Source organism: Oryctolagus cuniculus, chromosome 15, assembly GCF_051225735.1.
Source record: "Oryctolagus cuniculus isolate XC-2025 breed Fujian yellow rabbit chromosome 15, ASM5122573v1, whole genome shotgun sequence".
NCBI lineage: Eukaryota > Metazoa > Chordata > Mammalia > Lagomorpha > Leporidae > Oryctolagus > Oryctolagus cuniculus.
Window position 1 is genome coordinate 62,225,223 of NC_142881.1, and position 60,948 is coordinate 62,286,170.

Here is a 60,948-nt window from a genome sequence, read left to right on the forward strand (position 1 = left end):
AAATGTCCCCCCTGGAGGCGGGGCCAGGGTCCAGGCATGGGCAGCCATCCTGGGGAGGACAGAGGGACAAGCTTGCCACCAAGGAGCTGCCTGCTGTGCGTCCAGCGTCTCCTCTCTACCACGTGGCCACACCCATCCCCGCCTCCAGACTCGCTTCCCCCCACTCCTCCTCAGCCCTTCTCAGGTCTAAATGCTGCAACTCAAGCCCTCAGTCAGGTTCCCCTCCTCCAGGAAGCCTCCCTGGCCCTCCCTCTCGCCTTCCCCAAAGTTCAGAAGTCAGGGCCACAGGAACCACGCAGCACGTGCCTCTCCACTCTCTGCCAACCAGGGCTGAGAACCTGGCCTCTTGGGTCAGCCCTCAAGGCCCTGCAACACAGGTGCCTGTCCAGCATCCCACAGGTACCCCTGCTCCCGAGCTTAGCCCTGGCACATCCGAGGGCTTGGCCCTTGGGGCTGTGTCCATGGTCATGGCTCCTGCTGGAGGCCCTACAGCAGGGAGGAGACAAAGCCAGGGCCCCAGCCGAGACCTGCAGGGAAAAGGCTGTGCAAACAGCCCTTCCCAGTTAACCATGCACTTCTCTAACTGTCCCGTTGCATCCCACATCTTCAACATTCCAACTTCAAGGGTGAGTCCAGTGAGGCATAGCTACCAAGCATGGAATCGGCCAGAACACCAAGTTCTCTCCTGTGCTCCACTCAGCCCTGGCCCTGCACACAGGGGTGTGTGTTCAGCCCAGGCTGCTCAGGGATGCTGGCCCCTGGCCTCCAGATGCATGCGAGGTGAGAGATCAGCCAACCCCCACATGGTCGTGCAGCTTTCAACACAGGCCCTTCTGTGCAAGATCCAGGTGGGCCCAGCTCACCTGTGGACAAGACCCTCCAAAGTGGCCACCAGTCTCGTGGCACAGGTTAAACCACTGCTTGCAACACTGGCGTCCCATATCAGAGCGGTGGTTTGAGTACCAGCTGACCACTTCTTATCCAATCCCCTACTAATGCACCTGGGGAAGTCAGCAGAAGATGGCTCGAGTATAGGCCCCTGCAACCCATATAGGAGACCTGGATGGAGTTTCTGGCTCCTGCCTTTGACCTGGCCTTGCCCATCACAGGCATCTGGTAAGTGAACCAGCAGGTGGAAGATCTGTCACTTGCCTTTCAAGTTTTTTTTTTTTTTTTTTTTTGACAGGCAGAGTGGACAGTGAGAGAGACAGAGAGAACGGTCTTCCTTTGCCGTTGGTTCACCCTCCAATGGCCGCCGAAGCCAGCGCGCTGCGGCCGGCGCACCGCGCTGATCCGATGGCAGGAGCCAGGTACTTCTCCTGGTCTCCCATGGGGTGCAGGGCCCAAGCACTTGGGCCATCCTCCACTGCACTCCCTGGCCACAGAGAGCTGGCCTGGAAGAGGGGCAACCGGGACAGAATCCGGCGCCCCGACCGGGACTAGAACCTGGTGTGCCGGCGCCGCAAGGCAGATGATTAGCCTAGTGAGCCACGGCACCGGCTCCAGTCTTAAGTGCCCACCTCTCTAGGCCACACCTGTAGCCATCGAGTCTCAGACTGCCAGGCACATAGCAGTCCTCCCGGAGGGAAAAACCGAGGCCACAGTGGGGCAGCAGCTCGTCCGGAGCCAAATGGACAGCTGGTGGCAGAGTCAGAGGAACCCGATGGGCTGATGATGCCCACGCTGGCAGCGCCTGAAGGTGATGGCGTGTGGGAGAAGAGTCAGGTTCAGATGGAGGGGACAGCGACTGGCCTGAGCCACAGCCTAGGGGGCGCATGTGCAGGGCTGCATCTGGCCATGCGTTTCTTCATGCGACAGCCACCAGCCCGTAGTCTGCTCTCACCCTGACCAGAGCCGGGTTACACAGTCGTTTTCTGTTTCATCTATGCACACATACATGCTTGCATGAATATCTTAGCTCAGGCTGCCATCATGAAGATACCACAGACTGGGCAGCCCAAACAACACAAACTTACTTTCACGGTTCTCGAGGCAGGGAAGGCCAAGGTCAAGGTGAGGCCCTGCTCCCAGCCTGTACTCAGCAGCCTCCTCATTCGGTCTTCACTGGGCTTTTCCTTCTGTTGTGGGCACCAGAGCGTGAGCAATCCTACCTGACCTCATTGATCTCCGTTTCCTGCTTTGAGGTCTTGTCTCTATAGAGCAGCCACACTGGGGCCGGGGCTTTGGCAGATGAATTAGGGGGAGGACAAACATTGCATCTCAAATATAATTAATGTGCGTATTTCAGTGTGAATGCAGAGTTTTATCAACTTCCCCTTCGTTGCTGGGTTGTCATCGGGCATCTGGAGGGAGAGAAGGGCAAAGCCGTGTGACCTGGCACAGAGCCTGACCGTGCCCGGCCCCATCCATGCACACTGCAGGACCTGCACGCCCTGCTCTGCCGTGAGCTGCCTCCAGGCTCTGGGGAGGGCCTCCCCACCCCCGCTGCGCTCAGAACTCGCAGGGCAATTCCCACCCCGTCCCTCCCTCCCCCAGCCGCTCCTGCAAGTTTGGCAGCTGGAGTCCCAGGGAGCAGCTGAATCCATCACCCGGGTCAAAGACGGGGCCTGGGGTATGTGTTAGAACAAGAAAACCAATCAGAGCTGAAAATGAAAGGCAGCAGAGGTGTGAAGCGAGGAAGGAGCTGCCAGACGGGCGCTGGGTGCCGGCGGGAGTGTGGCCACTGCCGCACACCTGCCTCCCTGGCGCTGTGGGCCCTTCCTGGAAGCAGGTGGCCTGGGGGAAGCACCGGCCTGCCTCTCTCAACCCAAGAGCAGGGCCCCACCCACGGCTGAAATGACAAGGTGCCCAGGAGAATTCCAGGGTATGTCTGTCACTCAGAGGCACCTGTCAGAGAAGCCTGGACATGGGGTGGTGAAGGCCCCACAGGGCCAATGCCCACTCATCAGCAGTGCTGTGGGGTCCAACAGCCTCCCTACAACCCCTAGGGTTACCTTAATCCCCTTCCAGGGAATGTCCTACATCAGTCTCTCCCACCCCGCCAGCCTGCGGACCAAGCCCACGTGTGAACTTTCTGGGGGGCAGGCCACATCCGCACAGGAGGGCAGGGATGGATTCTCCCATCTCATCCAGGCCACAGCCTTGTTCCAGCTCTTTCCAAGTCCCGACGCCCTCCACTCAGCCCCAGGGGTGGGTCAGCCACAAGACCCACTCAGCAAACACGGAGGACTTCCTCCTGGGGGCTGGGCACACAGGCAGTGATGCCAACAAGCTTGTTCTCAGAGTCTTCCCCCCACCCAACCCTTGTTGCCATGGGTCCCCCACCATGCGACCCTGCACACATGAAAAGGTCCGAGGAGCCCAGGGTCCCCTGCCTTCTATAGAAACCTGCTTGTCCAGTCCTCGCTTCTGTGTCACAGAGCAAGAAGGGGCCCACTGTCCCCCGAGGAGTGTGTGACCCAGCAGGCCTCCTGGCCTGTCTACTTCCGGCAGCGGTCACACTGAGGGCTGCGTTGGTGGCTGAGGGGTAAAGCCCGCCTGTGGGGGCCATGAGAAGCCCAGTGGAAAACAGAAGGAGGAAAAGGTACAGTCAGCAGGGCCATCGCCCGAGGGGCAGGCTGTGCGTGTGGTGCCATCAGCAAGGCTGACCACCAGGGTGGGAAAGCCCGGCCTGAGGCACGCACTTCATGCCGAGGAGCCCAGCACCAGCCCCCAACGTGACCAGGGCCTCCAAGAACCGTCCAGGAGGAACCTGGGCCACCAGGCCCAGCCAGCGGGATGTGTGCATCCAGAGGCACTTGGTGGGGGGGGGGGTTGCGTCTCAGGGCCCTCGACCTCCCGTCACTCATACCTCCAGACACGAAAGCAGAGCCCGGTAGCTCAGTTGCGGCCAATGAGGTGGCTGCCGGGTCTCAGCCGAGGCTGGCGGCCAGCCCGAGCTCCCGCCTGGTCTCCTGCCACCTGGCCACCCCAGCTGACAAGCGGAATTGCTCTGCTGGCCTTGGGCTCCCAGCAGAGCCCGGGAGAGCCCCGGCAGCCGCTCTATTAACACACAAACCGCCGGCCCGGCAGCCGCTGACACCGGGGTTAATTAAATCTATCTCCCCATCAATTCTCATTCAGCCACTATCGATGGCCATTAGATGGGTGACAGAGTGACAAGGAAACAATAATAGACTTGTCTTAACCCTCGAGCTGCGTGGAACGGGTGCTGCGCCCACATCTCCCAGGAGAGCCTGCTCGGCCTGGTGGAGGCTGCTCCCGCCACCAGCCTGGCTCTCCCCACCCCGTGTTCACTGCTGTACTTCTGGGTGTCGCCCCCGTGCCAAGTCCGACAGGACCAAGGCAAGGCCAAGACTGTCCCTTCTTTGCAGGCTACCCCACCCCCTCTCTGCCAGGTCAAATCCATCCAACACTGCTTCCCACAGGAGCTATAGCCAAGAGCAGCTGCCATCACCTTGGTGGTCCCTGCCAGCAGCACCCCATTGCTGGTGGGATGCCAGCCGCCAGAGACCTAACTCGAGAACCGTGATACTGTCGCCTCACATGGCAAAGCAGACTGCAGACGCGACTGGGCTAAGGGGCTCAGGATGGGGAGTCCAGGTGCTCCCCAGGGCCCTCATGAGGCAAGGAGGGAGACGAGTGTCAAACAGTGTGATCATGGAAGCATCGCAACACAGCACACGAGACACTTCAGTGCTGTAGAGATGGAAAGGGACCATGAGCCAAGGAATGTTCTAGATACTACAATTGCAATGGAATAGGTTCCTTTAAGGAGTGTAGAGCAGACAGAGCCGCCCCCCCCCCCAACCCATGCCTTCATCTGAGCTTGGTGAGCCCCGTGTCAGGCTCCTGGCCTCCAGGACATCAAGGCAGTAAACTTGCATGTGCTGTGGTCGACAGTCCCCCTCTGTTGGTTTGCTTCCCAAATGCCTGCAACAGCCGAGGCTGGGCCAGAAACTCATCCCGGTCTGCCCGCATGGGTGATAGGGACCCAACTACTTGAGCCATCCACTGCCACCTCCCAGAGCTTGCATTAGCAGGAGGTTGAGTTGGTAGCAGAGCTGCCATTCAAACCCAGTTGCTGCTATGGTATGTGGGCATCCCAACCAGCAGCTTAACCACTACAGCAAACACCTATCCCAGTCTGTGGGCTTTCAAGCCACCCAGTCTGGAGCAATTTGCTGTAGCACCAAGAAGGTAACACAGTCAAAGCTCATTCCACATTCTTACCACACTAGGCTACCTTGCAGGTATATAAAGCATCCCAACTCACAGCCTTTGAACATACTACATTCACCAGACTCCACTCTCGTCTAGTTGCATCTTACTCCAAAACCCTGTCCAAGATTTAATATTTGAGAGGTAGAGTTACAGTGAGAAGGGGAGACAGAAAGGTCTTCCATCTGCTGGTTCACTCCCCAAATGGCCTCAAAGGCCAGAGCTGCGACGTTCTGAAGCCAGGAGCTTCTTCTAGGTCTACCAAGTGGGTGCAGGGACCCAAGAACCTGGACCATCCTCTACTGCTTTCCCAGGCCACAGCAGAGAGCTGGACTGGAGGAAGAACAGCAGGGACTAGAACTCGGCGCCCATATGGGATGCCGGCACCACAGGCAGAGACTTAACCCACTGCGCCGCTCCTCCAGGATTTTCTGTACAAAGCTTCCTCCTCACCACATGGACAGTCTCCTTGCATAGTCCCTGATGCTCAACTCCCCACCTGGCGTGGACCCCACCAGCCGGGAGTTTTATCCGGCTTCTGGAACCCCGTCCTCTTGCATATGGCAGGTAGCCAAGTGCTGGCAACATGGTCATAACCATGACTGACACAGAAGCAGCAGAGCATGGTGGTGCCAAGTCCAAGTGCATGTCAGCTGCACAGCCAGAGAAACCCAAGGTCTTATACCCTAATTCATACCAAATGGATATAGGGAAGTACACAAATGTCTGCACCTTGTTCTGCAGTGCACTGGACACAAGTCTGAGGGATCATTCAGCTCAGTTTAGATGCCCACAACTCACACTGGAGTAGCGAGTTTGATATCTGCCTCTGGATTCCCAACCCCAGTTTCCTGGTAATGCAGACCCTCGGAGGCAGCAGGTTCCTGACCAACCCTGGGTTAAGTTCTTGGCCCCATCCCAGCCCTAGCAATTGTAGGCATTTGGGAAGTAAGCCAGCAGAGGAGCTGCCTTCTGCCTCTCAAATAGGTAACTTTTTTTAAAACAAAGATCAATGGGCAACAGGGAGCTGTTACATAGGTAGCAGAACAAGCTTAGTAAGTATTAATGGCACGCAAGTGTTCAGAGTCAAGTTCAGTTACCCAGGCTGCACGTTGAAGGTATTGGGGAGGGGCCAGCGTTGTGGCTCAGGTTTAGCCTCCGCCTACAGCTCCAGTACCCGATACGAGCAGCAGTTCGAGTCCCAGCTGCTCCACTTTGATGCAGCTCTGTTAATAAGCTTAGGAAAGCAGAGAAGATGGCCCAATTGCTCAGGGCCCCTGTACCCACGTGGGAGACCTCACTGAAGCCCCTGGCTTCAGCCTGGCCAAGCACTTGCTGTTGTGGCCATTTGGGGAGTAAACCAGTAGACTGAAGATTTTTGTAACTCTACCTTTGAAAAAAATCCAAAACCACATGTGGGAAAGGAGCATATGATGCTTCAAAATGATCACAGCAAGGGGAGTTAGATTAGTGTATCTCAGCATGAAACTTTGAGACCGACACACAGGAGACCCTTAAAAGCTCGTAAAAGTTATGAAAGTCTATGCATGATTTCTATTTTTGTACCAAAATAAGTGTGTAGTTCCCTTGGATGTGAAGTACCCTAAAGCTGAGAAATCTTGGATGTTCCCCTTCAACTGTCAAACTAAGGCAAGGTGTTTCTCTGCCTCAGTTTCCCCATTTATAAGAGAAGAGCCTTTCCCTATGGTTATTGTGGGGCCCCAGGGAGTCAGTGCATGGGAATTGCATAGTGTTAGCAGCTGTCAATCGTCTCCTGAAACACCCCACCCGGCCTTCCTCCCCACCCTAAGGGGCAGCACACAGCAGGCACTAGGGAGCCTGGCAGGAAGCCCTCTTGGGACGGGCTGGAGGCACGGCCCATTTCCTCAGTCAAACTGGGACATTCCCAGAGTCCATGGCCAGCAGTCTAGGCACCACTGCCCCTGCCTTGCTGATCCCAGGGTACCCTGCAGGGAACAGCCAAAGGTGGCATGAGAGACAGCCATCCTTGCAAGTAGGAGTTACTGGAGGTAGCCAGGATTCTGAACAGAACATCCGGGTTTCAGCCAGGCTGTATGTGCTGTCTGGGAGAACTGTTGGTGTGGGCTCAGAACAATTACACTAGAAATAATGAGGAAGGACATTGAGGAGGACAGGAATGGGAGTCCAGAGAGCAGTCGGGGAGCTCTTGCAATCATCTAGGACAGACACAAAGCGACAGTGGGTTTATATACTACTCTCCACTGCCGAGTCCAGGAGAGCGACTCGTGTTCAGTGTTCCCTCTAGCCTTTACCTTGCCCAAGTCTGACACACCAGGTGCACCTGGTGCCCATTCAGTTCAATCATGGCCCTGACCCACTGGCCCTGAGGTCATCAAGGACAGGAGTGATGTCCAAGCCATTCCCAGCTCACAGCCCGAAGGGGCTGCTTGGCAAGACTGAACGAGCGAAGCCCCACTAAAGTGTGCAGGAAGCTGTGCAGACCTGGTGCTCGGAGCCCCCAGCCCCCAGGTCTTCACAGCCGGGAGGAGGCCAGTCTGGACCACTCCTCCCCTGTCGGTTCAGGAAGTCAGAACACACATCCACAGCACGGGGAGTGTTTTTAACCTAATGGCCGGAAGTAGGTTTCATGTCATTTAAGCAGAAAGCTTATTAAAGGTCACAGAAGTCCACGGTCACTCAGACACCCCAAAGAGTCATGGCCCGGGATTGAAGATCCCACTGCTACCACCACACAAGCACGAACTGCAAGCCCAGCCAAGCTTTAATACTCCTCCTTCCACGGTGGGGAGGCGTTTGTTCCTACGCCATGATCTGTATTAAGATGGAACAGATACACCCAGGCATAGGGAATGTTTAGATCTACAGAAAACAAAAACCCTCATGGGTCACAGCCCAGCCCCCTCACCACCCAGCATCAGCCACCATTCCCCGTGCTTCTGTAGATTGCAGCGTAGTTATTCCCGAAATTCACGGAGGTTCTTCCCCGGGAAGGACCCAAGCCCCTTACATCCTGTTGATAACAGGATCATGCTATCCATTATGTTCTTAGCTCTATCCCAGTGACATCTGGGGAGTTTTGAGTCACACACAGACCACCTCCATCCCCTAGAGGTAAGTACCAGTCACCAAGAAGGCATTTAGTGATCAGCATTTATTTTAGCAATGGCAAGGCCATGGTTGTCTTCTTCCCACCACCTACAACTTTCCTTCATCTGAAAACTTCAGCTAATTTTTGATGGTGGAGTGACCCAAGCTGTGTGACAGAGGCACACCCTTAGTCCACAGCCAGCATAAGGCCAGCCCCCTGGGAGTCGGGATTGGCAGAGGATTCTCTGGACTTCATCTTCTCTTCATCTGTTTCATAGAAGGACCTCTTTTTTTTTTTTTTGACAGGCAGAGTGGACAGTGAGAGAGAGAGACAGAGAGAAAGGTCTTCCTTTGCCGTTGGTTTACCCTCCAATGGCCGCCGCGGCCGGCGCGCTGCGGCCGGCGCACCGCGCTGATCCGATGGCAGGAGCCAGGAGCCAGGTGCTTCTCCTGGTCTCCCATGGGGTGCAGGGCCCAAGCACCTGGGCCATCCTCCACTGCACTCCCTGGCCACAGCAGAGGGCTGGCCTGGAAGAGGGGCAACCGGGACAGAATCCGGCGCCCCGACCGGGACTAGAACCCGGTGTGCCGGCGCCGCTAGGTGGAGGATTAGCCTAGTGAGCCGCGGCGCCGGCCAGAAGGACCTCATTTTCTTGGGTCCAAGTCACCAAGGCTAGTGCTGTAACTGCCCTCATCCCACCCACCTTTGCCCAGATTAACAGGCAGATGACCAGAAGCTGTCCCCACATCCACCTCAGTAATAAAGGTTCTGTTCCTTTGCAGAAACACTCAAGCCACTAGTGCCCAAGCCAGCCAGATCAGAAACCCAGGAAAGAGCGTCAGGTCCTACAAACAGGGCCCCTGCTGCTGCAGCACGAGCTGCCACGATCACTCGCTACCATTCAGTATCTGCCTCCAATCAACCTGGGCAGGAGAGAAACCACCCCACACCCATGTTGGTGCCCCAACCTCTGGAGGCAGCCAATCCCAGGTAGCACTGGAACGGAGGTTCCAGAAGACTCCATTCTAAGAAGCTATAGCCGTGTCTGGGAGAAGGCGTGAGGACAGGAGACCCCAGGCGCGATGCCCTTGAGCTGAGAAGGGAGCTCCTTTGCCAGGCGCAACGCTGTGCGGGGAAAGCAGCCGGAGGTTGCCTTCGAATTCGTGGATGGGAGTTTCCCAAGCAAACCCTTCAGACGGAGAAGGATGCAAATCCAAGTATGTATTCTGTAGTGACAAGTGTCCAGCACCTTCCTGCTGCACCACAGGGGTGCAATGCAGGGAACTCGCCATCAGGCAGCTGCCCCGTCTCCAAGGCCCACGGTCCCTGTTGCAGGCAAGGTGGCCCTGTCGGCTGTCAGTTTCACCTACAAGAGGCTCAAGGCATGCGCTGCCTTTGCCCCTGCCCCCATAGTACCTCATGTGCGAGTCCTTCGAAAAAGCGCCAGGGTAGCTAGAGAAGGTGGCGGCCACTTCCTGCCCCAGTGATTCCACCCGAGCCGGGCCTCTGAGCAGCCACAACATAGGTGTGTGTGGTGGGTCTATCCTCAGACCCGCAGCTGGACTTTTCTCCAAGCCTTATTGCTATGCAAAGTCATGTTCCTTCTATGTGGAACAGTTTCTGTCCTGCGATGCCAGCTCGTTGTCTCCTAGCACTCGTAGAAGTCTAGGGTTTTCCTCCGTGAGCCCCAGGGAGGGGTTGAACAGTGGCTGTGCGACAGGAGTAGGCATAGCACGTTAGCCACCTGTTCACACAGCTTGCATCTTTCTTGCAGGACCTGCTGCGCTCCTTCTCTTGTGTGGGACTCTAACAGGCCACTGGGCGTGTGGAACAGTGGCGGGGACATCTGCTAACACTGGGCTCCCGCAGGCAGGCAGCGCTCACTTTCTGCAGGGACCAAGTAGCAGGCCAAGCACCATCTTTCACCATGAGTTGCAGGAAGCAGCAACTTCGCCTCAAAATCCCAGGGACCTCCGTGGAGATTCTCCCATCAGGGCCTGCCAGGTTTCCAACCGGAGCCCCAGAGTCCAGCTGGGATGCGGGAGCAGAGAAGCAGAGCTGCGCGGTTACATCCCATTCCATCTAAGGCTCCTGTCCCAAGCACCACTCACAGCTGTCGGCCTTCCAGGCCCCCACCGACAAGGCTGGAGCAAGCTCAGGGCATGCCATCTGAGAACCAGGGCAGCCTCGCCCCGCTGTGGTTCTCCCCAACACGGAAGTCAGGCCCAGTAGCAGCCTGTGCACAAGAAGTGAGGTTGCAAGCAGCAAACCGTCCCCAGCTGCGTGGAAGGTGACAAGTTTGTGACCAAGCTAGAGCAGCCACTGGACAGCTTGGTCATCTTCGCCGACAGCCGGTGCCCGCGTGCTGCTGGCTGCGGGGGTCCCAGGCCCTTGTGGTAGCTGGACTGGAACCACCCTCAGCCCCAGCCAGGCCGGCAGACCAGTCACAACCCCTTGAAGGTGGAGATTCCCACAGCCACCCCAGCTAGTATCTTCATGCACCTGCCAAGAAGGGTCACGAGCCACAGAAACCCACTTGCTCGTTGGAGCAGAAATAGGAACGCGTGGGAGAAAAAGCAAAGCAGAGGTAGCTCACAGGACTCCCAGGCAGGCTGCCGTCTGGTTCACGGCCACACCAGACTCGGCTGGGGAGGACACCTGGGCTTCACCAGCGAGCACTAAATGCTGTCCCCCAGGTGGAGCAGAAGCCACCTCAGAGCCTGTTGGAACCATCAGTCGGCGGTGGCAGCTGCAGGCCCCAGCTCCTCTGCCTCGCCGTCTCCCGTTGCAGGCTGAAACTCATCTGGTCCGTGGGACCCAGGTCGCTCATCTCCCCTCTGCCTGCAACAGAAGTTGGGAGAGCAGACAGCCAGTTTTCAGGTGCTGTAAGGGCAAGAGAGCACCCTTCTCCCTGTTTTAGAGGATAAAGGATGCCCCAGGTGCAGGAAGAGGGACTTCAGGCACCAGGGGGCCAGAAGTGACAGCATCAGGTTGTCACAGCACCCTGGCTTCCCCGGGGCCACCCCCCACACCCCATTCTACAGGCTGAAGTTCCGAGTCAGCTACCCCGGCCCAAGGGTAACTACCCCTCCTCTGTGCTGAGAGAGATAGGCACGGACGGGGCCCCCCCGGCCGAGGAGGGGAGGCACGGACGGGGCCCCCCCGGCCGCCGCGGCCGAGGAGGGGAGGCACGGACAGGCCCAGCTGCCAGGCAGTTGCCTACCCACCTCTCAGCTGCCTGCTGAGCTGCCATCACTCAGAGCCATCAAGGGAGCGTCCCTGATAAGCTGTGGCCACCATGACAAAGCGGAGCAGCGAGTCCACCGCCACCAGCACGTGCCAGCCTGGTTCCCAGCAGAACGCGAGGGGGCAGATGCCTTTCCCAGCTGTGTGGGGAACATTCAGGACAAATGTCGCCATTGAGCACCTGCAAGCCTTCCCGCCCCTCCCCCCACCTGCCCTCCTCGCTCCAGCCCCCCAGGTTAGTCTAAGAGCAGAAGATCAGGATATGGCTCCCCAAAGGGCTCGCACACAGACCTGCTTCTGCCACAGCTGCAGCAGGAGGGCAACCTCCCCTGTGGGCCGCAAGAACACGTAGAAGCCAGACTCTGATCTGCCTCTAGCAGACACACGGGGTCCTGCATTTTCAGTCCTTCGCTTTGGCTCTGGCCCCGTCTTCCTTCCAACTGTTTCCAGGAGTTCTGAAACTTAGAGGTCAAAGGTCAGAGCTGCCAGGCCCAGGTGCAGCAGCCCAAGTCTCCCACCAGGGGGATGGGAATGCCAAGGCCACCTGCCACCCCTCCCAGATCTGGGGCTGCTACTGGGATCTGCACAGCACAAGGACTCCAGCTCCAGCCCAGGTGTCCCCTCAGATCCCGGGGAGGTGAAGGTAGTTGAGAATATAGGTCAAGGCTACAAAATGGGAACAAAGGCAAATGGCACGGCAGGTAAGGGAGTTTTTACCTGAACAGACACCCGCGAGCAACAGTACAGGGAAAGCAACGCCAGAGGACAGGGGAAGCCACTGCTGGCGAGCACGTGACAGAAGCCTCGAAGCTGGAGTCTGGTTCAAGCACAGGGTCCGGTGCCTACGCGAGGACTCTAGACTCTCAGAAAATAGGTCCCAGGTCAAGCAGCACACATACAGGAGCACACCTGAACTGGAAGTCCTTAAGGGAAGGTGCTTGGTCCTTTCTACTCATCTGCCTGGGGCCAGACAGCCCCAACCATCCACGGGCCAGGCTGATCAGACGGGCAACAGAGCCTATCAGACTCTTCCGGGGAGGCAAGTCAAAAGCCACTCACAGGAAGCCGGCGATCACGGGGAACGAGTTGGAGAGTCCTACCTCTCCCATGTCAGGTTCATGTCTGCCGAGATCTGGCTGTGCCACAGCGGTCGAGGAGTCCACCGCTTGTGTATACAGTTCAGTGCCCTGACCTGGTAGCCAGCTGCAGGGCCACCACTGAGCAGGGCAAATCCTCTGCTTTTCTGGCGTCTGTGCAGGCAGCAGTAGCCTCCCGCCAAGCCAAGTGGTTTCTGGCTTCAGCTCCATCCCCAACACAAGTCCACTTCAAAAGAGGATCTTGACCGATGCCTTGTGACACTGTCTACAGTAGCTTCTGAAGACTCTACATGTAGTAGCGGCTCCTAACCACCAGTGCTTCAGGCCACGTGAGTCCATCTGATGGTCTTGTTTCTGAAGGTTGCCCATGAGTTGGGGCCAGGCAAGCCTAAGAACAGCACCCCATGTCCCACTCCCCACCCCCTGCCATTCATCACCCCAGGTCTGGCTGACATGGAGGGCTGGTTCTCCCCCACCCCGTCCTGCCTACTTTCCCATAAACTTCTCTGCGGTGAGTCAAGTCAGGAAGTTTCCCTGCATTTCAAGGGCATTACCCTTCGACCCCCACCTGATCTTGGAAGAGGCCAAAGCCAGGAGTATTGTCACCTCCTGCTAAGGAGGAGGGAGCTACAGAGCCTTCTCTACCTCATAGTAGTGCTGTGCAGAGAGCAGGCCACGCAGTAGAGAGATGGCTCTGAATTACACTAGAACGTTGCATGTGATTCTGTCCCATCTCCCAGATCGTTGAGATACAGTGCTTGGAAGCCTGACAGTCATCAAGGACTGTCACCAGGTCTCGGTGGGGAGCAGGGATCACGAGAAAGCCCAGACAGGCCCAGTCGTCCCAAAGTCTCATCCACAGACTGCCCAGCTCCAGCCCCCAAGGCTAGTGTCCCTGCAGCAACCGCGAATCCCGAGTGCTGTACTCCTCTCCCTGTCCGTGCAGACCTCAGATTCTCGTGCCAGCCCCTCAGTGGGCCCGTCTCCTTTCCCCTCCCTTCTCTTCCCAATTGCCGCCCTTCATGAACAAGTTCCACCATCCCCAGAGATGCTGCCTGGGCCCAGTCAGACCCCACTGTCGCCAGCATAACACCCCCTTCCTCCTCACACGTGCTCAGCTCACGCCCCTGCTCGGGCAATTGCTCCTACGTCAGCACACACCAGGGCCGCTTCTCCAGAACTCTCCATTCTAGCACGCTCGCTTCCGGGGCATGAGTCTAGGAGGCTGTAGACAGAACAGCTCCTGCCTGGATGTTGACACACGGACAGCACCCACTCCATCTTCCCAGCCTCTATTACATAACCAGGGCGACTCTTGCTGAGGGCATACATACAGTAGAAAGGATGCAAGACTCAAGAGACCCAAGAGCTTGTTGTGGGCAGAGGGACACCAGTCTGCTCTCAAATCCGTGGCTAAGGCCAGCCGTCACTCCCAGCAGCCTCTGCACCTGGCCTCAGCCCCCAGAGCTGGTCATTAAGAACCCAGCTGCTGGGGTGCTACAGACTGCCCTGCTCAGTGGCAAGGGGAAGACACGTGCCACTCAGGGGAGCCAGCACCCCAGTAAGGCTATGCCTTGCTTTCTGAAAGCTTAGGGCACTGCAGTTTTACTCACCATGCGAAGTCAGGGAGCTTCCATGCAAGACTGGAGAACTTCACATGGGCATGACTTCACACCCACATAGCACCATGAATCTCTAAGAGGAATCCTGAGGTCTGAGCCACGGCAGGTCAGGTGCAACCAGAGAGGGCGCCAAGTAGCTAAGGCCAAAGCTGCATGAGGGGCAACAGAATGCTAGAAACCCTAGAAGCGACAGGGAGGACATAGTCAGGAGCCACAGACGGGCCACAGGCACGTTAGAGGATCTCGGAGCTGCTAAAGAGAATGAAGAGCAAAGTGAAGGATCCCCTGGAGACTGTCCTTGGGGCAACAGGGAGTCACAATACAACCTGGGACAGAGAAGATCCCAGAGCATAAGAAAAACCAAAGCAGGAGCCCCAGACCAGAGCCATTTTCTGATGCAGGCAGGGCAAGTGGAAACATGTAGTGCACACTGGCATGGTCTTCCAGCAGACCCGGGGGGGGGAGGGGATGCAAAAGCTGAAGGTAGAAGCCAAGCAGAGGTAGCTGTAAGCCACGTATCCCCGAGAGTGGGATAGATCCAGCCATGTGGTCTTGGATCCCGGCAGGCACAGTCAACACGTGCCTGCTCTTAATTCAGATCCAGTCCCGAGCATTAGCCACTTGGGGGCAAGCGCATGGCCCTAACTATCCCCAGCCCCGACACTAGGAGCCTAAAGGCAGTTGCTGGAGTGCCAGCAGCCCTGCGTTGCACAGGAAGCCTCCCCCAGCAGATGCTCCATCTAGGCAGTCAGGTAATGGATCCAGAGGTAGGACTGGCCAGGCAGCCTTGCAGGCCAACGTGGGCTTTACCTGGTCCATGCCTCTGTTACAGCCCCAGGCTATCACCCACCCCCTGTGACCTGTGACTCATTGCACTCAGCTCCCTGGAGACAGGAGCTGAGGTCTCCTTATATCCCAGGCCACAGCAGATCCAAGCTCTGCCGCTTATTTATAGGATTGCTGCAGCAGGTGCACACACCTCTCCCCCAAAGCCTTCTTTGGACTCGAAAAATAAGCAGAACCCTAGGTAACATGTTCCATGGTGACCACAGTCGAAGGTCAAAGGAGCCTTCCTAAGTGACATTGGCTGTTGACTCAAGCAGAGTAGGGCAGGGCAGCTCCTGGGACTATCTGCAGCCATGGGTGAGTCCTGACCTTTAGCCAAGAGGAGACCCAATGCTTAGGCATCTGTGCTGATCCATTTGAAAGCTCCCTGGTCAAGGGGAATGCGTAGATCCTCTCTCCTCTGGGATGGCCACACGATGGCAACAGTGCTAGGGAGGCTTTGGCTTTCTCCTAACCCCCAGCCATGCCGAGCAGAGTCTCCCATCTAGGTTGTTACACATACGCACACAGCTGAATGGCAAGTGCAGGTCTCACATGAAAATTCTAGAGCAACCCCTTGGCCCAGGCGTTCTTGGGAAGCTCTAGGAAGAGTTGGAGATGCTTGGACAAGCGAGTGACATTCAGGTCCAGCTGAGAGGTAGTCATAAGTTCCAGCCACATCTGTGCTTGTCAACTAGAACGTGGTAGATGTGATTAGCCAACAGAAGGAAGCCAGTTCAGAACCACAGACTCAGGCCTGGATGCCTCATCTTCTGGTATGTGAACAGTAGAAGCCGAGGGCTCAGAGGCAAGAGAAGCAAGGCTCCGAGCTTGGAGAAGGGAGGCCTGGCAGGCTTAGAACAGCCCTCACTGAGCACAGGCCAGTACCTGTCCCAGCTAGTGGGAATCGCACAGGCAGCCACTAGGACCGCCCCCACCTCCATAGCTGGCAGGTATGGAGGTCTCAGGGTAGAGGGGGGAGGCAATCAATTCAGAAGGACCAGGAAAGACAGCTCCAAGGTTTCCGCACATGCGGCGAGCAGGCCTGGAGCAGGATGCTGACAGCGGGGACTCTAGATGTTACTGCCAGCTGTAGACACCTGGAGAAATGCAAAGGGAGCAAGAGACGCTGGGTCAGTCCCAGGAATCACAGCTGGAAACGAGGGTTCGCTTCCCATCGAGGTTCTAGAATGAGAAACTTCCCCCCACACCTCAGCCCTCACCTTGACTCCAAGGATGCAGGCCTCAGGCCTTCACGGCCATTCTCAGATGTCTCCTTACTGAGGACCATGACAGAAGTCCTCAATCTCAAAGCGTCACAGCTTGGGGTCACGGGGGCTAGTCCCAGAATCTCCCTGGGTGCCAGCACAGTGCCACCCTGACAGCAGGCCCAAGTCCCGGCGGCATACACGTCCTACTCACTACCAGCATGCGACTCCTAGGCAACTTTCCTCCAGGGCCTCCTTCCACCGCTGCCACGGCCCCTGCCACAAGTGCTGTAACGTGGACATGCCACACATTTGAAGCATGTTGACTGGCACCGTCAGCTGAACGCTCCCAGCTGATGCAAAGCTGCCATCTTCCCCAGGAAAGCACCCCGAGGAAACCTCTCAGCATGAGGATAAGTGTGAAAACCCCCAAGCAGCTTTTTAATCGAAAGCATCCCAGGAGTCAACCTAGTGTTATCACCAGGCCCCTGCACACAGTAGCTGGAACAAAGTCATTTCCCGTTGGGGCAAGGGCAACATGTGAAACAGCTCCTGCCCGTTCAGGAGAGGTGGGAAAGACGAGCAGGTGAACACCAAGAACCAGACTGCAGCTCCTCCTGCAGGTGTCTGGAATCCTCTGGCAGGTGGCCAGCGTCGCCCCCAAGAAGCACAGCATCGCGAGCCAGCAAAGGACTGGCCGTTTGTACAGACGGCTGCAAGCGGTGGGCGGGCACTGGATGTTTACCTAATGCCAGAGTTTCTGCCCACTCACGATGTAGACTGAGCTTCAACTGTCACCAGTGCGGTCCAGCAGTCTCTAAGGTCTGACAGAAGACATTCCGTGATACACCCTGACAGATGCAAGTATGACTTCCAGCTAGACTATGAAGGATCAGATGCAAAGTCTGCTTCAGGATGTAAGACAAAGGGACAAGCCAGGCCCGAAGCCGCAGCACCAAGCCATTTGAGAAGGTGGGACATCTGTGGAACAGCCTACCTGGCTTCAAAGAGCCGCTACCCAGAGGAACTATATTAGACCAAGACTAAATATAACCAGATACCAGGTAGGCTCCTGGAGTGAAAAATCAGACATGCTATAAAGGATATTTTGGGAGTCCATGGAAAATCTGAAAATATGAACACTGATATGAAAAGATAAATGAACGCAGGTTATAGTGGGGGCAGTTTGATCTCATTTCCTGTGTAGACAGAGGTAGAGGTTTCTAATGAGCAAAAATTATATCTTCCTGCTTTCCATAACAAGGCACTGCTTTTATAACAAAGCTGCTAAGAATGTATGTACAGAAGAATCTAGGGGAGTATAGGAGTGTCTTGTTTGACTAGAGAAGTGGTCCCGGAAGTTCGGATTCTGGCTGCATGTGGGAAGCCGTGCGCGACTCTGGAGGCAGTGCCAGGGCAAGACAATGCTGACCAGTCCTGAAGAATGGTGGGAGGAGTGCTGGACACTTAGTGCATCTTCAATCCACCAGCTCAGCTGCCAGGAGCACCACCACGATGGGCAACTCCCTCTGGGCTCGTGGGAGGAGCTGGAGGACGCCTCTTTCCAAGCATGTTACATTCAAAAGGTATTCTAGAAGGCATGTCTGTACAATACTCCTGTGGCTGGGACCGGCACTGTGGTGTAGCAGGTAAAGCTGCCACCTCCAACGCCAGCATCCCATATGGGCACTGGTTCAAGTCCCAGTTGTTCCACTTCCAATCCAGCTCCCTGCTGATGGCTTGGGAGCACAATAGAAGATGGCTGAAGTGCTTGGGCCTCTGTTACCCACAAAGGAGACCTGGAAAAGGCTCCTGGCTTCAGCCTGGCCCAGCCCCCACTGTTTCTTCCACCTGGAGAGTGATCCAACAGATGGAGGATCTGCCCCCCTCTCCAATCCTTTCAGGTAAATAAATGAATGCTCAGTGGCAGGAATGATTACACTGCCGTAAAACATCAGGTTTAGTTCTCAGCTAAAGAACTGAGTTCTATTTCACTTATGAACACGGATACAAACAGCTAGGAAAATTAGCTAAACCTAGTAGTATATTTGGCATCCTACCACAATCAAGTTCTTCGCAGGAACAAGAGTTCAGCTTCAAAGAGGCCCATGCAAGTGTTTATCGTGAAGTAGGAAGTCTAAAAAGTTAAAAAAATAAACTACCACAACCAGCAGTTGAGGAATTAATACTTAAGACTTGAGAAAAGGGAGTGCCCATATAATACTTCTAGGAATTAACTTAGATTAGTAAGAATGATTTTCAAGAGCATAGACTATAAGATCTTAGTTCTTTCTGGGTTAGCTTATCAAATTCAGTGATTCCAGAATTTGATTTTGCATGCAAACTTTAAAATTCATAAGGAGAAAGATGTCCATCAGCAAAGTATAAAGTGGGCCTTGCCTGTCAATACATGGCCATGTCGACCAAGCTCCTGTGGTATTTATACAACAAAGGAGCTAGACTCCGGTGCACCTAGGAACTAGTGATAATGGAGGTACCACAAGTCAGTGTTAAGGGAAACACTTGTCCTGGCCCAGGGAGCCAGTTTCCTTTAGAGAAGCTGGATACCCTCCCACCATATGGTTCTCATCTTCCAGACATGTTCCTTAGCCATGGTTATTCCCGAGAGAGGTATTGAAGCAATCTGCCGTCTGCCTAAGAAAACAGGCTCAGATCGCATTCAGTGTTAAGACCCTTATAGAACAAGCCATGCAGTCTGTCTGGGTTTGAGCAACATTCAGGTCAACAGGACATTGCAAGTACAGCCATGTCTCTCAGGAGGGGGACATAAGGGTGTGATGTATCAGCTTCCAATAGCAGTTCCTTTGAGATAAGGCAGACGGTAGCAGCAACAGAAAAGGCAAAGGCGGAGAAAGCACTATGGACATAAGAATGCTTGACCTCAAATGCAGAGGGCATGAGATCCCTTCACACCCCTCACGCAGGCAGGTGCTGTGCAGCACAGTCACGGGGAGTATTGACAGGGATACAGAGGTACTCACGCCTGCCACGGGGACGTGCACCAGGACAGCCATCCTGCAGAACAATGTGGCATTGTTTAGCAAGTTAATTCTGTTCTCAGGATTAGAAACTTATTTTTCTTGCAGATGAAGGCCCACGCCTGAGGGTGTTCTCCGTAGTGTTCCTGGTGACCGACGGAGGTGACCGAGTATCCATTCTTGGGAGAGCGGCTGGGAAAGGTGCGGTGGCAGCATGCCATGGAGTGTCACATAACAGATGGATATCAGAACTGGACAGCAAGGAGTGGCTGGTTAACAGGCACATGGGACACTTTAGAAGGACAGACATTTTATACACCTTACACGTTAGACTGGTTGTCTACTAGGCAACGGGTTGGAGAAGGGCAGGAGAGCAGAGAAGGGGGAATAAGTGAAGTAGCTCTGGTCTCGTGATGCTCACGTACCATGAACTCACAGTACCGTTCGTTAAGCAACTCTAGCACAGGTTCCAGAAAACAAGAACCACCACCTCGGGTGATATTGGATTTTTAGAGGGCCTTGACATAAGCCTTGCCTAGCCTTCTATCCCTGCTACCTTATATTAAGATTCCCAGGGGCTAGCTTTCTGGCACAGTGGGCTAAGCTGCTGCTTCTCATACCAGCATCCCACATGGCAGCACCAGTTATAGTCATTTTGCCACTTCAATCCAGCTTCCTGCTAGTGTGCCTGGGGAGTAAACCAGTGAGTGGAAGATCAGTCTCTCCATCCCCTTCTCCCTGTCACAGGTCTTTATAAAAGCTCTTGCCTTGATCTGTAACCTATCTAAGTTCCTCTGTCCAAACAGCTTCCTTGGTAGGACACCTCAACCAACCACACTTCCTAATGTGAGTTTCTAGCAACCATATCCAGTTCTTCTCAGTACATTGCCTGTGTAGTCCAAGGTTTACAGCATCACAAGTTGCAAACGCAATCTTGAGAAATCCTTGGTCACCTCTCACCCCACCCCCACTTAGGTCAGCTTAAGGTCTGCTCTTCCCTGTTGGGTCCTGAGCACAACTCCTATGCCTATGGGAATTCAAGGGCAGTCACACTATGGGAAGTGACAGGATGCAATGGAACCCTCTTATTAGGGGCTAGAAGTCAGGAAAGGAGGATTTAGGCAGAGACAGATGCAAGAGCCCAAGATATGTGTTCTCCCTTCAGGGGAGTGAAGAGAAGCCTTTTAGGAGTCCCTGTGGCCACACCTGCTCCTACGCCATGCAGGTAGCAGGCAGCACTTCTGGGACAGAGAAGCTGATGGGCTCTTTATCTTGGTCTCCATGCCAAGGCTTTCTTGAAGCCAAGATCTTCCCACCCTTCCTGTGGCCCATTAGCCCTATCCTATACAGGTTGTCAACTACCCTCACTCCCACTTGCCATGCTACATGCAGGTAGAATGTGACCAGGCTAACCAGATCCGATTCCTGGGATTCGGGATCAAGGAGTCTCCACGTGCATCTGTCCCTGTAAATGGAATAAAGCCCAAGAACCCCCAGTTCTGGCAATGAAACCCACTTTGACTTTAGGAACTCTTCCCTCCCTAGACAATACTTGGCCTATGGTGTCCAAGACCAACTTCCCTCTGAGGGCCAATGCCAAGTCTTCTGGCAGCCGACAGTCCTGCCCTACTCCTAGGAGGAAGCACTGCAGGATCCTTGACTTGCCATTTCTTCCCGATGCTGCCCAATGCAGTCTCGCCTTCCAGAAGTGCCTGTGCACTCCGACCAGACATGGGTTAACGTCATGTACCCCTAGTCTTCCCCCTCCTATACAGCCTACAAGGCCCTCATTACCTATTGTAGGAATCCACGTGCCACCTAGACTCTGCCACTAGTAGACCCGGCTCTAGAGACACAGACCACTCATATGGTCCCTTGCTTCATGAGCCAAAAGCCAACCAGAAGGCATTGAGGCAGGTCATTTCCAACCTCCAATCTACTGCCTTCCCGTGATCTGTTAAACCTTTGGGTTTAACTCAGTGAAAGTAGAAGCCTGGTGACATGTGTACTGTGTTAGAATAAAAGCTAAAGAGATAACACCTAGTTAGTTGAGGCGGGAAAAGGTCATGGCAGCTAATGATAATGCTTTGTTCATAGTATCCTTGTTACCTGGAAGTAGAAGTTGCATGTGGTACTTGGATTTGCTAACAAATGCCAGAGGTCCATTCTTTGTATAGCATTAACTGGGGTCTTGGGCCTTTAGTCAAAATGTGTAAGACTCCCTTGTCCAAAAGGTGTAAGAGGCAGATGTTCTCAGAATCAAAGACTTCCCTGAAAAAGGGCTAGTTTCCATGCTACACTTAGTACACAAGGATGGAGCCACCCCCTAGTCTTAGTGCAAGTGGTCTAAGCTACCTCTTTGGTTCTCTCGATTGTTAGCAATCAAGGCCACAGGTAGGAAGGAGGAGCAGGCCTAAGACCAGGAAAGACAGCCCTGAAGCCGGAGAGGAGAACAAGCAACTGGGGCCTAGAGAGCAGCAGTGTCCAAGTTCTGGCTCTTATGGTTGCTAGTTGATAATGGTCACTCCTAGGAAAGGTGCAGCCCCAATGAAAGTGGAAGGAAAGAACTGCCAGGTCTCAAATGAGAAAGGCTCAAGAAGCTTTTAGTATTCAACTAAATCCTAGACGTCCTCAGGTATGAGGGGCCCATAGCCACTTCTAGGCCACACCTGTGGTAAAGGTTATTAAAGCAGATGGTATAATCAAGATAGGAAGAGGTCTCCCATCATAGAAGACAACTCCACTGCCACCAGTCAATACATCACCTGCTGACTCTAGAGGAGCTCCCGTGGCTGATGTGCCGATGCCTACTGTAACATTTCCAGTCATGGCCATAGTGCTGGGTCCATGAACCTACCTCGGGGGACAGGAACCAGAGCTAGAGCGATAGGTTCTCTGAAAATGGTGCATCCTGATCTTTCATAGAGTAGTGTTATTGAGAAGCCTATAGCAACTAGCAGAATTCTTAATGCTAGAAGATACTCCAAGGCGTTTCCAGTACATATCGTTCACTGCATTCTTGGATGGTGGTCAATCCCAGTGAAAGATCTTTATAGGACACGGTCATAGGAGAGGCTCCCAACTTGGCAGGGGTGGGAAGCAAGGGTGTTTCATTTGTAGAAGAGTAGAACAGCCCTGTGACATGTATAGATTCATCAGGAAAGTAGACCCAGAAGCAAGGGTAGGAGCTGAAGACAGGGTGTTAGAACAGACCCAGGCTAAGAAGTCACCAGCCTGAGCCAGGAGAGCTCAGGGACTCCAGTTCCACGTGGTTGGGGAGCCCCTGCCAGGCCACAGCACGGAAACCAGGCAGAACTGAGGGCCGTCACACTAACCTATAGGAAGCAGTGACAAGCTGCGTAATCAATACATACCATGCGCAGGAGCGGCACCAAGACAGACACCCCAAACCAGCTCAGCACTCAGAAGCTCAAGAGAAGGAATCCAAGGAAGCCAAGATAGTAGCCTAAGTGGGCTTATTTCACAGGGCAGCAGGAAGTGGGGTAGGAAGGACCCTAGAACAATGGAGCCCACTGGGACACAAGAGCCACCGAGCTCCTTGGGAACAATCAGGTGGATGCTTGGAAGGAGACCCATCACTCAAGTCATGTTTACAAAGCTAAGCCGTAAGTCAAGAGGTCCAGGCCGGCGCCGAGGCTCACTAGGCTAATCCTCTGCCTTGTGGCGCCGGCACACGGGGTTCTAGTCTGGTCGGGGCACCGGATTCTGTCCTGGTTGCCCCTCTTCCAGGCCAGCTCTCTGCTGTGGCCAGGGAGTGCAGTGGAGGATGGCCCAAGTGCTTGGGCCCTGCACCTGCATGGGAGACCAGGAGAAGCACTTGGCTCCTGGCTTCGGATCAGCGCGGTGTGCCGGCCGCAGCGCGCCAGCCGTGGCGGCCATTGGAGGGTGAACCAACGGCAAAAAAGGAAGACCTTTCTCTGTCTCTATCCACTCTGCCTGTCAAAGAAAGTCCAGAAAGGAGTGACACCCCAGAACTTGGGCACCCCCACCGGGGGTGCCCCACAGCGACCAGCCACCTTCCAGACTGCCACGTATCTGGTGTATTCTGCATCTCAGATAGTAGTTAAGGCTGAACTTGAATGGTATTAAAGGGCAAATCTGGACAACACTGAAGATCTCACTTCCATAAATGAAATGCCCTTGCTTCCCACCCCTGCCAAGTTGGGAGCATCCCAACAAGGGCCCAGAACTTTGCTCAACAGACCAGGGCTACGCTACAGAAACACTACCGCTGACACCACAGGCCCAAGGAAACAGGGATCCCAAGGAGAAGCAGGGCAGGTTTTAGACCAGGCACGAAGTATTCTAGAGAAGCTCCAGCTATGAGGCAGCTCCGATTCTCCCTGCTGCAGTCAGGTGGAGTTGTAACTCCCAAGCCCAGAAGACAATGGACTTCTCCAGGGAGGACACTCCTGTCGGGCGTGGGGAAGTCTGCAGACACCCCCTGCACGTAGGGTCTGACCCTGGCAGACGAGCTCAGCATGACTCTCCTTCGCAGGGAGACCTCGGACAGTGGGTGAACCCAGAACAGGTCCTAGGCCAGTTCCCCAGCCACCACTTATTTCTAGGCTCTGCCATACAGGACCAGACAGGCTGCCAGCCTCAGACTGAAGTGTCAGGAATTACCCAGCTTGCGAGCTCCATGGCCACCCTCCAGACTGTCAGTCTAGCCACGGGCACAGTCTTAGTAACCGCTGAGAAGTGGGTATTAGAATTGACTGGGGAGTAACAAGAAGTGACAGCACTCGCCCATCAGATGAGCAGGCCAGGACATGGGGTAGACTGGCCATCAGCCATGATGTTTCTTCTGAGGTGTAACTATCTAGGGCTATTCAACAAGTACAACCCAGCTAACAGGGCACAGGTATCCCTCCAGAATCGGGGGAGGGAATGGCAGTGGGGTGGGGGTGGGGAGAACAGGGGTCAGGGCTTCTGAAGACTCGGGGCTACCATACCACAGGGGCACGTCCCCAAGGGTCATTATGGGCAGAGGGGCAGGGTAGTGACCCGAGAGGGAAGGGACAAGTTTTGTGCCCTGTGATGCTTTATTAGAGTGGTACACAACTGGCCCCTGTGAGTCAGGTGCCCAGCCTCACGCCATCATGATGGAATCCCATGTCTGCTCTTAGGAGGACAGAGGGTCAACAGGAACGCAGGAACTTCAGCTCAGCCTGCAGAGCATGCTTCTTCAGCCTTCCTGTCCCGGTTTGGGGGAAGGAATAGACCCCAGAAATACGTTGTTCCTCAAGCTGGGTTAGAGTCCTGTCCTTCCCTCCACCACCTTGTGCAAGGGGCCAGCCTGTGGAAAGGAACAGACCCAGCCCTGAGGTCAGGGATGGCGTGTAGAGTCCAGCTTGTGTTTGGCCATCTAGCTGCCTAGGTGCCCCGGGGCAGGCAAAGGGAGTCTTGTTTTTGGCTAGGAACCACACTTCCCAGCGCCTTTAAACCCGGTGTCCAGTTCCAGCTCTTTCTGGCCCTTGGACAGAACAGGGTTACAGAAGATCCAAGCTTCTTTGTAAGTTAAAGCAATTCAGTCCCAGAATCCCGACACAGCCCCCTTTTCCTAGTGCGTCTCGCAGCCCTGCCTCAGTTGAGACAAGAGCGACGGCCAAGTTTATCTCCAGCTCTTCCCTCGAGAAGTCCCCACCCTTCAAGGAGGCCTGGCCGACACTGGCTACTGTAGCTTTGAATTTGGGGCAATGGACCCTACCTCAGTCTCCTTGCTGGCAGCCCAACTGGAGAGGTCTGAGCCACCTACTGTGACAAGATTTGAGCCCAGCTCAGGCCACCAGGTTCTGCATCCAGGTAGAACTCAGCTCTGCAAGGGATGCCCAGAGGTGGCCCTGCCACCCAAGCCAGGAAGGCCAAGCCCAGCAATCACTCCCGGCAGACCAGAGCTCAGCCGAGCCCACTGCCTTCCCCGTAGCAGTCCCAAACCCAGGCGCCTGCTGCATCCGCCAGCTCAGCTGTAGGCTAGACTCAGTGGAGCTTTGGGCTGCAAGTGTGCCAAAGTGTTGCAGCTTTTCACATCCCTCCAAAGCTTGTCCCCCAAAGTCCCAACATGGGATACCTCAGGACTTGACTTTACAGAGAGGCATTTGCAGAGGCCATCAAGTTAAAGTGACGTCATTATGGGAGACTATCCCAGTGTGACACGCCTCCTTGTAAGGAAGGCAGAGGTGAACACAGACCCCCCTGGGGAGTGCCATGTGAAGATGGAGGCAGCAGGGGTGAAGCATCTATAGCTGAGGATGGTCAGAGTCAGCAGACCAGAGGCAGGGCAAGGACACCCCCTCCCACCCTCAGCCGAAGCAGCCCTGTGACACCCTCACCTTAGTCTTCTGGCCCCCAGCCAGGAGACAGGTGGCTCTAACAAGTGGCCCCAGAAGAACAGCCTTGTCATGCTTTTGCAGAAAGATGACCACAACCACAAACAAGCTCTGTCTCTGCCGACTCCCCTCAGCCAAGGCACCGGCCAGACTCCCAGGCCCGAGAAAGAAGGCAGACCTGAACCCCAGTCAGTCACTTCTAGCAGACCAGATGGCCAGAAGCCTACTCTAACTTAAGCAGGGCCATGGATCTTTAACGCATCTAGTCAAAGGTCAATGAAGTCTTGTCAGGACCCGAGATGGGACTCCCTGGAGGAAGGGTAAACACTTGCGTGCTCAGCCTACATGCGATATCTTGGAGATGGGACTCCATTTTAAACGTTCAGTTCATCTGTGCTTCTTATGTGACTTAGACACATAGCTGGAAGGTAAGGTAGTTTTACAGTATTTCTAGCGAGTCTGCATCTTTACCATGGCCAGCGCACAGGGTAACGTATAGGATTTCCTGATGGTGTCACAAGTCAGTGCTCAGGAGGCGTCAGCTTTTAGGGCATGTGGGGTTTTCAGACTGGGAGTGCTCACCCTCTGGGAGGGCAGAGGGGAGACGCTCTGCAACATTGCTCTTGATAGCGATTATTTTGGGCAAGATCCCAAAAGCACAGGCCACAAGAGCAAAAGTAGACAAATGGGATTATATCAAGAACTCCCACATGGTAAACAGACAACCTACAGAATGAGAGACAGTAAACTGTTCTTGAACTAGGGTTTAATACCTAGGGTATAAGGCATTCAAATGACTCAAAAGCAAAGTAACTCAATTTTAAGAAGGCCTGGCTTCAGATCAGCGCGGTGCACCGGCCACTGCAGGGTGAACCAACAGAAAAAGGAAGACCTTCCTCTGTCTCACTGTCCACTCTGCCTGTCAAAGAAAAAGGCCAAAGAACCTCGATAGATCAAGAGGTAACCCACAAACAGCCGACAGGTACATTTCCCTGACAATTGGCGACAAGCCCTCCCTTGTAAGTCAAAGCCCTACCCCATTAGAATGCCTATTAAGACTGAATGGGACTGGCACTGTGGTACAGCCGGTTAATGGCACAAGTGCTTGGGCCCCTGCTACTCATGTGAGACCGGGATGGAGCCTGGATTCTAGGCTCCTGGCTCCAGCCTGGCCCACCCCTGGCCATTGCAGCCATTTGGGGAATGAACTAGCAGAGGGAAGATCTACTTCTCCATCTCTCCTTTCTGTTACTCCTTCAAGTAAATAGTCTTTAGAGGAGTTACACAATGTGGCAAGGATGTGAGAAGAGGGGAGCTCGCCCACTGATGGTGGGAATGCAAGTTAATGCAACCATTATGGAAAACGGTATGAGGGTTCTGAGCAGAGTGCAAGTAACTATTGTGTGATCCAGCAGTCCTGTTACCAGGTAAATATCCACAGAAAATGAAACCATTGTGGGGAAGAATTATCTGCACTCCCATGTTTATTACAGCCACTATTCACAGTAGCCAAGATATGAAGTCAACCTAGGAGTCCATTAATGGAAGAATGGATAAAGAAAATGGTGTACATGTATACAGATAATGAAATACTACTCGGAGAATGGAGTCCTGTCATTTGCCGTAGCATGGATGAACCTGCAGGACATTAGGTGAAGTAAGGCAGACAGACACTGCCAGACCTCACGTGTAGTCTAAAGAAGCTAGCCTCAGAAGTAGGCAGTAGAAGCAGGGTTGCCAGAGGCTGAGGGGTGGGGATGGGGGGGAGGGGTTAGGGGGAGATTAGTGAAGAGGTGCAAGGCTACAGTTAGGTAGGAGGGAAACATCCTGAGTGGCTACCATGTAGGACATCTTAGGTTGGAATTTTGAGTGTTTACCATGAAGCAATGGTTACTAGGTGACATGTACCAACAACCCGATACTGATTGGACAGTGTATATATACACATCCGAACATCATACCCTGTAAACGTATGTAGTTCTGTGTCAACCTAAGAAGTGACTTTGGAATATTTAACTGGCTTCTCATGAGCTTGTATACCTTTACAAAACAGCTTTTAAGAAAAGCAATTACCTGAATACGTAAGGTGTGGTGTTTGTGCAATGCCATCTTCATCTGTTTTACTTCTGAGCTGGCGTAAGAGCAGGAAGGTTCTCTAGCACCAGGAGGCACTAACAGTCTGCTTTTGTTCAAAGGCATTGTGTAATCATAAAGGTAAAGAATAAGGACCTTCAGAGCAGACCGATAACCCAAGAAAATTTCATAGTTCTCCTTCGATGTACTTATTGAACTCTTTCAGTAAGACTTAAACCTACTCAGTCTTAAAACAAGGTCTCCGTGACGGCAGCTGGTCTCAGGAAGGCAACTGCGGCTCCCACACGAGGAGGGAGACTTCAGCAGCTTCCGAAGTTGCCTAACCCTGGACAACCGTCGAGAGAGAAGCCACGAGGACCAAGTCAGAGACTGAGAACCCAGCCTATTTATAGGGGGTCCTCCAAGCTGGAAGGGTCCAGGGGCCACCAAGGGCCTTCACACTGGACTTTCGGCCTCCACGATCCAGGCCTCATTCTAACACCCGGATGTGGAAGGGCTGGGCATCCCGCCAATACCAGGCTCCCAAGACTGATGGTCTTGCCTATCGTAAGTGTACGACAAAACACAACCGGCTATCAAAACCTCATGCCCAGAGGTCAAGAGCTGTCAGGCCAGACCTCACTGGAAGAAAGGTACTGGACCCCAGGCATAGCAAGCTCAGGACGGCCTTGACTCTGCTATGGTAGCTGCCACCTCAGTTCTGGGGCCTGGTTGAGAATCGGTGTCCCAGGAAGGAGGGGGGAATAGCTGGCCATAGACCAGAGGATCAGACCTTGGAACCAAGGCGTGATCAGCAACACTGCTAGAGCAGTCAGGTGCTGGGTAGCCTCCGATCTAACCATGAGCCACAGCAAGAACCCAACATGGCTTGTAACGACATCCCAAGGACCAGAAATATCAGTGGAGGCCCCAGGCCAGATCAGACTCAAGTCTGGCTTCCTGTACTGACATACCAAATGGCCACTGGCCTCAGCCACCCTGCGCCAAATCGCAGCATCACCTACCACGGAGGCTGTAGCTACCCAGCTGCCCACATTCTTCTAAGTGAGCAGGGATGGCACCATAGGTAACAAGATCAATTGTACCACCAAGACTCCAGTGTAATCAAGCTGGGATTTGCTTCCTGTCAGTGGACATACCACCTGGCAATCCTATCCAATTTAAGACAACCCTAAGCATATCCAAGTACATGCCTTGAATCTAGAAGCATAGCAACGTGCTAACAGCTACGTTGCTTTCTTCCACAAGCTTTCTAAGGACAGCTTGGGGACACTCCACTGACAGAGGAAGGTAGCAGGTAGCCTTAGAAGGATACATATTCAGAAGGCAACTGGTAGGTTCCTGGGAGGAGCAGAACAGAGATGGGGTCCAAGGCCTAATCCATACCCAGGCAATAAGCCCCACTGTGAGATCCAGGGAGGACGGGGACAAGGCCAGCAAAAGGTGACCCAGGATAAGTGAACATGAAATAGAGGAGGTTCCCACTAAGTAGTCAGCACTGGGGCACAGAACCTGCACTCCTGAGGGAAGCCGGTGGCCTGTGAACCCGAGGCCTCCACCTGTGTGGCGATTTCACAGCCACAGGGAAGACTAAAGCTCTACTGTGAGAGGAGGGCAAAGGCAGAACTGAAATAGGATGTCCTTCGACAAAGGCAGCCGTGTAGAGCAGGTATTTCCACATAACAACCTATGTACCCAAATACACGTGCAAGGTTACATGTTCTACCCAGGGTTTGTCACCATAGCACCCAGAGGGATAGCCCGTAGCCCAGCCAGGGCATCAGAACATCCTACTGACCACCTCAGGGGCCCTTAGGACCCCAGCAAAGGGGAACAGAGCTTGTCCCAAGCAGACCTTTGGCTGCCCAGGAGGGAGCAGAGGTCAGTGGGAAGGGAAGGCTCTTGTCCGATGGCTCTGTTCAGGGAGCGCTGAAGGACATTGCCTTACCAAGCACATGCAACTAAGGATTGACAGGACTGACCACGATCCAGGCAGATGTCAGGAGAAGGGCCTGTCTCACCTGGCCAGAATGCCTTCCAGGTCAGGGTCTCCAGCACAAATACCAGCCCCTGTATAGATGGCAGGTCAACTCACTTTCCTCCAGGTGCCAGGTACCAGGGGTCCGATCCTGTCTCCATGTGGAGACATCTGTCCTTGAAACACATGCTGAATGAAGCTCAAACATCCCAGTCGCATAAAAACACTTGTTAGAATGAGACTGAACCTCCGCCCCCAGCACCTGTCCTCAGCAGTCCACAGCCCAACCCCAGGCTGGGCTGTAGGACAATCAGGAACGATTGTTCCCGTTGGGAGAGGACAATCGGGAATGGAGGACTGAAAAACCCAGCCAATGAGGCCCTATAACCAGTGAGCAGAGCAGAGTGCCAAGGGGCAAGCAGGTACCTGCCCTACCACGGGAAGGCAGCCAGCCCCCCAGTCATTTCAGACGGGGCTCTGGGTCCAGCAAGGACACGGGAGCCAGACAGAGGTCCCGCACTGGCCTCCCCTTGGCCTCACTCCCTCAAGCTGTCAGGAAAGCCTTGACTCCTCTCGGGGCCACTGCCAGTTAACAACAGACAAGCACGTGTGTGTGGCTCACGTAGTCCCCAGCATTTGGGGGGGAAGCACTTAAAGCTAGAACTCTGCCAACACTGGACCAGCTATATGAACTGTAGGCTACTCAGTAGACACGAGCCACTGCTGTCCATACCATGAGCCTCAAATGCTGACGAGTCCCATACATCTTAACATTCCAAGATGGAGACAGGACTGAACCACTCCATGTTCTCATCAGCTGGTCACATTTGCTGGTAGCAACCCCAAGCCTGTGACAGCAGAACCTGAAGGTAGCGCTGGCTTAGTGCCAGCTGTCAGCTTCAGAGCAGAGAACAGCGAGACGAGAGCTCTGACCTCAGACACGATTCAGAGGCTGCCCGATTCTAGACACCAGCACCCCCTGTCCCCAGCACACACTTGTACCCTGGAATGGCCCATAGGCTCATGCCAGCAGTCCCAGCCAGACACCCACATCACAAGTTCTAGTACTACAATGGGTACCTGCCAGGACCTACAGAAGGATGGGAAGGATTCGCAGACACATCTCTTCGATCAGGCAAGCTAAAAGTTACATCAGTGGAGCTAGTACATTGCCCACTTCTGTCCAGAAGGCCATGTCACCCTCACGGGCAGGGGCACGGCAGATACAAGCAGCCAGGCAGCCTTATGTCCGATGCTGGCGAGTTCCCATACAGAAGTCGCTGCACTGGTGGTCAACATCTTGGAGGTCTCCCTGCTGGAGTTGCAGCCTCAATGGGGAGAATAGGAGTTGCCCGTTGAATTTTAACTTCAGATGAACATTTACACTTTCCCTGGCAGCTCCGGCCCTCCAGAGGGGATGTTAGCATTCACCTGTGGCTTCCTGCTGGACTAGCCTGATGAGTCACGGGAAGAGCACATTCTCATCACCTGCCCGATTTCCTGTGCCCTCTACAGGCACGAGATGTCCTTGGATGCACTCAGGGTTTCCCCGAAGACAAAACATTGCAGTAAGAATAGGGTGTCAGGCTGGTGCCATGGCTCACTTGGCTGATCCTCCGCCTGCGGCACCGGCACCCCGGGTTCTAGTCCTGGTTGGGGCACCGGGTGCTAGTCCCGGTTGCCCCTCTTCTAGTGCAGCTCTCTGCTGTGGCCCGGGAGGGCAGCGGAGAATGGCCCAGGTGCTTGGGTCCCTGCACCTGCATGGGAGACCGGGAGGAAGTACCCGGCTCCAGGCTTCGGACTGGAGCAGCGCCAGCCGTGGCGGTCATTAGAGGAGTGAGCCAACAGAGGGAGGACCTCTGTCTCTAACTCGCCAGGCAAGAAATAAAACAGGGTGTTTCCCAGGCTCAAGCACGGGATGAAGAACCAGTCCCGAGGGTCTCCTGCCTGCCATCACAGGTAGACCGAATGGTAGGCTCCAAGATCTGGACCTCAAGCACCCTAGGAGTGCCCACTTAAGCTGGGGTAAGGGGGCCAAGCAGAGGATGTTATTCTAATGGGTCACATGGGCCTCCACTCTCCCCCTGAAGTAGGGGCAGACTCAGCTCTTAAGCTGGGACATCTCCGGCAAACCGTTTCACGAGCTGATAGGACAAGAGCTTCCTTTTAGTTTTCCTCCATAGAATGTACCACTGCAGGAGCTGTCCTCACTGCTGGGGTCTGCAGTCTCTACCCTATTGAATTTTCAGAGGGAAGTTGGGACAGACATATGCATATGCCCAAGTCACCGTCCTGTAACATCCAAGCTGGTGTCGTCCAAAGCTTCTCAGACAACTCCGATGCAAACAGTAGACCCTTCCCCCACAATTTCACTAAACCCACTCAATGTGGACAGATCAGATCTTGGCTTCCCCTTTGAGTCAGCGGGTAGAAGGCTTTAATAAATCTAGGTTAATTTTAATAGTGTTGGAGACTATAGCGATGGGCTAACCGAAGAAGTTAGAGGACCTGGAAGGAAAGTGAGCCATATCGCAGGTGTAATGTGATGGAAGTCGCTCCTGGTCAGAACACCAGCTGTCTTAGGCCTCATCCTCAGTGCCCGAGGGGTTTCTCAGGCACGTTGCTGCTTTTGTGCCAATGGACCCTGGATAGACCTCCGTGTAGCTGTTGGGGCCCCTGCCCCGTGTCGTCACTGGGCCCTCATTTTAGTGCTCAGTCTTTGTGGGAATTTTGCCAAGACAAGATTGCAGCAGAGTTGTGGACCAGGCTCATCTACAATAAGCATCTCAGGTTTTGTCTAACTGGCCAGGACTCAGCATGTGATCACAACCGGGCTTGAGACAAGCTGGAAAGTAGGCAAAGCCGGCAGCCAAAGCAAGTGACTTCAGGAGTCCGGGTCTGCTGTCCCTGCCGCTTCAGGAAACTGCCCTGTTCTTCCTCAGCTGTATTACTCACTGGTTTCCCAGAAGTTGCTATTGCCACCCCTCCCCTTTTAAGGCAAGAACATCCTTTTGAGGCTTCAATCTGTTCTCAAAAGGTCAAGACTTATACTCCCAGGAAACTTTGACCCATACAGACCAACAGCGATTCACCTGCTCTGCAAGTCTACATCAGCTCTTGACATTCTTCGCGTCTGCTTTGAACACCTACAGTGTTCACAAGACCGTCATCTCCAGACACCACACTGTGTGTGGACCTGGCCACCATGGAGATAATGATAGCAGGTGGGAACACTAAGTAAAAGCCAAGATCGTTTTGTTAGGCCAAGTTATGGCCCAAGAACTGAAGAATCAAGTATTCGTCTTTATTAAAAAAAAGCTTGGGAGCATTCTGTAACTAGCTCGGACAAGTTGTCATCCCTAATGTTAACGGAACAAGGCAACACCAGTGGCCATCAACCTCAGCAGCCAACAGCAGGCAAGTATAAACTCAGCCACCTACGAGGTGGTCTCGCCAAGTAGCTTGAATCTGTTCTATCGAAACCAACTGCAGATTTGTAAGAAACATGAGAAATGCACTAAAGTACACCATCGAGATGCAGTTGGCAGAACGCTGAAGAATTCTAAGGCACAAATAGCCTTACTTCAAAGAATTGCAAGGAAGGAAACATGGATTCAGACATAAGCTACCATGGCGAGGCGGAACTCCCTTGTATGCTCGTTCACGTAATCGGAACTGTAGTACAACTGACAGGACATGAACTCAGTCACTCAGCTTGGTTTGGTTATAAGTGCTGTTCAAGAAATACTAAGATACAATTCTCTAGAAGCAGCACTATCCAGCCCTCTGCTCATAGGAGGCTGGGACACGAGCCAGTTAGACATCCCTCTTAAATTCTAAGTTCCCTTAAACAGGATCTTCCTAAAACAAAGCCGGGAGACCAGGGCTCATCCTTCCTTCAGCAGAAGACTCGTACAATCCTTAAGTCTGGAGTCAAAAACGGCCAGGCTAAAGTAAGGCTTTCTTAAGCACTCTTATCTCTGGGTATCTAGAACAGCAAGCTCCCATTTTCCCTTCCTGCTGTGAGCAAGTCGAGCAAAGGGCTAGGCGGAATGACGCGTTTGAAGGGATACCCATGCCTCTGGGATGTATGGGGGGATCAACATTCCTGGGTTGAGCTGCGTTAGGATCCAGCCCGTCTTCCTCATTTCCACCCATCAGCACCCAGCTGGCATCTGAGGCCAAAGCGAGGGAACATTGAGCCTCTACGTCCTTTCATTCTTAGGCAACTTTGTTCTCCAGGGTAACAGCTGAGCTTCACATTACAAGCCCACAAGCCAACCTGCCATCTATACCTTCTGCCAAGATAACGTTCACCCCATAGAAGGTGGGTCATCCACCTGTGTCAGTCCTTTACAGTGGGGACTGCTTTCCTTTGGGATCTGAGGATACTTCTACTGGCTCTCCTGCCCCACCAGTGCTTGTCAAGAGCAAGTCTCACCTGACAGCATCCCTAGAAAGCTCGTGTCTCCTACCCTATTGCCAAAGTGTTGAAGTGAGTTGTCTATATTCCATCTGTTTTAGTGTATTCCAGCCAGGTGCCTCCTCCTGGTCTCCCACACGGGTACAGGGCCCAAGCACTTGGGCCATCCTCCACTGCACTCCCTGGCCACAGCAGAGAGCTGGCCTGGAAGAGGGGCAACCAGGACAGAATCCGGCGCCCTAACCGGGACTAGAACCCGGTGTGCCGGCGCCACAGGTGGAGGATTAGCCTGGCGAGCCGCGGCGCCAGCCCTGACCTTCCATCTTAAGGAGTGGGGGGACATAGAGCTTCCTGCCTGTTAATGCATTTTCACTTTGTATTATCCAGTTTTCACCCCTAAACAGGAGTAGTCCAAGATCTCACCCAACCACAGGAGAGATCCTTGATGTATATCAAGTCATGTCTTCAGATATAAATCCAAGTGCTCGACTTTTAATTTCACTGAGGAAACTAGAAACTGGGCAACAGCCAGGTCAGGCTGGAGATGAGCCCTAACGTCAACATGCTTACTCAATTCAGTGCCTTTTAGTACTAAAGTGCCTGCTTGTGGCTTCTAAGCACACGTCTCCCAAAGGAAGATTCGGCCATCAGGTTTTAAGATTAAAGCATGTGAACAAAGACAGGCAGGGGAGTTACTACCGCAAGATAGCCCTGAAGCTGAGGGAACTCTTGATTGTGGAAGAAGCCCTTGTTTTTAGGTCTGAGCATATATTGGGATTATAATCCCAAAAAGCAGGCTTTTTGAAGACCGATTTTTAATTCCCCACTGTAGGTAGAGCACGCCTCCAACTTTAGTCCTACTTACCATACTTAGAAATATGAAAGTCTGTCATCTGTAGCACTAAGATACCAGTACACTCTTAAAGCCCAGGAGAACCTGCAAGCAGAGAGCCCAGTGATGACCTTTCAAGTAAGTTGAACCCACATTTCCACGGACTGGAGAATAGAGAACTCATGAAACAGTGAAACACTGGAAGACAGCATGAAGTAGGTCACGCCCTTTAGTGTAGTTAGGGTCTCAACGGGCTGGAAAAGGCCCAGCTAGAACAAGGAGGCCAGCCTTCCAGGAGACTTGCCTTCCCGTTTTTGATCTGGGACACTGACTTTGGTCTTGCCTTGACTTGACCTGAAGCCTCAGCAGTTCCAGGCCTTAGGAACCAGGCCACCCGCTGTCCTGCTTAGGCATTTGACTAGGACTAATCCGTCAGCTTGCTTGTGACCCCAGTTTGCTTACTCGCCCTGTGAGTCTCGAGACTTGCTCACTTATGTAGTCCATGAGTCAATTCCTCATACATTTCTGTGTGTAGTTGTGTCAGACTGGATCGATTCTCATCTGCTCGTCTGATATTTCTATCTTAGTGTTTGGATGTAGTATGCCAAATTAGTGCCCAAAGCATAGGAAGAATATGAACACAGGTTCTAGAATTAGAACTTCAGCTTCTTGAAGCTAGATGCCACACAAGTGTGTAGATGTCAAAAAGTAGCAACAAGTCACAAGTGTTACTTCCAAAGTACTCAAATATCATGAAAATGAGTTCTGTAGACTTGGCATATATATCTCCTCAGAAGAGTAACACGGCGTATCCAGGAGATCCTCACCAAGAAAGTTGCACTCATCCAGGAACAAAGTGATCCCATAAAGATCTGAGATAGCGAGAACTCTTAGAACTCCGACAGTATTCCAAGCTTTCTCCATTCCTCAGCTGCACGGAGCCGAGAGCCTACGCAGCACACTCGAACTACCATTCAAGTGACTTCTTGGCCTCTAGGAATCCAGGAGGCATCCATCCCGCGAGGTCCCTGGCCTCCAGGGAGCCCTCCTGCCACCTGCTGCAATGGGAGCTGTATTTCCAGAGGACACATGAGGTACACCTTTGATACTCTTAGCTGGCAGAGCAGGAATGGGGCCCACCAGCAGCCAAACCAGAGCAGAGCGGCGGGAGGAAGCACTGCACTCACTGGTCAGGGGCGGAAGCCTCGTTTAATGACTTATTTTACCCAAGAATTGCTGGCATCAAAAGCCCATCTGTTTCACAGTAGACATTTGAGAAATGCCAAAAGGCAGGAAGAACAAGAATGATAAAGGCTCCATCCCAGGTTCCCGCCAGGAGTGGGGGTGGGGACCCACTGCCCAGTGGAGGCCCCGTCCTCCCAAGGCTCTGGCTCCCCTGTTTGCTTCTGCTCATTTGCTTTTGTTCTTGACAGAATTAGGGCTTCAGGATCTGTAGTCCTCTTAAAAAATATCTAAGAATGCAACAATGATCTTGATGCTAAATTCCTCATTAATACCAAAAAATATAGAAGCATGAGCCCAAGGAACAAAGAATTTATGCTTTCTCCCTATTTGTCATATTGGGAGTAGAAGAAACGCGAAAGACAGAAGGAAATATCTAGAAAACATGGGAAGCCTAAGAATGCCAGCAGAACATGGAATTCATCAACAGGGAATGCAGTAGGGGGGAAAAGGCAAGTGACCGACAGGGTATACAAGGTTTTGCTAACGGGAACTACAGGTTCATACAGTGATCTTGCGTCTCCAATTTGGAGTCTGTTCTGAAGGAGATGCTACGTAGGAACACTTTCGGCTTAAAGCAGTTTTAGTACTTCGTGACCTCAGACATAATTATGCTCCAAGTTCCATGTCAGGCAGCCCAAGAGCTGAAGAGCCAGAGGACCTCAGCGCCTCACAGCACCCACAGGTCCAGTTCATTACCTCTATCGAGTGGCTCACAACCCTGGAAGCAGTTGCCCGACCTACAGCAGAGTGGCCAAGCCTCGGAAGTGTTCAGAGGAAACAGCAAAAGGCCCTGCACAGAGCACAGTGACAGCTCCCCAGGGTGAACACAGCAAGGCACGGCACTCGGGGATGGGCAAAAGGGACAGTTGTCAAGAGCAATCAGAATGGTATCAGAATACAAGTAGTCTTGCTGCACCCCAGGGAGCTGTTGTCCAGTCTTGGATCCATTATAACAAGGGTAAGACCAAGGAGTGCAGTGGACCCCAAGAGGCTCCCAGATGCTTCAGGAACCAGCCTCCTCGGGGAACTGCCTCGTTGGAATAGTCACCTCACTTGTCATCAGAAGTCAGTCTACACTGCCGTGTGTGAAGACCCAACCCTCTTGCCAAGCTGCAGGAGCTCTGAAGAGTTGCCCAGTTTCAGGGAGTCCCAGAGGAGTAGCCGAGGCTGTATCCCTGCTGGGCTGCTCTGCCTGGTCCTGCACCCCTTCCTTTCCTTCAGCAGGCACTAGTCACAACAGCACGTTCTCCTGAACCTACGGTGGCCTGGTCTCCATCTCCAGATCAGCCTCTTAGGGAGCTCAAGCTGTAACAGATGGGTTAGAACCCAGCCATGACCTAGCTCAGCCCCACAGAGCATCAGCAGCTGCACCATTGGTATAAAGAACTCATTCCAGCACAGGGATGGATGGACACACATATACACACACCCTGCACTCACCCCAGCACAGGGACAGACATACCTCACTCATCCCAGGACACAGATGGACACACATACCCCCCCCCCCCACACACACACACTCATCCCTGCACAGGGACGGACACACACATACCCCTTAAGACACGAGCTTCTAACATTCCACAGGCATACCATGTTGGGGTGGGACTTCCAGGCTGCTCCAAGGCATCAAGGGCACAGGAAGCCTTAGGTCATGTTGTGGAGGTAACCTGTGGCCAACAGGAAGCTTATCTGGGGCTCCCTACGCTAACCCCCAGTAAGCCTCATTTCCTCCAAGTTCAGAACCCAACCTCTGTGGACCCAGACCCAGCTTTCCAGAACTACATGCCGTCTGCTGTCACCTGTGCGGTACTCAAGTTCTCATGATGGCTGTACATTGTTTGAAAGACAAGATTTGATGAAATAGCTCAGCTAACCTAGACCATGTCACTTGGCTCCTCCACCCAAGAATCTCAAACTGAATCCAGAGCTCGCGGTGTCAAGTTGGCTGCTTTTGGTGTGGCTCATGTCACTGAGCACCCAGAGTTAGTTTGAGGTCACTGTGCTCAGTGCCTCCCTCAGCTCAGGAAGACAGATGAGCAGGGAGCGCCAGGTCCTCTGAATAAAGGGAGCTGAGGAGATGGACTCCATCCAAACCAGAAGCTTTCCTACTCATGATTAGCCTCCACGGGCAGGTCTTGGGCTTTCTAGAAAGCTGGTGGGTTGCAGCCTACTGTGGAGCAAGGCAACAGGCAACAGAAGAGCAACAAGCAGATTCAGAAACTACAGAGGGACCAGAGGGACCTGCCAGAACTCAGAAACAGACTGCTTTTGATCACACTGGACACTGCCAAGCGAAGGCACAGGAGACCTGAGGTTAGGTCAGTGGAGAATTCCCAGACTACAACAGGAAAAGAAAACCCAAGAACTTCTGACGTGCAGGCTCAACTTCCCAACCGCAGGCAGTGTTCAGAGTTCGTCTCTTCCCTCCAACACAGGCTTACAATCCCATGTGTCGGGGCAGCGCCATGGCTCACTTGGTTAATCCTCCATCTGCGGCATCGGCATCCCATATGGGCGCCGGGTTCTAGTCCCGGTTGCCCCTCTTCCAGGCCAGCTCTCTGCTGTGGCCCGGGAGGCCAGTGGAGGATGGCCCAAGAGCTTGGGCCCTGCACCCGCATGGGAGACCAGGAGAAGCACCTGGCTCCTGGCTTCGGATTGGTGCAGTGCCAGCTGTAGCTGCCATTTGGGGGGTGAACCAACGTATAGAAGACCTTTCTAACTCTGTCAAATAAAAAATTTAAGAATCCCATGTGTTCCTGGATGAAAAAGGAGCTGTGCACCACCTGTGCTAGACCCCCCGGCCCGGAGGTGCTGCCGGCCTTGGCCCCACTCATTGAGGCTTCCTCCTGTGCTATGGTGAATAGGGACAGCTCAGCCACCCCCCTGCAAAGTCACTGTTCAAGTTACCCTGGGACCTTCTGCCTGGATGAGACCTCCAGCCTGGCCTGTCCAGACCCGTCCCAGAGGCCCTTCATACTGCTTCTCAGCCCCTTGTCAAAGCAAGAAGGACCACAGTCAAGGCTCGCCAGGAACAACGCCAAGAGTCTGAGCTGCTGGAACCTTAGCCAGGTTCCCTGCCCCAGAATCTACCTCCAGGAGTCAGCCCTCCTCGGTAATGCAGCATCTCAGACCCCACCTCTGACTTTGAAAGCTAGGAATTCGGGTGAGAAATTCTGGAAAGATCAGCAGTTCAAGACAAGTTCTAGTACCACTGGAAGTTAGAAGAGCCATTTTACCAAGAAATTCAAGAGCGACTTTTGCCGAGTGTCGAGGGTGGCAATACAAAGGAAGCAGGTCACAAATAGGACCCGAGCCAGAGGGGCCTGGTGTAGGACTCCTTCCGGGCCTTATACAGTCAGCCCCACCCTGGGGTGGGGGGGCACGCAGAGACACCCATGCCACCAAGCACTGTTCCTGTCCGAGCAGAGGCTTCTAGATCCAGATCTCCCTCTCCCACCTTTGTCACAGCCAGGAGTATCTAAACCTGTCCCCTCAAGGGAGGACAGGAACATGACAGCAAGACCTGGTCAGTCCAGCACTGGCACTGCCGCTACCCCCTCGTCAAGACCGAGTCCCCCGGGGCTGTCAGGTTTCTGCTCCACCCTCCCTGTTCCTCAGGGCCAAGTTAAACAGTGAGAAGGGCAGACGGGCGACCTTCCTGTCCCCTCCAGATGTGACAGAGCTGGCCCTGTGGCATCTCCAGGCCTGGCTTCAGTGGGAGACTGCTTCCAGGCTAATAGTCTCACCCAGGAGAGAAAGCAGACCCTGCTCAGCTCAGCTTCCCAGCGCTAAGCCATCCCCAACAGCATGAGCTTCACTGCACCCTGCGCGGGGACAGGCCAGCTACCTTCCGATCCCTCATCCTCGGGGTAGAGACTCAGCGATGCCCCGGTCAGAGACAGCCTCCCTCACACCTCAGGCGACTTCCTTCCAACGCAGAGCAGGAACTGGGGGCAAGAGAAGTTAGAGCAGACACACTCAGAAGCTGCCAGCGAGTTGACCTGGGAGCATCCCTTCTAGTGTTGCTTGTGCAGCATCCACCCACCTGAGTACCTCCGGAAAGGTAGGAACACAGCTGGGGTGCAGGACTACGTGACTCAAGAAATACCAATCTGAGAAGGACAGAGCTCCAAAGCTCCCAAGTGGACACGTGGCAACAGGTCACCACCTACTGCTTCAGTCCCACGGAATCCTTAAGGCTTAGGACCTGAGAAGGTAGAGGGGACCAGCTGACCTGACCACAAGAAGGTGGAGAATCCCAGGGTGAAGTGCAAGGACTGAGGGGCCTATGGTCACATGGCAAGAAGCAGGACGTGCCCCATGATGGGCTGGGATAGAGCTAGGACTCTGCAGTGCTTGGGCTCAAATAAGGAGAACCTGGAGCCACACAATCTCCAGAAATCCCACAAGCCCAGGACCATTTGGGAAGACAAAGGAAGTGAGACAAAGGCGAGAAGAGCTGCCAGGGAAGGTCACCTCCAGAAACTTCCTAGGAAACACCGAGAGAAAGTAGCAGGCTGGAAGGACGTGACCAAGTCGTGGGACTAAGGCGACCTACGCCTGCCCACACAGGCAGTAGAACAGCCTCGGATGCGGACCTCACAAGTCAGCCACCAATCCAGAAGTCTGCCGTGGGACCCAGTAGCTCCTCACTTCTCATCAGAACACACAAACTGGGCGAATTCCTGAGTTTTAGCCAGAAGTGGATATCCCCGACACTACTCCGGCCACAGTGAAGCAACATGGCCAGGACTGACCTTCACTGTGAAGCAGATCGCAGGCCTGACCCGTCTGCTTCAAGTTTCCAAGAAGCCCTCCAAAGCACATGACCTAGAGCAGGCGTCCAGACATGAGGCCCAAGTCCCGTCTTCAGATACAGTCTGAGGCTCCGAGAATGGGTCCACATTGCAAACTCAACAGCACTCCAGGCTAGAGATCTGCCCCGATCCCCCCATCTTCCTCACAGAATCCAGCACAGAGACCAAGGCTGAGCCCCTTCCAAAACCTACAGAAGGCCACTCAGGCCCCCAAGCTTGAGGCTCTCCAGACTCTGCAGGAGCTGCCAACTGCAACAGGGCTAGGAAGGAAAGGGTCACTTCACGCACCAGAGTTCACCAGCTCCGGAGCCCAGCACGGACCTGCAGCCGCCAGACAGCTTCCCTGCAGCCTGCCCAGGCCGTCACCACCTCCCAGCCGTGTTCCAGGCCAGTCCCTCAGAATGGTCTTCAGAAGATCAGGCAGTAACCGGTGGAGCCGCAGGCTGTGCCAGCTCCCTTGTCTCAGCCCCGCGCGCAGCCAGCTCGTCCTCTTCTGAGCCCTCCCGTCCCAGAGCACAAAGACACCCTGTCTGAAACCCCCACTGAGAGTCAGACTTCAGGTCTCCCCCTCCTACGAGAGGGTGACAGAGAGACGTCCCATGGAAGGGAGAGGTCACCCTGTCTCCTCAGGGACTTGGGGGTGGCAGTTGTACTGGGGAAGCGAGATGCAGGGAGCAGGCTGTGCCAGTCTACTCAGACTGTCTGCAGACGTTGGCCAAGAACACCCCGGACGCCAGAGATGCTGGGAGCAGACACATTACCTCTTTGAACCATGTCAATCATGTTGTATTTCCATGGAAACTTAACTGGCTAATAATGGTTTTCCATGAAGGTTATTATATAACTGAGTCCACATAGAAGAGTAGGTATAAAGTTATATCAATGTTAATCTGTTCATCCATAGTTTGGGACACACTAGCTATTTGGGTACCGAATCTGTAGCAATGCTCAGCTCAGAGCAGGGCTCCCGACTCTGGGCGGGTTTCAGAGGAAACCACTAAGATCAATGTCCTCTAGACCTTATGTTTCAGTTTTGCGTCCGCATGAAGATGGATTTGCAAAGAAACTTCAGTGTCAATAGTTATGTCAAGTGTGAAAAAAGCTGCCAGTGCCACCTGCAGATACGCACTGGGTACAGAGGGCGTTCAGGCAGGAGGCAGGTCACCCCAGGCCACCTGGAAGCAGCAACGTTCACACGAAGAAGTTTGGATCCAAAGGAATCATCTTGGTCACGTAAGCAAGGGCAAAGAAACCCTGGTCTCGGCACAGTGGTCCCTGGTTCAGGCTGCGGAGCTGCATCTGTAAGGTCACCAGAGCGACCCGACACCCAGGGGCAGAGGGGACCACAGCAGGTCAACAGGTCTGACGGCAGACCGCGGGTGTCCTGCCCAAGAAGCTGTCTGTGAGTGCTCAAGTCCCCCGTGAAATGCTTGGACCTGGCTGTGCTACGAGTCCCAACTGCCACTGGGCGGTCTTTCTACATGGCCCCCAGTGAGCCCGAGAACAGGCTGGGGCGCCCTCACAGCTCCTCCAGGCACCATGCCTCAGGGGGAGGCCAGCAGGAAAAGTGCCCTAAGAGCAGCAGCTTTGACATGGAGCCATGCCAGCACGGCAAGAAGCACCCTAGAAGTGTGGTTAAAGTAGAAGAGAGCAACGCGGACCCAGAACTCCACGGCGGACCCGTGGTCCATTTGGCTGGGTACCTGATCCGCTTTATGCACAGGACTGCCAGGGCCAGGGCCAGCACTCTAACACTTTTCCTTGTTAAAGGCCTTTGAGAAGGAGGCCAGTTCCGGTTCCAGCTCTGAAGATGCTGATCCCAGCTGTCAGCTCCCCCTGCTGGGGTCAAGTCTAGAGACCCCAGGATGACAAAACAGAGGGGGAAAAACTGGACAAGCGGCCTCTGGGGTGGGAGCAGCTTTGACCTGGAGGAGGTTGACTTCTGCTCCCGTTTCTCGCCTGTTAGGCAGGACAGGGCCCAGCTCGTCCATTCCTGCAGGGATGCTTCTCTGGGCCAGGCATCTCCATGAATAGAGGCAGGGCAGGCACAGAGCCCTGTGCTGAGCAAAGACAGGGAGCGAGTGCTCCAGGGAGTCAGCGGCAAGGGGCCCTCCCACCTCGGCCTCTTTCCCCAGGGCTGGGAGGTGGTCAGTGGTGGCCTCCCCAGCCCCTCCTGCCTGGTGAAGGGAGAAGGCATGGTATGGGCAGCCCCACAGGAAGCCGTCTGCCTGGAACCCAGCCACTGTACCCTCTGGTCAGCAAGTCCTGCATGAACTGGGCTCCAGCCCTGTCAGCTTGTTACCACTGGATAGGAGCCAGCACCCAAGAAGAGAGGCTCAAGCCAAGGTGAGCCAGAGGCCACAGCCAGGCCAGGTCACTGGATCCCAGGTCCCAGGGGAGAAGGCTGCAGCAGGGAGGCCAGGGCCTCCGACGGTATCCACACCATCGAGTCAGGCTCGAGAACAGTCAGGACACAACACAGAGCAGCTGCAACAAGGTCTGCCAGACTGGCAGACAAACAGGTTTACCACCGATCAGGATGGACAGGACTCCCGGAGGAGAGGACAAAGTAGGCGCTACGAGAAGGGCAGCTGGGAGGGAGAACGGACAGGCCGGAACCAGGAGCGCAGCAGCCTCCAGGAGGCGGGGCTGGTGGAGCGCACAGCCCAAGGCTTGCCAAGAACCGAGACAGCAGAGGCACAGAAAACGCGGCACCAGGCGGCTCCACGGCCCCGGCTTTTCCCCAGGAAGACCTAAGAAGTGAGGGGAAGGCTGATGGCCCTGGGCAGCAGGGCCAACATGGACTCTTCCCAGGCAGCCACTATGCAGAGGACACTGGCAGGCGACCCCATTCGGGGACCACCAGGGAGCAGCAGAGCCAGGACCCACCTCACCAGCAGGATGCTCCCAAGGGGGCTTGTCCCCGGCCCAGACAGAAGCACCCAGATCCCCTGCCACGACACCGGGCAGCAGCTCAGTTGGGGCAGCCTTGGCGATGGAGCCCCAGCATTGGCCCTCTCCCTGGGGGCTCCGTGGCCCAGTGGGAACTGGCACTGGGGAGGCTCTCCATGCCTTTCAACCACAGCTGCTACTTTGCATGGGGCCATTCTCACTCCAGCCCCTCCCAGCCCACCCACTGCCCTGGCCTCCGTGACCCACCCGGACAGGTGCCCCATCCAGCCTTCACAACAGCCCAGTCTCTCCCTGTGGCCAGGGGAGGCTCCAATGCCCGTCCCTCTGTGAAGTAGGGAGGAAATGTGTTCACCAGTCGCAGCCCATACTCTCGCTGCTGCACCCCTAGCCCTGCTCAGAGAGCTGTGGCCACCTGCATCTCCTCTCCTCCGGCATCAGCCAGCGTCCTCCCTTCACAGGTGCCTCCTCTGCCTGGCTAATGGCCTTTAGGCAGTCAGGCCCCGATTCCCTATTCCCAGCACCCAAGGGCTCATCTTCCCACTGCCTGTGCTCAGGGAGACCTTGGGGCACTGGAATTGAGCCTCCCCCAGAAGGAGTAAGCCTCAGCCAAGGACACCATCAGGAGTGTACCAACTCACACTGCTCCCATGGGCACCAAGCCTGGGGCTGTTGGCTCCCTCCAGAGCCATCAGGTCAAGTCAGAGCTGGTTAAAAGGCCAGGCCTTCATGACGGGGCCTGGAGACGTAAGAGAAGCAGAAATAGCTCCATTGTTTCAAGGCGCCTGACCACAGGCTCCCCAGCCATGTAAGCTGTTCCCCAGAGGCCCCCAGATGCCTTTCAAAGGCCCAACCCTGCTCACAGGGAGCCCTTGGTTCCAGTGGCCAGGCCCAGAGCCCACAAGCCTTGGTCTAACCCTGGCTACCTCTGACCCTGCCCACATGTTCGAAGCAGCAGCGGGGAGCAGCCCTCCAGGCCTCATTTCAGAGCCCAAGGCCAAGCATCCAGCCCAGCCCCCAGCCCCACCCAGCTCCGGAACCTCCCCCTCCAACCCCGAGATGGTTCATCTGCCCCAGAGAAGCCAGAGACAAGGCTAAAAAGGGGCCATCGCCGACTTGTTTCAGCTATGCTGCACCCCGACACCAACCCAAGTTCTAGCTTCCTACCACTCCCTGCACAAATGACTGCTTGGGAGAGCACCACCCCCACCAGAACCCACACTCCCTCAGGTCCCAAGCCAGGATCCTTCCACCCCGAGTCCTGGCTACTGGCTAACCTTGTGCTGAAGGCAGCCTGACCCACAGAGCTTCCACGTAGCCCTCATCGCAAGCTCAAGTCACAGAGGTGGAGCAGTCACGGGCCAGTTGTCTTATCTCTGCCCACAGCAAACACGTCACCCAGAGATGCAGACGCCACACCTGGCGGGCGGGACCTTCACCTCCACAAAGTACATGCTCCATCAACCCCAACTTTCTTCAGCCAGCTTCCACCCAGGCCTGGGCCTCTCCTGAGACTGTTGGTTCTCGTCGCCCACGAGCAAGAAGGCCTTCCGCAGACAGACAGGCACCAACCCACGGCTTGGGTGGTGGAGACACAGAAGCCAGCAGCCTCCCCGGCTGTCTGACTGCGCCTAGCCCTGTAGCCAGGCTTTTGTAAGGGCCTGCTCCCACATCTTCTGCTAGGTCAGCTGATCTCAATCCCTGAGCAAGCCTTAGAATCCCCTGGCGGGCGAGTGAAGCCCTCCCAGAGCGCCTGATGAAGTAGGTCTGGGCTAGAACCAGAGGGTTTGCATTCAGGTGGCGCCAGTAGTGCTGGCCTACTGTGCTGGCCTGCGTTGAGCACAGCTGCTCTGTGTGCTCCAAGTCGTAAAGGGCCGGTGCCTCTTCAGCAACGCGGCCACAGGTGGAGCTGCACTTAGGGCAACAGCTTAGCGCTGGGGGTGGGTTCCTGGTACTTGGGTAAGGAGAGCGGTGAGTGTCAAGTTTTGCTTTGTTTTTAATTAGCACAAGAGTTATGCATATTTAGGCATATATAGTATAATGCTTCAATACACAACAAAAAGCTTTTGTAATGGTCAGATTAAGGTATGTGGCATATCACTCATTTCTTTGCGGTGAGACCATTTCAAAAACACATAATACAGTATTGTTGAGCCCAGCCACCCTGCTGCCGTGCAAAGACCGGCTATGCCTGTTCCTCTGTCTGGGGCTGCCTCTGTGCCCCTCCGCCGGTCTCTCCCCACCCTCGGCATCTGCCCTTCTCTATTGTGTGAGCTCTGCTTTTGTAGATCCCACAGGGGATGTCATCGTGATTTTGGACTGTAGGGTCCCTGGGACCTCAGCCGCTCCCAGGGGCCCTGCTGTCTCTTGGGAAGGGAAGGCAGTGCTTAGGATCACTCCTGCTTCCAGGATCGGCGTCCTGGTGGACGGGTGAGAGACGGCAGGAGAAGGTGCTGCGAGATTGTGTCGGCCCGTCTTGAGAAGTCAAGGAGCTGCGTTCTGGGCCCAGCTCTGCCACCAGCTCTCTCGGGGACCCCGGTAAGTCACTTGCCCTCTTGGAGCGGCGTCTGAGTGCCGGGATTGGACCGCGCTGTGAGTTCAGGCAACATTTGAGGGGCATTTGTGTGCCAAACACTAGCAGCTTGGAGCAAGAGATGCAATGCCTCACCCGAGGGGAGTTTGCCGCCTTGGGCTGGGGTTGGGTGATAGGGGAACCTTTAACAAGAGCCCTGGGCCTCTCTTGCTCTGTGCGGTTCCTCCCAGCCCCAGAGCCGGGGAGAATGAGAGGAAACCTTGGGGCCGGGGCTGGCCCAGGCATTTGGGGGGCAAGTGGGCTTCCCTGTCTGGAAAACGAGCACGGGCGCTCTCAGAGGGCATGGGGTGATGTGTAAATTAGGTGCCAAAGCACGCCAAGGCAGCTTGAGCCGGCAGAATCCCATCTGGCTGTGTTGTGTACACCAGTGTATGGTTTACCAGGGGTCATGTAAACAGGCTCCACCGACAGGCTCCCCGGTGTCCCAGGGCAGGAGCCAGGCATCCGGAGGTCCTCTGGGCAGAACAACCCCCCTCCCCCACGCCGGCCGGTTAGACAACTGTTGATCTAGACCGGAGGAAAAAGCTGTCCAGAGAGGCCGGTGGGGACGGGGCAGCTCTTGCAGGGGTCCCAAAAAGGTGAAGCACCAGGGGTGGCTCTGGGGGAGGGAGGCGCACCGGGGCGGGGTGGGGGGCTGTCACACCACTGCTCTTCACAACCATTACAAACTCCCTGTGTGGCCTCCGGCAAGTAGGTTAGCAGCTCTGAGCCCCGGAGGCCAAACGCAGCTCCTCCTGCCTGCCCGGGAAGTACACGCGCGGCGCACAGAGCGTGCTTTGAAGCGAGGTTCGCTTAGCATCCATGGAGCCAAGACAGGCAGCAGGTGTGGCGGGGCCAGGGACTCAGTTGATTAGAACATTTGAATAAGATCACTTCTAAGCCCCAAACCTGGGCAAAAGCGCAAAGGCAGGTGGGGTAAGCACATCTATTTTTCATGCTCCCAAGCTCAAGTGGGAGAAGACGGTAGCAGGGGTGATGTGGAATGAAAAACAGCTGAAACATTGATGAGCTCAGAGGAGCAGTGCAGCAGGGGCCAGGCCACGCCCACAGGCACCCCAGGCCCCTCCCAGACAGGGCTTTTCTGGAAGGAGGCAATTGCACACACGGCTTCAAGAGGAGCAGCCTGAGACCAGAGGGGCAGAGGCTATGATGAGAAACTCTGAATGCAGGCTCCAGGGCTGCTGTGTGACCTGGACCCATGGAGCGATCCTCTCTGGGCCTCATTAATGCTAATTTACCTGTTACTCCTAATTAGGCTGCAACTGGACCCTTGCTTAAGTCATTAACACGTTGCTCTGGCCACATTGGCAGTGCACGGTAGTCAGATGAGCTGAAGATGTGTGATGAGAAGTAGAAGAGCAGCTGGAGAAACAGGGCTCCTTGCGGGGAGTCGCAGGGCGGCCGGACGGCTGGTCCTGTCTGACGCGCCAGTGGCAACTCCTGACTTGGGTTCAGTCTCCCTTCCAGCTCCCTTCAAGCTGTCCCCAGAGGTAGGACTGTACGGCCTCAAGCTTGTTCTCCAATCTGACCATCCTCCCCTTCCAGTTCTACCGCGGGGAGTCATGAGATCTGCAGCCTCTGCTAGGCTTGCTTCCTTTTCTTCTAAAATTGGTGTTTTTTTTTTGAGCCTGTCTATCATGCCAACAACCTGGGAGCACCCTGTGTAGGTCGTGAGCTCCCCTGCCCTGCCCCCACCATGAACCTGGACGCCAGGGAAGTGCCCTAGTGAGGTTTCTTTTTCCACAGGTGGACATCCACACATGGACGTGGAACATGGAATTAAAACATAAGTTTATTTGGGGGCAAAAGCTGTTGAAATCCACACACCCAATGAGTCTTTAAAAGGCCATGGAAAATCTGTATTAAGAAAGAACTATGCGTGGATTTCAAAAATGCTTGCGCCAAGCAAATGTATTTATTTTTAATTCCACCAAGTTTTGGGAGTGCCCTAGGATTTTCTTGGTTCACACAAATACTTGAGTCCTTAACAGGGGCCCGGCACATCCATGGGTGCCGTCTGCCCTAACACAGCATGGCTCACAGAACAGGAGCCCACCAACGAGCAGAGCCAGGCTCCCTCTCAGGTTGGTCTCTTTCCCGGCAGGCCCCAGCTCAGCCATGGTCAAGGCTAAGGCTTTCTGGCCCCAAAGTCCCCTACACAGCTTGTGTGGTTTGGTCGGTTCTACCCCTTATCAAGGGGGTCCTGAGGACTCGGGGAGAGGGGCGACCTTGTGTCTTTGTCCCAGCCCTGCAGGTGGCCAGTTAGCGTCTCCACACCTGCCCCCACTCCAGCAGCTATGGGACCAAGTTCTGCCCCGCACAGCTCAAAAGCCAGAGGCCAGGAACCTTCCAAAATCTGCTTGGGGGCGGAGGGGTTGAGACTTGGAGCCCTGCACACTCAGGTTAGAATTACAGCCCCCCAGCTTCTCTGTGCAACCTGGGGTCCCTGAGCCTCGGTGGGGTTTTTTTTGCCCCTGGATTGGGATAACTTAGTTCCCTCAGGTTGGTGTGCAGTGAAATAAGAACCTGACAGCTGGAGATCCCAGTGGTGGTGTCGGCGTACGCAGTGTCCATTTACCATGGACAGTCATCAGCTGTGGGAAGCTTGACTGAGACCCCACCCAGAGGGCCTCATTACTGAGGACCCAAGAGGCCCAGTGGCCAGGTGTACTCACCTGGGAGACATTCCCAAGAGTGACCCCAAGGCCTAGAGTCTGCCCAGTGAGGCCTGAGTGTGTGGGGGGCAGCCCCGAGCCCTTCCCTCCCCAAACTGCCTGGCCTGTGACACCTGCTGGAAGTCGAGCCTCCTGCCTCAGCCACCTTTTCTGGAGCCCGGGGACATTCCCTCCCGAGCCTGGAGCTGGAGAAGCTTCATCACACCCCTGTGGGCGCCCCGTCCCGCAGAGCAGGGGACGGGGCTCCCAGAAGGCCAAGGCACACAACCCACACAGCTGAAAGCTCAGTGGGGCCAGCGCCGGAACCGGGGCTCCCGGCCTCCCCATCCAAAGCTCCTTGGTCCCTGTGCGCTGGCTGAACTGCTCCCTTCTCAGAAAATCCTCACTGAGAAAGCAACACCAGCCAGTCCACGTGGGGGCCCCAATGCCTTGCCAGTACCCGCCTTGCCAATGTCCGCCCTCTTTCAATATTTGTGTGGAATTTAAGATTGATGGATTGATTCGTTTGAAAAGCAAAGAGACAGAAGTAGGGACAGATCTTCCATCTGCTGGTTCACTCCCCAAATGGCCACAACAGCCGGGGCTGGGCCAGGCTGAAGGCAGGAGCCTGGAACTTCATGCAGGTGTCCCGTGTGGATGGTAGAAGCACAAGCACTTGGGCCATCTGCTGCTGCTTTCCAGGCACGTTAGCAGGGAGCTGGATCTGAAGCAGTGCACCTGGGACTTGAACCGGAGCACCTTTAGGACGCCAGCACCACAGGCAGTGGCTTAACCCACTGTGCCACAATGCTGGCCCCTTTGTTTTAGCTTTTTATTCCATATTTAAAAATCAGGAACTTCTTCATAAAAAGCCATATTCCCTCACCAATTGACTCTGGTAACACTAGACTGGTGTTCCCATGTGGTGCTGTTGTCATGTAGTCGCCACCTGTTCCAGAGGAGATGTGCACCTCTACTTCCCCCACAGTCCCCAGCACTCCCTAAGGCCTCACACCCAGCCAGCTTCCTTCGCAGGCCATGACCAGCCTCTCCCATGGAGGAAGCCCTATGGGGCCCTCTCCCTCTCCAGCCCCCAAAGTATCTGGACCAGGCGCTACCAGCCCGGCAATCACCGCCACCCCAGACACGTGCCGTGCCCACTTCCCAAACCTCCGTCAGGTGTGGTGAGCAGGGTAGGGGTGGGCATTAGCTGCCCCACTCCAGGTGAGGAAACTGCTGAACAGGTGAGATGCAGAGATAGCAGCCCGCAGAGGAGGGCTTTGAGGCGCCCCCTGCTGGCGTGTCTGAGCATTGGGGCATTAGGACCGAGAGGGAAGAGGCACGTAGTCCTCTCCGTGGGGGCTCTGGGGCCTGGCCTGAGCCGGGGTTTGAAATAGAGTCTGTGAGTAGGGCACAGCCAGCCCCCCGGCCCCTGGAGCCCCTGGGGTGCAGTCGGGGAGGCCTCAGTTGTACACAGAGCTGTGGGACATTGTGCATGTGCATTATTGATGGTGTTGTACCTCACAGGCCATAAGTTATTGGCAGAACCAAGAGAATGGCGAGCTGGGGGCAGTGGCCCAGCCAAGGGGAGGGGTCCAGGCCAGAGCCTGCAGAGCACCTGTGAAGGGCGGGGCGAGTGGGGTGCGAGGCAGGAGCAGGTGTATGGCTGCCTCTGGCAAGGAGAGTAAACGCCAGGGTTTCCCTCCTGCTGCTGCCCCTCCATCACCCCAAGACTCCTGTCCTGGGACGTGGGGCACGGTGGGACGTGGCAGTGGCACCAAGAACCCTGTTTCAGTCCAGACATCACCAGATCTATCCAGCTCATTGTCACAACCATGACTGACACTTTGTAGGTACAAGACTTGAGGCATTTTCCCCTGGTCCTGGCGGGGTCACACAGCCAGCTGGGGGCAGCACTGGGCCTGACCGCAGCCGGGCAGCGGCCCGAGCCTGCGCTCTCAGTCAGCACGCTGGGTGCGCAATTGACTGCCCCGGAAGGAGGAGATTAGCCCCGGGGTTTAGTTGCTCTTTTGTGCTTATCTCTATTTTCCAAATTTTCTACGATGAATATGCATTGCTTTTGTAATCCGGAAAAACACACATAACAAATTATATTTTTAATAGCATCTCCCCACCTCCCAAGTCCCTAGGTGCCTCCAGCCTAGCCCCTCCCCGACCCCTTGGCCACTTCTGAGAAGGAGGGGCATGCTGCCTCCTTCCCCGGGGCGGGGGCCGTGGGCTCCTCTCCTCCTTTCTACCCTGGGCACTGGCTGTGCCCCCCACCCCGGCTTCTCCTGTCAGGCCTGGCAGCTTCTCCTGTGGCTCCTCAGGGACTGTGGTTCAGCTCCAAGCCCCCCGCCCCCATCCCCTGCAACCTCAGCTCTGTCTGCCCATAGCAGCTGGGCTGATGGCAGGGCCGGCACCAGGGAGCTTGCCCGTGCCTCCCAGGTTCGCCACCTCCATCTCTGGGACCAGGCTTCCCAGGATTAAGGAGCAGTCCCCCGGGGCCACAACCATGCCCACCCATCCTCTTCCACACAGCCCAGTTAAGGGTTCCCTCCGGCCCCTCACTGGGCAGACCTGGGGAGGGGGCAGGAGGGAGCCAGCAGCCATGACAGGCACAGAGTGTCTGGCCCCAGTCTGGGCCCCCTGCCTGCCCCCTCCCCAGCACTTCCTCCTGGGTCCCCAGCCCCACTGGGATTTACAACCCCCCTTCATGAAACTGGGCAGGGACACCAAGTGCAGTCAAAAGTGGCATTGCCCGTGTCGCGAAGCTGCCAGGGGCACTGGCCTTGAAGCATACTTACAGCCGCACACACACTCCCCACGCCTAAAAAATCTCAGCGCACCCATCCTATGGAACACTGCGTACACATGAAAAGAACGGTGAGGGTCTTGCGTGTGGACCGGAGCAGCCCTGATGTGACATCATGTGGGAAGGACATGTGTCCCAGTGCACAGCAGGGCTCGTTCTTGTTTGAAAGAAACGGGTGTTTTAGGAAGCGGCATTCAGTGCAGCAGTGTAAACCTCCCCCCCGTATGGGAGTCCTGCTGCTCTGTTCTCATCCAGCTCTCTGCTAATGCCCTGAAAATGCAGTAAAAGACGGCCAAGTGCTTGAGTCCCTGCCTCCCACGTGGGAGACCCCAATGGAGTACCTTGCTCCTGGCTTCGGCATGGCCCAACCCTAACCATTACAGTCATTTGGGGAGTGACCCAGTGGGTGGAGGATGGAGTCTCTGATAGATAGATAGATAGATTGATTGATTGATTTAACAATAAATAAAACAAATATATAACTAAAATATATATAACAAATATATGTAACATCTCCCCCCAATTCCTCTGCCTTTCAAATAAATACATCTTTTTTAAAAAACAAACATTAATTTATTTGACATGTAGGAAGAGACAGAGAAGCCTTCCACCTACTGGTTCACTCCACAAATGGCTGCAATGGTCGGGGCTGGGTCAGGCCAAAGCCAGGTGCCAGGAGCTTCATCTGGGTCTCCCACATGGGTGACAGGGGCCCCATCACTTGGGCCATTATCTGCTGGTTCCCCAAGCACATTAGCAGAGAGCTGGATGGGAAGTGGAACAGCCAGCACACAAACCACGGCCCATATGGGATGCTGGTGTCACAGGCCAGCCCCCACCCAATCTCTTAAAAAAAAAAAAATGCCACTTGGGACACCTGCATCCTGTATTCCACTTCTAATTCCAGCTTCTGGTTAACGTACACCCTGAGAGGCAGCAGGTGACGGCTCAAATCCTCGGGTCCCTCCCCTCTCACCCAAGGGGGAGATCTGGCTGGAGTTTCAGGCTCCTGGCTTTAGCCTGGCCCAAATGCCTATTGCAAGAAGGAAACCAGCAGGTGGAAGATCTGTCTCTGTTTCTTTCTCTGCCTTTCAAATATATTTTTTTAAAAATTAAAAAAGACATTTTAGGCCTGTTGATCCCACCAGAGCTGGCAGCGTATCCCTGAGACACAGACCCTACAAGGCTCCCAGAGGTCAAGATGTATCTGCAGAGGCTGGGGAGGGCAGGTGAGAGGGAAGGGACACTTCTTGTGTGACAAAGTCCAGGAAAGGACACGATGAGATTATAGGTCATTTCTTTCTATCCACAATTTTAAAAACTTAGGCATAACTAAAGATGGACATAATAAGGCTTCTAGACCCAGTATTGGACATCGGGCATGGAGTCACCGTGGGGCTGGTTTAAGGGCCCAGTGCTCCTGTGCCGGAGCAGTGTCCTCCTCCAAGCCACGTCAGCCGCACCCTTGGCAACCCCTGGCCGGTGGTCACCACAGACTGACGGCTCGGGGCTGTTGGGCAGGATGGCCTCTGCTCGCAGAAAGTTCCATAAGTCATTCGACAGTCATGCGCCAGGATCCCCCTAAGTGCCCACCTCCCTGCCTGGATCCTTCTGTCTCATTTCTCCTCTGAGCTGAAAAGAGTCCGTGCTACAGGGAGGGGTCTTGGGCCACCGCCTCCTGGGAGCCCAAGTGTGTTCCCTGTCTGCGTTCACCGGGGGCCTCTGTTTCCCCATCGTGTGTGGCTGTGTGGCTTCCTTCTGGGAGGGAGCGGCGGGAGACGCCTGTGCGGAGGGGACATGCACCTGTAACGGATGTGCTGTTTTGCAATGCAAAGGGCAGCAGGGTGAGCTGCCGGGAGGCCGCTGGCAGAGCCACACAGAGAGGGGGCGCAGTGTGTGTGTTCCTGACCGAGCTCACAGGAAGAATGGGGCCGCAAGTCCTCCAAAGGGCAGCAACTGGGGGACAGAGCGATCTGGTCCTCTGGTGGGGAATCGGCATGGCAGGGGCTGGGATGCCCGCTGGACTGCTCAGGCCCCAGGCCTGTGGGGAATTTGGCATCCCTGCCCTGCTGTCCAATCAGAGGTCACCATCTTCAGAGAGTTAGGAGGTGCCCCAGAGGCTCAGAGAGGCGGGGGCCTCCTGGGTTGAGCCTCAGCGCCAGTGGCCTCCCAGCTGCTCCTCTCCCTGCCCCTGACCCCAGCCCTCTGAAAAGTGTAGGCTCACCTGTCCCCCACCCCAGGCAAGGCCTGGGTAGCCCCGAGAAGGGGGCAGTGAGGGTGGGGCTTGGTCCTCGGAGCCCGGTGCTGCAGCCGCCTCCCAGCAGTCCTCAGCCCTGCACCAGGAAGAGGTGGGGCAGGGGCCGGGGGAAGCCATCTGGAGACGGGGAGGGGTGGGCCCTGGTGCGGTGACAGATTTGTCTCACAGGCCGGGAAGTGACGGTCACGTGACAGCCCCAGACTGCCAGGGTGGGGTGCTCGTTTGGCTCCGCTCCACCCCACATAGGAATGAAAACGCAAGGCTTCGAGAAGAGGGGAATGGTGGCTGGAGCCCCACCCTGTGTCCCTTTATGAGAAGGGAGTGGGCTGGAGACAGAGAGAGGACCAGGGCATCTGAGGAGGGGTCTGAGGGATCTGTGTGGAGCACGGGTGGCAGCAGGGTGTTGGGGGAGCACGGGGCTGCAGTTGAAGTCTGCCAGCTCTTGACACAACAGCCGAGGCCATGAGTGGCCGCCAGCACCGCGTGTGTGGCTCCACTCCCAAAGGAACTGACCTTCCAATTCTATCTCATTTTAATTCATTTAAGAACCGACATTTGAGTCGCTTATTAGGACACGTGTATTTGCAACAACATGGGTGCTATGTTTTGCTATGACTTTTTTTTTTAAAGATTTATTTATTTGAAAAGCAGAGTTACAGAGAGGCAGAGGCAGCGAGAGAGGTCTTCCATCTGCTGGTTCACTCTCCAGGTGGCCACAATGGCCAGGGCTGCACCAATAGGAAGCCAGGAGCTTCTTCCAGGTCTCCCATGCGGGTGCAGGAGCCCAAGGACTTGGGCCATCTTCTACTGCTTTCCCAGGCCATAGCAGAGAGCTGGATGGGAAGTGGAGCAGCATGGACTCAAACCCGTGCCCATATGGGATGCCAGCACTGCAGGCAGTGGCTTTACCTGCTTCACCACAGCACCAGCCTCTTGCTGTGATTTTTAATGAAGCCCAAACACTGTGACCAAGTATTTCCGATGAAAACGGAAATTTTCATGCCAAACTGAGATGAGCTCTACGTGTGAGCTTCCTGAACGTGGCGTGCAAGGGCCGTAGTCACTGTGAACGGCTTTTACACCAGTTACCTGGTGCAGTAATATTTGGGGCATATTCAGTTAAACAAAATGTGCCCAAAAAAATTGCATGTGAATTCTTTTTACTTTTCAAAAGCAGCTACTATGAAATTTACAATGACGCACGTGGGGCGGGCATCTGGGCTGGCCATTGAGACGCTGGTTAGGATGCCTACGTTAGAGCACCCAGGTTCAAGCCCTGGTTTTGTGGCTGCCTCCAGCTTCCTGCCATTGCAGCGCCTGGGCGGCAGCAGGGGTTGACTCAGGTAACTGAGCTCCTGCCACCCGTGCGAGAGACCTGGACTAAGTTCCTGGTTTCAGCCTGGCCCATTCTCGACTGTTGCAAGCATTCAGGGAATGAGCCAGCAGGTGCGGGCTCTCTCCTCTTTGTGTCTCCGCCTCTCAAATCAGAAGTAAAGTTGGAAAGAAATCAACTCATGTGACCTGTTCTGCTCTGCTAACGCCTGCAGCATTAACGCTTCTCTCATCTGGGACTCGGGGGACCTGCGTTCTCTCGCTTGTGAATCTAAGTGGCAGTGTGTTAACTTAACGAGTATTTTCCTAGGAGCTGACTTGACCCTAGGAATATTTTCTCTTGCTTGTCTGGTGTCGATTTGGGGGGGGGTTCTCCTCTTTGTTATTTTTAACCTCCTGCTGGTCTGTCTGGAGAAGGCTGCATGGAGGTCCCTAGCGGAGACTAATCTACAAATTGTCTTTCCCGTGTTGTCCTCGATGGAACTATTTCTTCATTAACGGATGGTTAAAGCTACTGAGTGGAAGCCACACATGTGTGATTTGCACTGTGGTTGTGTCCCCTCGTCAATGCTTTATCACTGGGACATGGGTCATTCCCGGGGTCAGGTGTAAGTGTGCGTGGGACGCCTTCCCGCTTGCTGTGAGTAAGGCCCCTTCTTTGTGCTTCCGGTTACCCCCCCCCCCCGCTCGCCTCTGTGATGTGGGGGAAGATGCTATGACCCTGAGACCAACTGTATTCTGCCCAAGAGCCTGTGACTGGGCCTTGGGAGTCGAGTTCCTGCTTCCAGCCTCTGGTGCCCCCTACCCAACACGATCAGCACCCTGAGGTGGTCCCCACAACCTGAGAGGCACTGAATGTAGCCAGGGCTGAGCAGCGGGCCTGGCCCCCCTCCCCCTGCCTCACCCCAGCACAGAGAGGGCCTGCACACCGCCCCCCCCCCCCCCGTGACTGGGTGCTGGCAGGGAGCTCCCAGCCAGTACAAACTGGGCCGGTCCCTCCCGTGCCACAGACCTGTCAGCTGTCAGGCTGCAGCGGGGACACGGAGGCCAGCAAGATAGCACTGAGTGCCTTCCCGAGAATGTCTGGGCGTGGTCTGCTCAACACCGATCAGCGGGTTGGGGGGTGGGGGGACTGGGGCCACATCCCTGCCCCCTACTCCCACCCCCAGGCCTGCAGAGGAACCAGCTGGGCTGGCCTGACCTGTTGCAATCTCTCTGTCGCAAGTCTGTCTGGATGCTTTGATGGGCCAGGTTTTCACCCTGTCCTTCAAGTCACCTTTAACCTGGGCCTTGTCACAGGGAGAGGACCCAGAGGATCCTGCACAGGGCAGTTTCTAGGGGCTGCGGTGCTGGCCTGGAGCTCTGTGTGGCCCTGAGAGAGGCACGCTGCTTCTCTGGGCCTGCTTTCCTAAGCAGGAAGCCCTCCCAGAATCCCCTCTTAGGTCCACCCCTTTCTGCAGAGATGTCAGCTCCATCTGATGGCCCAGCCACCCGGCACGTGGGCAGAGCTGCTTTGCAAATCAAAAATGCAGACATCCTGCTTCCGGCGACGCCTCTCTGCACACGCTGGGCACCGCGCCTGCCCCTACAGACCAGGCCCGTGTTGTTAATTTATTCAATCAACAAACATCTCTTTGGGAAAATGTTTGGTGCAGTGTTCACAACGCACCCAGGTTTCCCTTCCTCCTCTTCCTCCTCTGCCAGGGGCTGAGCACGGTGTTTCCCTAGTACAGTTATTGCCCAGATTCGCTCTGCACCCCAAGCGCCCCCAAACTGTCTCAGGGCTGATGCAGGTGATGCCTGCACTGCCTCTTCAAGGACCAGCGCTGCGTCCACCACGTGTCCAGGATCTCTGCCCTCTTACGCCACTACCCCAGGCTCTGTGGTCTCCAAACGCTTTTCTTTGAATGGACCTCATGTAACCAGCTTCTCTGACGAGGGTGGGTGGTGTCTGGAGTCACCTAAACACCCCTTCCCCTCCCTGTCCAGTTTAAGGTGCAGAAAACACTGGGAGTCAGAGGGCTGGGCTGTACGGAACAGGCCGCTGCCTTGCTGTGTGACCTCAGGCAAGTTCTCGTCCGCTCTGGGCTTCTGGTCCATGTTGGTCCAACGAGGAGGCTGGGATGAGTGAGTCTGAAACGATGATCGCAACCGCAGCACAGGGAGAGCAGAAACTCACCCTTGGCGTGAGAGAGATAGCTGCCGCGCCCTTCCTCAGACAGCTGGCCTGGGAGCAGCCAGGGCACTGCAGGTGGCTGTGGCCTTCTGCAGTGAGTCACTGCACACCAGGAGCGCCTTGAGGTCCAGCTCACACACTAATTGCCCCCAAATATGCCTCCTCGAGGATCTCACAAGGTCTGAAGTTCCGCCACCAGAACCGCCTGCCCTTGGAGCCAGAGTATGTGATGTTCCGCTCAGACCTTGTTAAACAAACAGGTGTGTGTCTGTAAGAGGCCGACGGATGACAATGCGGAGCCTCCGGCCCTGTCCCCGAGCAGCTCCAGTCTTCACGGGGACTCCTTCTGACTCACGGCCCTCCAGCCACGGAGGCACTTGGCGTTTGCTGTGGTTACCTCTTGGGTTTTCCTGAGGACCCAGGAGAGGACAAAGTCACCAGCTGTCCTGATCTGGTCCACAAGGACAATGCCAATGCCTGGCACTTGGGTCACAGCGTCCAAGGTCACCCTCTGCTTCCTCGTCATACCGGGACCTCTGCCCCAGGAGCCGCTTAAGCCTCAGCACTGTAGCAGGTGACACAGGGACAGGCAGGCTCTGAGCTGGTGCCCACCCCTGCGTGCGATGACAGTGAGGTCTCCTCTTGCATATTCACTGCGGCCAACAGAAAACCTGCTCCCACGCTCGGGAGCCAGGGCTTTGGAAATGATTCCCCAGGGTCTACCTATTTGCCGTAAATGGATGACTTTGTGCGACAGCTACTTCTAGGGGAAGTTTTGCTTCCAGGTTCAAGGGCAGCAGAGACGGGCTGGGGGTGACAGCCGAAGGGGTCAGTCTAAGAACCAAAAACCAACCTCACAGCTTCGTAACGTTCTGCAGCCCCTACTCAGGCAGGACCACCTCAGCACCGCCCATCTCCCCCTACAAACCCCTCCCATCCAGCCCTGTCCCTGCCTTTTATATGGCCACCACACTGGACGTGTCCAGCTCCATCCACAACCACTGCCTGAGCTGTTCGCAGCCCTGGGGACTCAGGCGCCAAACAAGGAACCAAGCAAGGCGCCTGCAGACCATGACAAAGTGGCGGGATCTGGAGTAGACTTCAAAGGGTCCCTGGGCACTGGGTGCAGAGGAGGTTTCCAGGGAGACCAGAGTGGACTGAGGAAGGGATGCCCTCTGCTTGTCACAGGGAGCTGGGGAGAGGCCCACAGTCCGCTCCCGTCTCACAGCTGGGGAAAATGGACTCAGGAAGCGAGGCAGCAGCGGCGGTGGTGTTGTGTACTGAAAACAACCTGGGCCACTTGCCGCCACTCAAGTGCCAGTCATCGGTGGCCTCCCTGAGACCCTCCAACACACACCCACACCTTGTAGGGACCCGGGAGCCTGGTGACTTGTGCTCAAGAAAGGACATCCTTATTTCCACCATCAACAGAAGGGGGGACCTGCCCAAGCTGCGGAGGGTGCAAGGGGACAGCCAGAGCTGGGGCCCAGGGCCCTGTGCGCCCCACCAGGGTCCCCGCTGCTTTCAGCAGGGTTTCTAAGGTCAGGTGACTGGAGAGGGAAACAAAGCAGAGGATGTGATGCAATCAGCTAACATCAGGCTGAGCAATTACAGGGGGAAAAAAAAGAGCAGTGCCTGGGAGGACACGCAGACTTCACAGTCCCAAGCCGCCAGTCTCGGTTTCCCAACATGTTTACGACCCATGACTGTTCACCAGGAAAAGACCATCCCTGCCCGGGGCCACCAGGAAGGGGACTCGCCACGGCAGCAAGAACGCGGAGAGCTGCTGAGCCAGGACAGGCTGGGGGCTCAGAGAGGCCCAGGGCCCCTCGAGTACCTGCTGAGGCAGTGAAAGCACCAGGCTTTGGGTCACCGCTGAGCCTGATTCCTAGCCAGGCTTTGGTGAGCCCCACCGCCCGCCCGCACCTCTGACCTCCGCAGTGGGGCTGCGAGTCTGTGAGCTCCTGGTAGAGTTGAGTTCCGTGGTCAGGCATCCCAGGATTCTCAGGAGACTTGTCTACTTCCCCGTGGGTCCAGCTGCCTGCTTTGGGGAGGGAACTGGCAGCTGTCCCTCTGGACCAGCAGGAGGGCCTGGGAGGCAGAGGAGCAGCTGTGTGTGGTGGGGTTTTAGAGTCAATATAAGTCACATCTCCTGCAGGGGCTGTGCCAGCATCCCAGGGCTGCAAACCCGAGTTCTACAGACTGGGCAGCTCAGGACGACAGTGTTACCGTCTCCAGGTTCTGGAGACCTGTTCAGCAGGGCCATGCTCATGCTGAGTGCCTGCTGGGGCCCCTTCCTGGCTCCGTCCTGGCTGCCCGTAGCCGATGACCACACCTCCCCAGCCTTCCCTCCCCACTGTGTCTTCATGATGCCTTCCCTCTGTGAGTCATGTTCAAATTTCTGCTTTGTACAAGGACACCAATTATATGGGATTAGGGTTCACCTTAACATGGTTAAATCTGCAAAGACCCTCTTTCCAAACAGGCACATTCTGAGGTCCTGGGGGTCGGGGCATCGACCTATCTGGCTGGAGGAGTGGAGGGTGTGATTCCACCGCAGCAGAGCTCTGGGCCACACTTTCATCTAAGCTTGAGGAAAAACAACTGTCGTCCCTACCGAGCAACAGGAGGTGGGTGGTGACTCTGGGGAAGGGCAGGGAGAAATCCTGGGGGAACCGGAAGTCTCGACAAGACCCCCTTGCCACGCTGGCACTGCTTGGAGATGGGGCTAAGGCAGGAAGGGGTGCTGGGACCTTAGAGAATTGCAGTCACACCCACGTAATGGGGGCTACTTGGTGTTGGGTGCTGCACCTGCCACTTTGCACAGCGCACCCCATTCCTCCTCCACCATCACCCCGTGAGCTCAGCAGCCTCCCCTTCCCCACACAGGGCACTGAGGCCGAGACAGGCTGAGCCTTGCTCTGAGTTGTAGGGGTGCAACGTGGCATGAACTGAGGCCATTTTTAAAAAAGATTTATTTTATTTACTTGAAAGAGTTGCAGAGAGAGGTAGAGACAGAGAGAGAGGTCTTCCATCCGCTGGTTCACTCCCCAGATGGCTGCAATGGCCGGAGCTGAACCGATCCGAAGCCAAGAGCCAGGAGCTTCTTCCAGGTCTCCCATATGGATGCAGGGGCCCAAGCACTTGGGCCATCTTCTGCTTTCCCAGGCCACAGCAGAGAGCTTGATCAGAAATGGAGCAAC

General features: G+C 55.1%; 2 long non-coding RNA genes across 6 annotated transcripts; one reads left to right on the forward strand and one right to left on the reverse strand.

Annotated features, from left to right (window-relative positions):
- Positions 1-24,325: 24,325 nt before the first annotated feature.
- LOC149122017 (uncharacterized) lies at positions 24,326-45,335 on the reverse strand. The gene is made up of 2 exons (XR_016221681.1): positions 45,196-45,335; positions 24,326-24,589 (listed from the first exon to the last, which is right to left on the reverse strand). It is a non-coding gene; the product is annotated as an uncharacterized LOC149122017 (long non-coding RNA).
- A 420-nt stretch (positions 45,336-45,755) lies between these two features.
- Positions 45,756-60,588, forward strand: LOC149122018 (uncharacterized). Of its 5 annotated transcripts, none has more exons than XR_016221685.1 (3): positions 45,756-45,889; positions 46,328-46,456; positions 60,231-60,588. It is a non-coding gene; the product is annotated as an uncharacterized LOC149122018 (long non-coding RNA). The 5 variants fall into 5 exon arrangements; XR_016221682.1 differs by lacking the exon at positions 60,231-60,588 and adding an exon at positions 57,559-60,209; XR_016221686.1 differs by lacking the exon at positions 60,231-60,588 and adding an exon at positions 57,274-57,543.
- The last annotated feature ends 360 nt before the right edge of the window (positions 60,589-60,948 follow it).